The sequence below is a fragment of the Primulina huaijiensis genome, chromosome 2 (assembly GCF_012295235.1).
Source record: "Primulina huaijiensis isolate GDHJ02 chromosome 2, ASM1229523v2, whole genome shotgun sequence".
In the NCBI taxonomy this organism is placed as follows: Eukaryota; Viridiplantae; Streptophyta; class Magnoliopsida; order Lamiales; family Gesneriaceae; genus Primulina; species Primulina huaijiensis.
Window position 1 is genome coordinate 22,711,171 of NC_133307.1, and position 70,509 is coordinate 22,781,679.

The following is a 70,509-nucleotide window of genomic DNA, read 5'->3' on the forward strand; positions in this document are numbered from 1 at the left end:
TCTTCTTGGGGACCTGCTCCGTTAATATCCGTAGTGTTTTCAAGTTTTAACTGTAGCTTGCCAGTATCACTCTTACTTGGTGACCAAGGGGTTGTGTGTGTCTTATACGTTGTTCCTGATTCATTGAATACAACATCTCGGCTCACAATACATTTCTCATCTCCAGGTTCAATACACCCCAATCTATATCCTTTTACACTATTTGGGTAGCCTAAGAATACACATTTATTGGCCCTAGGTTGTAGTTTATCCTGTTTTACATGGGCATATGCGGAACATCCAAAAACTTTCAAGTTTGAGTAGTCCGGTGGATGCCCTGTCCAGGCTTCTTGTAGTGCTTTGAAATCTCTAGCAGATGATGGTGACCTATTAACTAAGTAGCAAGCTGTTTTGATTGTCTCTGCCAAGAACGTGAGTGGTAAACCACTGTTCAAGTAATGTCCTATTCATTCTTTCGGTAAGGCCATTCTATTGCGGTGTATTATTCACAGAATGATGCCACGAGATTCCTTCATCCTTACAATATTGATTTAACAGATGAGAGCAAAATGCTAATCCATTATCTGTGCGAAGTTTCTCAACCTTCCGATTGAATTTCCACCATAACCTTCCATTCCTTGAATGCTTGGAAGGCCTCATCTTTGCTTTTCAATGTAGTGATCCATACCTTTCTGGAGCAATCATCAATTATGGAAATAAAATATCTCGAGCCACCTTTTAATTGACCCTTGAAGGACCCCATAAATCTGAATGTATTTTGTCTAAAATTCCTTTGGTCTTGTATCTCGATGACAGCTCTTGCCAAGAACACGTGCCTTACAAAACTCCAGCCCTTGTTGTTTATCTCCGCACAGTAGACCTTGTTTGTTGTGTTCAATTAAGCCACATTCACTAATGTGGCTTAATCTTTGATGCGACAAACGAGTTTTATTAGACTCCTCTACTGTCGAATGTACACTGCCAAGAAAGTATTCCTTTCCAAAATGTAAAGGCCATTTTTCTGCACACCTCTCATTGTGATTAAGGAGCCTTTTAAGATTTCATCGTTCCATTTTCAATTTGGATGGTGTAGCCAATCGAGTCAAGCATTCCTACTGAGAGCAAGTTCCTTTTCAGATCAGGAACATATCTCACAGACGTGACAAGTTTTTGCAACCATTTGACATTTTTAACAATATGTTGCCAACACCAGTAATCTTGCGTGTCTTATTGTTTCCCAAGAGAACACTTCCAAGATTCCTCTTCAACTAGGTCTTGAAACCAATCCTTTTTGTAAAAAAAAATTATATTCGCATCTATTTTTTCTTTCAAGTGAGATAATAAATATCCACATTAAAATTTATAATGTAATACACTAATACATATATAATTTTGATTTTGATTTTAAAAGATAGTAAAAATTAAAAAAAAAAAGAAATGAAAATTTGAAGAAAAAAATTAATTCAGTAGGTCTCTTGTGAGTCGGTCTCACGAATCTTTATCTGTGAGACGGATCAACCCTACCGATATTCACAATAAAAAGTAATATTCTTAGCATAAAAAGTAATACTTTTTCATGGATGACCCAAATAAGAGATCCGTCTCACAAAATATGACCCGTGAAACCGTCTCACACAAGTTTTTGCCTTATATATAATACATATGTATATGTTATTAGATGATTATTTTATTACATTATATAACTAAAAAATTACATGCATCTGCTCGGCAAAATCAATTATCAATCAAAATTCTAAATATGTAATAAATTAAAAGAGATATTAATGAGCAATAAAAAAACACATAAGTTATTTTCTATTATAAAAACAATATATAACATAATCTTTACAATAAATATAATTATAATGTTCATTGATTAGCATTTGTCAAAGTATGAGAATTTTTACATATGATATTTTAATATTTTTATTTAATTATTTTGAAATCAAACTAATTAATTCAACAAATGCAAAAAATAGCATTTTTATGAAAGTTTATTTTTTTGTTATATTTTAAATTTTAATGGTGTAAATCATACCAGTAGTTTAAAAAATATATTTAATAATTATTGTATGAGTTAATTTGATTTTATTTTATTGATATTTACCATATAATCTTATTTGAATGTCTATTTAATTGCATCTGTTGATTTATTTATTATTTTAAAACTGTATTTAACAAGAAATTAATAAGTCATCAATGTTAGTATACGAAAGATCGATTCTGATATATAATTAATTACACGGTATATAGAATTCTAAAAAAAAGTAAAAAATTTCCGAAGGAGGTTAAATATTATTTAAATTGAATATTATGAGTTATATTTTACTATCAATATTACTATTTCATTAGTTTTTTTATATTGTTTTGATGTGTTAGTTACGAGGATTTTAAATCGATAATTATTTGTCTTAATGTGCTTCACTTATCTAAATTATGATTTATGCATTGATAAAATCTATAATTTAGTTGATTTTTAGGTTATTCTTTTTTATATGTGTTGTTTGGATATATAATTTTTTTTTAAAAAATTTGTTTCAGCTCATTTCGTTCTATATATTATGTTCATTATCATTTATTATATAACATAAAATAAACAGCTTGAATTTTAATTTTGGAAACAATTTTGAAAGTAAGTTATATAAGTTCTTAATTAATTTATTCGTCTAATATGACAAGAGATTAGATCCAGATAAATAACAAAATGATTCAAATTGTTTTTCTAGAAAAGCATTTTTTTAATTTTTATGATATAATTGATATTTGCGTGCATAGCATGTACTTCATGCTAGTATTTTAAACAAATAGTAGCTCAAACATAAAGTTTCGGTTGTTTTTCTAATAGCTCAATTATTGTTTCCAAAGAATGCTCCCAATAATCATATCGATTTTGAATTCGTGAGAATCAAACATGTCATCTTGGCCTGATATACAACAATTTTCGTTTTACTAGAATTTTTATAATTGTGGAATTTCAAATATTTTAAATTGTACGATAACTCGAGTGCCATGTTTCGATGACTTAGCCTTTAATTGTACATTTTGTTTTTGTTAATGTATTTGGTTTATGTGTGTATGTATATATATGTGTATATACATATAAAGTATTTTGATATTTTCTTTTGAAGAAGAAAGTAACTTGATTATAAAGTGTTAAAGAATTGCATATGTTTTCAGAATGAAAAGTATACTTTCAAGATATAACAAGTGCCTGGATTCTACTCAGGTTGCTGCACTGGAGTACAATCTAGAGGTATGCTACTATTACTCTGAAATATGAAAAGTATACTTCCAAGATATAATTTCTGCCATATTATCGTAGCCAAGATGGAGCCAAATAATTTGCGAAAATTCGAAGTTTGGTATTGGACCTACTCTAAGTCTGAAGCTTTTTACATCCGATGTTGATTAGTTTAATGAATTTGGAGAAGAGATAGATCTTTGTGGGGTTTTGAATGATTTACGAATAGCATATGACATGGTTGTAGGTTACACGTGATATTTTTCTACGAAGTATTGTACTATAATTGTGATGTAGTAAAAAAGGATGGCAGTGTACAGTTAAAATGGAGTGTTCAAAATGTTTTCCCTTATTTTTTTTTAACCAGAAGCAGGAACAGAAGGAAGTGGATGTACTCAAAGAGGAGATATTGAAGCTCAAATCAAAGCAACTGTATGATTTCCTTTAATAAAAATAAACATCCCGCAGAAATATTTGGAAAACTAAATCCTGTGTTGGCCGTTATATGAAGGCAATTGTTGGGTAAAGACCTCACAGGCGCCAGCTTACAAGAACTGCGGGAACTTGAGGAACAACTGAACGAGGGGCTGCTTTGCGTGAAGGAGAGGAAGGTAGGCATATATAGTGAATTCTAACACTAATTAATTTGAGATATCCCATTATACTTCACATCTGCGTTCTGAATATATCATTAGTCCATTGATGTATGCATTGCCGCGAAGCATAAAGCAGATGAGTGTTTAAAATTTATTTACTGAATTATTAAACAAATTAAGTCGATATATTTTGCCATCGAGATGTGTTTTTTTTCTATTTCTAGTCCGATGATGTATGTTCTATAATTCCAGGAGCAAATATTAATGCAGCAACTAGCACAATCTAAGATACAGGTGTGTGAAAGAACTTTAATTACCGTCGATCAGTTGCTAGGATACAAAATGTTTCTTTCTGGAAAAAATAATCAAAGTTCTCATTTGTGGCTCATAGAGGTGCACACGAGTCACGTCGAGCTCGAGTAGTACTACTCGAGCTCGACTCGATTTAAATTTTGTTACTCGAACTTGATCAGTAATCTATTTTAAGCTCGAGCTTGACTTGTGTATATATCAAGTTACTCAAGCTTGAAAAGCTCGAAAGCTTGAATTTTATCATATAGATATGGAGCCCGGGTTTGTATATGTATTGACAAAAATATCCCTTATTTTTTCTTCTAAATTATATATATATATATTTATTTATATATAGTTAGTACTCGAGTAGCTCGTGAGCTACTCGATTACAAATAATTGAAACTTGAACTCGACTCAAAAAAGTACTTGAGCTACTCAAACTCCACTCGAACTTGGTCAAATCAAGCTCGAGTCGAGTTTTGAACGAGATGCTCAGGAACTACTTACGAGTAGCTTGACTCACTTGCACAATATTGTTTAGTGGATTCGGAGTTGGGAGAACAGAATTTTATGCACAACAATTTCCCTACAAGGATCCATTCCTTTACTTATTTGAATGGAATTTTTCTATGATTAGCTTTTCTATGCAGGAACGAAATGCTGTATTGGAGAATGAAACCTTACGTAGGCAGGCAAGTATTCATGCATGCAATGAATATTCGAATTGACTTTTGACATTGCATATATATCTAAAAACCATTTCTCGGCTTCACCAAAAAAATTTGGGCTTAATATGAAGTGTAGGTTCAAGAGTTTCAAGGTTTTTTGTCGACCACCAATCTTCCATCACCACATTTTGTTCAGTATGAACTAATGGAAAAGAGCAACTCAACAATCAAAGATGGCTCCAGAAGCCCTGAAACTACATGCGACAATGGTCTTGCAGATGAAGACTCTGACACCACCCTTCAATTAGGGTATTGTGTTTCCTTTAAATTCCTACGTTTTTTTCTTAGTTCCATCTACTCTTCCTTGTCATTGCACATGTTGCATGTTGTTTGGGGACAATTTGATCCATGAGGTTTGCACAAAAGCGTGTATGTTCTCATGGATATATGGGAATTCAACAATACTATTAGAATCAAGTATGATATGGTATAAATATAGAACGGTTGCATTTGGATTGATGAATTTCTAATCAGTGGATTTCAAATGTGTTTCGTTATTTGGAAAAGTAATATCACGAACTTCAAATCCATCTCTTACATGTTAATTAGGATGCATTTCAAGTTTACTCAATAATGATGTCATTTGAAATTCATTCTATTTTATATCATTAATGTATAAATAAGTAAAGTATCAATTTAGATTTAATTTATTCTTTCATTGTTAACAATAAATCTATAATCGAAATTCATGGATTTCAAATCCATATCTCAAAATGCAAGCTAAAACTTTGATATTATCAAGATTATGTAATATCTTGATACGATTTTATTGGTGAGGTTGGAATGAATTAATCTGCTGTATCTGTCCCCACCATCTTATGTACATGGAAAGGAGATAGTTTTATTCCAAACTTAATAGTATCTATCTATATCTTGGATGCAGGTTTTGTTGTTGAAAAATGTAAATCATGGGTTTCATCTGTTCTCTTTGCTAGCATTTTGCTATTTGAAATTTAACTTGGATCAGAGTAGGAAACCATAATCTATTTTTCTTTCCGATCTTTTGTGCGTCATTTATAATGAATCCATAAACAACCGGTCAACTACTTCTCCATGCACTACTCCATGCGGAGGACAGAAAACTGCTTCGTTCTTGTTCCATGAACAGCGAGCGACTACAAGCTATCTACTTGTGGGTCTATGTATGTCAAGTTAGCAGATTAAAGCTCCCATAATTTTGTTCTGCATATGTTATCTCTGTTTCTTTATCCTCTCGTGAGCAAGCTTATGAAGATTGTTACTCCATGTTCTCTCTGATTCTCTGCTTTTGGGTAAAACACCGTGCAAAGATCTTGGTTTCATGTTAAATGCTCCAGTTCATATTTTCATGTTTAACTTCATGGAATGCTTCTGAAATTGAAGACCGTACCATATTCAAAACCAAGACAGACCATTAAGAGTTTTTGCCTTTTGATCATCTGTACTGACGATGTAGGTATTATTAAAGTACATAAAATTTGCCAGTTCTTAAACACACTCACTCTCTTGTCCAGGCCCCCTGTTGGTGTTATTCGTAAAAAAAGGGTAGTTGAAGGTGAAACACATTCCAGCAGTTCTTAAGCTCCAGTGGGCTTGCAATGATCTGTTTCTGGCTGTTATCTCTCCTATTATTCTGTAATCTAGTATTAACATTAAACAAATTCAGAGCAAACTTTGTTTAAGCATGATTTCTATCAGATTGCGTTTATTCTCACATTGTATGTTTCATGCAATGTCGATTCAAGTCTGGTTCTTTCACTGGATTAAAAAGTCCATAACTTTTAGTCTTTTAGCTTATTTCATTACTTCATTTGAATGGTTATTGAGGGAAATGCAAAGAACTTCTCAGGTGGATAACGCTTGTTCATTTGTGGTGCTATTTTGGTTTTCTAGTTTTATTTTTATATTGTGATTTCTATCACTGTTTTTCAAACTTCTGGTAATTCTCCTTGTCGGTTTTGTTTGCCTTATCGCAATATCCTACCGTCAGTCTTTTTTATTACACAATGACTACGATATGTTGTCACATGAAAATTTATGTAAAATTCGTATTTCAGTAAGTTTAGAGCCATCCCTCGAATCTTTATGCTTTCTTAACTTTGGTTTTGGCAAACTTCTTTGAAAATGACAACGGTGTACTGAAAACAAGGAACTGGAGTTTTCGTATGTATTTAACAGCTAACATCCACTATCGCAAGATTTACATATTCACTGTTCATTTACATATTCTATTACCGATGTAACTGCAAACAATTATCTACACATACCTAATGTATTTAATCCAGGGGATGCCTTGATGTATTGTAAAAAATATATATATAGAACTACATTATCAGAAAAATGACAGATCCATCTTCCCGAGTCTATATGTTCTGTTTTGTGAGCCGAAAATTGTCTAACAGTTGATTTCTGGTCGCCAAGACTTCAGAGAACAGCTTGTTTGCTTGTTTCTCTATGTCCTGCACCAGATTTTCCACCACTTCCAATCTCGTCTTTAACTTCTTGATTCCCTCATCCCAGCGTTTACCCGATATCGCCTCAGGGACCCTCTCCAGCATATCATTCAACTCTTCGACCTCTTTTGCAACACACTTCAATCCTATCATCTGACTGAATCTCAAGTCCAGACCTTTGATCGAGGAGTCTTCGAACCCCCCCGAAATTCTTCTTAGTTCCTCGTATGGTTTAGCATCACTGCACAAACCAGAGAGTATTACACCAAGTGCCCAGTATCCGATCATTTTTGTCACGGTCAAAGCTTCAAGAACCACATATTCCTTCTCCGAGAATGGCTTCTCCTCTGTCACAAATAAGCCCGTTACCTCTTTCAACTCCAATCCCAAATTTCTTGAAGGGATTCTCTTGAATTTTTGTGCCGCAGAATGTGTTGGATTTTTGAACTGATTCAGGGCATGGAAAACCGAAATCTTGGCTTCATTGACGTATGCAACAGAGGAGGTAATGCAATTTATCAAGTGTAGGAAGTTTAAGGTGAAGTTGAGGTAATTCTCGATGGCTCTGCCACCCCATGTACTCATGGGGTAGTCTATTTCCACCACCAGCTTAGCTAAAGCCTTACTGGTAACATGTATCAGCTCAAAACAATGGGATAGCCCGGCCAACGACAGATGATTCAATCCAGATTCGTTTAGAAACGAGGTTTGGCTCACGAAATTCGATATTTTGGATCGAAAATTGCGTAATGACGCCGACAGGGCCTTCGAATTCAGGTGGTGATCTTCCAGCTTGGAAGGAAATTTGAGGGATTGGCAAAGTTTTTGAAGTATAAGTACCATGGCAAATAAAACTCTTTAAATTGTTTTTTGTGGTTTTAGTTGATTGATTGATGTTTATATATGGTGGAGGCACATTATTTTAAAAAAACAAGTGGGCATGAAACAACCAGTCAAGTTTGTGACTTGTGAGTTGCTTTGGATAAACATTTGCTTAAATTAAATTTGAACAAAACCAGCAACACATAAGCCTGTGGTTTTCTGTATGGTTTAAGATCTTTGTATTCATTAATCTATACTATTATATTAAATGTGAGGACATGATAATAACTACCTAGAGAGGACACCAACTTTTTTTCCAATTTTATCTTTATATAATATTAATATTACACTTTTATTTTTTTTAATTTCAACACACACTTTTATTTTTATTTATTTTTATTTCAACAATTCAAATATCAATTTAGTCCCTCCATAATTTATCAAATTTCACTTTAGTCCATCGATAATAATAATAAAGATTGTACACACACGCATCGCGTGTGCATAGTAACTAGTTATTTATTATGTTCCTTGCACATATGTAAAGGGTCGCCCAAATTTAAAGAAAAAAAGTAAATAATTTGATTGTCAAATATTCTTATCCGTGCCAGTTCGTGTTAATTGTTTATTCGCAACACGCGTTTGATAAGCATCAGGTACTGCTTCTTTTCCACCCATTAAAGTCCGAAGGCTGAAAGGTCAGTCAATAAATTATCTCACACAAAAATTAATTTTTTCGGTATCTTAATTTATTAATTAATAACGTAAGATTTTGAAACTTGGCTAACACTTTTTGATAATATATATATAAAGATTACATGCAGATCAGATATGGTTAGATATGTGCAACGCCTTTATATTCTAGATGATGAATTAGAAGATATTGATTAAATTAAAATCTTGATGATCTTGATAACAAATTAGGAGATTTGGTTAAATTGGAATAAGATATGTTTCTGTTATCATGTACCCGATGAAGATAATTGAGGACTGATACGCGAAAGATAATGGAGATTTTGATGGAATTGAATAGATTCTATCATCTGGGAAAATAATAGATTTACTTGCTAGTTGCATTATTATATATAAATAAAAGTAGAGTACGTCTCTTGTGAGACGGTCTCACGAATCTTTATCTGTGAGACGAGTCAACCCTACCGATATTCACAATAAAAAGTAATACTCTTAACATAAAAAGTAATATTTTTTCATGAATGACTTAATTAAGAGATTCGACCAACGAAATTGATCCGTAAGACCGTCTCACAAGAGTTTTTGTGATAAAAGAAATGAAACGGGCCAGTATCTCCACAATATTAGGTTTACAAAATATAGAGCAAAGAGATTGTTTTGGTTTCGCAAAATCTTGATCAATAATTTAAGTAGGTTTAATTTAATTAAAATAGAAACTAGAGATTAAATCGGTTGAGTTCAAGTTATCGTAATGTCATAACGATTGGTCTAATAGCTTATGTTTTGTCACATTATAATTATCGATATTAATATTACTTATATGTGATTTTCATATTTTATGTTGGAGGAATTCAAATCTCGGCTCAAACTTAAAAGTTGAATATATACACACACAATATTTTAACATATGTATGCAAAATGACTCGAATGTTTTAGAGACAAGAAGCCAACAATCAGATGCATACCTGCAACAAAGATGAAGACTGGACCTCAATCGAAAATAAGTGATGACTTGGAAAGTTGATAGTGATGTTAATTATTTATTTTATTTAGAGCTTTATATTGTAATTTGGTTCTATTATTTATTTGTTTAATTGTAATGTCATTCAACTAATTATCTTTAAAAAATGATCTTCTTGTTAAGGTGCGTGAGAGATTGAGCTGAAGAATCTTTTTTTTTTATTTTTTATATATATATATATATACAACCAAATGCAGAAACCAAAAGCGTGGAACTAATAACAAGTGCTAATACTAAAAGCGTGGAATTGAGTCCAACTACTAACACACCCTTGCGGTTCGTGGAGATCTCGAACACAAAGCTTGGAGAGTAAGGACCAATTTTGCTATCTGCCTAACCCTTTAGTGCCCGCAAGTTTCTGGGTTGTTGAAACGTGGAATGTATTAATGATACAATCTCTAACCCTTTCCCGAGTCGAATGGCAATCGTTCTTAATATGTTTAGTGCGTTCATGATACATGAAATTGGCTGTAATGTGGATCGCCGCCTGGTTATCACATAAGAGATTTGTTGGACCAAACAAAGTAACTCTCATGTCAGATAACAATTCAGAAATCCAAATTTTTTCACAAGTAGTTGTGGTCATAGCTCGATAATCTGCTTCAACAGAAGATTGAGAAACATTGCTATGTTTCTTTGTTCCCCAAGAGCTCAAAATACTATCCTAATTTGATACAGAAACATGTCAGGGATCTAAGGGTCATATGACAAGCTCTATAGTCAGAGTTACAATAAGCTAAAAGACATGCAGAACTATTGGTTGGCAATAAAATCTCTAAACTATGATTGTTTTTGAAATATCTGACCACTCTGACTCTACATCTATATGAGATTGTTTAGGATCATTCATAAACTAATTCAATGTCGGAAAAACATAGCACATGTCGGGTCTTGCAACTTTAAGATAAACTAATCTCTCAGCCGATCTTTGATATGAATATAGATCAAAGAGCAAAGGGTCAAGTGTACCATCAGGATTGGTAGAATGAGAAAGCATATCCAGGGCATAACTAGTCAACTTCGTATGTTGTTCCATGGACATGTCATAAGGCCTAGCACCAGCCACTCCCACCTCTCCAATTAGTTCCAAGGCATACTTATGCTGTGATGAATAAATCATTCTTTAGAGCGGGCGAGATGATCGCAATTCTTAAAAAATATTTTAGAACACCAAGATCTCTATTTTGTAGGTGAGAATTTAAGAAATTCTTGAAATTGATGTCAAGATCACGACACTAGAAAATTTGTGTTTCCACTGTCGGGAAACCTGTTTTAATCTGTCAATGACTTTCGTAGCTTACAAACTTCTTTAATTGACATTAAAACATGGCTAAGTCACTAAGAATTGAAACAAATATGTTCTTTACAAATTTGAAAGATGAAAATGAATCCTGAAAATTGAAATAAACTCGAAATAATTACGAACAAAATGATGAAAATTTGAAAGCTTTGTTATATATCTGAGTTGATGTCCATATTTTTACGATCTTGTAGGTGTTTGAGTGACCTAGTTCATGGACCATTTTTCCTCCGACTGCCTAAATTCACCCGATTAAATTATTTTGCATAATCCTTTTTTTTTTTTTTTGTGAGCTTTACTTTCATTTTCTCTGTGACAAAAAATAAAAATAAAAAAATTTCAGGCCAACAATTATATTTTATATTAATTTTTTTTTTAAAAATATTTAGTAAGTTGTGAATCACCGATGAATTTTAATATATTTAATTAATCATAATATATTAATATGTTTAAAAGTAACTCTGAAATAATTATTTAAACTAGAATAAGAAACCAAATTGGAATGAAACTTTACTAACTTTAAAGTTATATATAATTTTACTATTGAATTTAAATATATAAATCGATAAAATTAGTTCTATTCTTGTGAAAAAAATATAAATAATTTGTCCAAAAATATATATATAAATAATAAAAGAAGAACCTTCAAAAAATAAAATAAATAATAAATAAATAAAGTAGCCACACCACACAAAAAATCACCAAAATCTTCTTCTTCGCCACCAATCAATCAGTATTCAGTACCTCCTAAACCCTAGTCCGTGAATTCAACCATGGTGTGCATCAGGAAGGCGACAGTGGATGATCTACTGGCTATGCAGGCCTGTAATTTGTTCTGCCTGCCGGAAAACTACCAGATGAAGTACTACTTCTATCACATCCTGTCATGGCCGCAGCTACTGTACGTGGCGGAGGATTACAACGGGAAGATTGTGGGATACGTTTTGGCGAAAATGGAGGAGGAATCCTCCGAATGCCACGGTCACATCACTTCGCTCGCGGTGCTGAGGACGCACCGCAAACTGGGCCTCGCCACCAAGCTCATGACTGCTGCCCAAAACGCCATGGAACAGGTTTTTGGACGAATTTTCATTAGGTTTTCTATTTGTTTAGCTGTGCTGGGTGATTTGGCGGATTAAATTTTGAGTTAGTGTAATTGGATTAAGGATGCCGATTTGAAGTTGATGAAAAATATGAAGCTTTAATGAAATTATTTCTAATTTGGATATTACGTCTCCCAGTTTCAATCTCAGACTAATTTCTCTTCTCTGCATATTATGGTTTGCTAATGTTATATGTTTAAGGATGGATCTAGCAGGAGAGGCGCGAAATGTTTGCACTCCTAAGATTACAATTCACCCCATCCCCAGCTTTTCCCAACCACTAATTCAAATCCATGAAAATTGATTTCTCACTTCTCTGAATTTTGTTCTCAAGTAATTGTCTTTCAGTATTCTTAAAATTATTTTGCTTTTGAGATAAATTGTACCTGTAACTAAGCATTCCCAAATGAACACTACCTGTGCCTGTTGTGAATTCGTATAAGCTATGATAATATTTTTATCCTTTTCCTAGTCCTAGCATCCTCACTTTTTTTAATACCAACATGTTCTTAATTTTTCCGTGGCTATTGGTTTGTATGAGCCTACGGAAAGCAAAATCATATTCTCATGCCAAGTTTATTTTACCTACACGCCATTTGAATCTAGGATATAGTGTGAGAAAATATATAGTAAAAAATAACTTTATGCACTGCTTTCTTGTTTAGATTTAAATTTTTTGCAAATGCACCATATTGTTTCGAAAATCAGTTAATTTTCTTAGTGTAACACACAATTGAGATTAAAATAGGTCTCTAAGTTTTACAGTCATTATGTGGCATCATTCGTCCTTCAGATTTGAAGTTGGAATGTTACGGCAGAATGAATAAGTTGCTCGTTCTGGGCCTTTTTGGTCTTGGTTCGTGATTGTGTTATAATATGTACACTGAGGTGGGTCAATTTGCTTATTAGTTGTTGCGTTACTCTATTCTGTGTATTATTTCACATGAGTGCCATTGGCAGATAGAAATTGAATTACGTCCACTTCAACAGATAATTAAACCTTGCGTTTGTTTCTTGAACAGGTTTATGGGGCGGAATATGTATCTCTGCACGTAAGGAAAAGCAATAGGGCTGCATTCAATTTGTACACTGAGACTTTGGAATACAAGATTCATGATGTAGAGGCTAAATATTATGCCGATGGAGAGGATGCCTATGATATGAGGAAGCAATTGAAGGGTAAGAAGCAGCAGCCCCACCACCACCACCATGGTGGCGGTTGTTGTTCTGCAGACATGAAAGCAGAGGAAAAGCATGAGTTAGCAGCAGCCAAAACCGAGTGATGAGATTAATGCAAGGGTCAGAATTTCGTCAGTTTCCATGCTTGATGTATGAAAAAAGCTCTGAACTTTCTTAGCAATGTCCTGGAAGCTTGGATAATTGTTATAAACTTATTTATGTGTTGCGCATTTATACATCCTTGGGTCTTATTGATCCTGGCTTCAATAATTTTATACAGAGACTGCTAATTTGTTTCATAATGTTCACCTCGAAGAAACATGACAGCTCTTAGTGGATACCAACGCATGTGCTTCAATATTTTCTCCATACTTCTTGTGCAGGGAAAGTAAAAAATATTCGTGTATAATCCATTATGTGATTTTTATATCAGAAAACCTAATCAATTACACGTGGATTACGTATCTCTGGTGAGTGAATTGGTTATTTATATATATAGAAAGTCATATGATCTCATATTTTATCTTTAAATTTTTTAGATATGAATATGCTCTATTCATATCACATTTTTGTTCTGTGTCCATAGGCATATTTCATGTATCATATTGCCTAGTGATAAACGCTTAGCTCTTTTCTGATTCACTGGAAGCCATCCAAGCAGTGATGACATCCTCTGAATATTTGGGACCTGAGTGGTCGTTGATCCGGCAAATTCAAAACTTGCTTTCAAAAAAATATCTTAAATAATCATTCAACTCATCAAGTATATAACTACACTATTATTACATGTTTAGATGATCATCTGCAAATGAAAGTAAGCTAGTGACATTGAATTGAAATGGATAGAAGTTAAGGTGAGACATAAATATCCGAGATGAAAATAATATATATGATTTTACTTCTATTAACAATGTCCACGCAGATTGCAGGTTTTGAAAGAACCTCAACATGATATTGAAAATGATAACCAACTGTCCAAAATACAACCCAAATCAGCAACAACATATGAACACAAATTTTACCACTTGTGCCTAAATTAGAGATAGCATTGTAACACCTCCAATATTTATAACTGTTTTTATAAAATAGTTGAGAAAGTAGAAAAAAATATAGAATTAGAGATAGCAGATATATGAATCCGTAAATTTGGATTTGGAGCAATGCTTTTAAAATTTGTTAAATTTATTATAAAATTTGTTTTTTAAAAAATAATTATTGTAATTACAGAAATTCAAAATTGATAAACTACAATTTCCATTTATATATATAAAAAAGAAGCCACCTTTGGTCAAAGGAAGCTCCAAAATCCAAAAAGTCAGTCAATTATTTTCTTCTCTCCTTCTCACCACCCTCAGCTCCTTCTCACTCCATTTTCTGCATATATTTGCAGAAATCGAACAGATTTGACCAACCCCTGAATTTGTAGAGACAAATCAAGCAACAAAAATAATTTAAAATGTGTGGGATTTTCGCATACCTGAATTTCAACGTGAGTAGAGAAAGAAGTTATATTTTACGATTGCTTTTCAATGGACTCCGCCGTTTGGAGTACAGAGGCTATGATTCCGCAGGAATTTCCATAGATTATGCTCATGAAGCTTCCACTGCACCTCTCGTGTTTCGCCAAGAAGGCAACATTGAGACCTTAGTCAAATCTGTCTACCAAGGTGATTCTTTTTCTCGTTTCCGTTTCCATTTTTGTTGGGTTTTAATCTGGATCATGGATTTTCGGCGATGTACTTTGGTTTTTGTTTAGGATGGAGTCATAGTGACGTTGGTTTTGGGTTTATTGATCTTCTATTCGTAATAATCATCGCAAGAATGTTTTTTTTCACATTTGAATAATTTTTAATGGAATTTATTGTGATTTTACGCATGTTTAAGTTTCATATTCAGGATTTAAGTCATTTTATACAATATCCCATCTTCTTTTCTCTTGTAATGGAGCTAAATTAACAGATTAGTATCTTGCGTGATCACATTTTTAACAGTGCTACATTTGTGGGTTTGTTGATAATGTTAAGATTAGGACTTGGACCTAACTCCATATCAAAGCTAGTTCCAATCGAGATTGTCCAACTTCATATATAAACTGCCAATAACTTAATGCGGACGAGATATCTAACAAATAAGAACACAAGATAAATTCCATCTTTTGTTTTAAGAAATGGCATGATTCACCAAAAATATGGGAGAAAAAAATACAAGCTCACCAATAAATCATTTCAAGTCTAATGCCCTGGTATATGTCCATAATTTGGCAGTTTTTGTTTATTGTGGGATGACTACTTAATTGTAGTGGCTATGGTTTTTTGTGCAAATGAAGTTTCTTATTCACTTACATTTTCTCCCACGTTCGAGTGATTATTATCAGTTCATATTCTCAGAGGTCGGTGCCCCAACTTTATTGTGGGATGACTACTTAGTTGCAGTGGCTATGGTTTGGTTTTTTGTGCAAGTGAAGTTTCTTATCAACTTACATTTTCTCCCACATTCGAGTGATTATTATCAGTTCATATTCTCAGAAGTTGGTGCCACAAATTTAAATTTGGAAGAATCATTCTCAACTCATGCTGGAATTGCGCACACACGCTGGGCTACACATGGGGAACCAGCTCCAAGAAATAGTCATCCTCAGACTTCTGATCCAGAGAATCAATTCTTGGTTGTTCACAATGGGGTTATAACCAATTATGAGGTTGGTTTGCCTCTTGCCTTTTTAACTCCTATCACATATCTTCTTTTACAGAAAACATATGATCTGGTTAGCATATATATATTTGTTGTTGGATTGACTATTTGCATTTACAGCCTTCGCCGTTGCTTCATTATTCTACAAAAGTTTGTTTTGTTTCTTATGACTTTTTCAGCATTATGTCTTGCTTGACCACATGAAAATCTGTGAAATACTCAACAAGCTGGAGTTCGATATTCGCGGCACACGCAAGCTTTGTATTTCTTAATAGCTTAAGCCTCAAGTTAAGATCTACTAGTTTGAACTCTTGTCTGGGTTGTGAAATGTTTCCAATTCTTGATGCAAAGAAGAATTGCAGGAGTGAGAATTCAGGAGAAACACAGTCGAGGTCTTGTTTTGAGATAAACTGGGAGATATTTCTGCAGTAGATATTATCATTCTTACTATGACAAAAGCTTTGAATATGGATAGGAAATTATTAATATGAATTCCAGCATCATATAAGCCTGTGTCTGAAATGGAATACACCTATTGGCGTATATTTTACATGACCAGAAAGTAAAAGTTACTAACTAGGAATACCTAGTTGAACTAATATTTGAAGCCTTAAAGCTCAAGTTAGTAACTCCTAGTTGAACTAGTATTTGAAACCTTATAACTCATTTTACTTATTTTGATTAGATTATATTTTTATCTGCTGCATGGCATCCTGGAATATCTAGTTTAATGGGTTTTCAGATTTGATCTCATCAATGCGTCTGAATGGGAAAATGTACAACTATGTGTTTCATGTGGAATAATATGTTGCTTCATGCTTTCTGTTAAGATTAGGACTTGAGGCTAACTCTACCTCAAAAACTAGTTTCAGGGTGATGATTGTCCAAGTTAATATACACAACTCCAAATGACTTATTCCAACCGATGTGTGATATTTAACACACCCCTTCACGCCCAGAAATGAAAAACCGAGCGTGAAGTTTACAAGACATTATCGGGTGACGCATAGAGCAGTCCAACACATAATAGTAGACCTGAGCTCTGATATCATGTTAAGATTGAGATTTGGGCTAACTTCACCCTTGAACTTTTGGAGTGAAGTTAGGCCAAATTCTTAATCTTAATATGTTATCAGAGCTCAAACTCAACGTTACGTGTTGGACTGGTGGGCCACCGCCCACCCATTAATGTCTTATAAACTTTACGCTCTAGTTGTTCATTCCTGACCTTGGGAGGGTGTCTTAGATGTCTCATATCGGCTGGATTAAGTAATTGAGAGTTTTATATATAAATTTGGACAATCTTTCCTCTTGAGCTAGGTTTTGAGGTGGAGTTAGACTTAAGACCTAATCTTTAACACTTTCCTGCTAACATTGCTGGAAGATATCAAGTGGATAATATGGTGCTATGTGAATAACCGTTGCTACTGAACTTGTTTTCAGCATCTCCATTGTTGTGGTAATTTGATTTACTTGGTCTTATGGCTTAGAAAATGAATCTTTTCTCATATACATCAAGATGACATTTTTTTTTATATATCCTTTGTTTTACCGTATTTCTACATAGACTTAAGATATCATTGTTCTAAAGCTTGTGTGCATATTCATTTGCATTTCGATAATCTATCCCCGATTTTTCTATTTCTTGTCCATTCTAATATTGTGGTTTTTAGGTATTAAAAGAGACACTGGTTCGGCATGGTTTTACCTTTGAATCTGAAACAGATACGGAAGTAATTCCAAAGCTTGCAAAGTTCATCTTTGATAATGCAAACGAAGAAGGTATTTTACCGCCATAATTGTGGGACAATAATTGCTAAAAGTCTAGTTCCTCTTGTTTAATGTCTCTTTTCTTCTCTCCATACATAGTTTAATCATAAATCAAGTATTACGTGCATAAAAGCTGCACTTTTTCATCAATTCATCACATTGAAAACAACAGCGATAAAATTAACCATATTAAAACATACAACAAATTTGGTGGTTTAATGCATTGGAATTCATTAATAAATAATCAAATTGTGCGTAAATGCCTTATCTACTGCACAAACAAATACACAAGCTTAATGAACCTGAAGTGCTGTAATGCTGCTTTTAAAAAGGAAAAAAATAACGTGGAGAGATAGAAATTGCAACTTTGGTGAGAAAAACAAATTCTGGCTAATCCTGAAACAGTAGGAAAGTTTCATAAAATGTGGCTAGCAATTCTACCTGTTTCCTTTGGGTCTATTGATATTTCACGTATCTTGGCTCATGTATGATAATCCTTTATCATCAGTGTGATTGTTTTTGGCATATGTTTCTCCTGTTTTTTTTGGTACTTTTTACTGGATTAAGCTGTGAAGCTTCCCATAAGAATTTAACAGGTCACTTGTTTCTCACTTTTTATGTTCTTTCTTATGCTTTTGTATGAGTATTTGTTATGACATGGTCACAAAGTTCCTATGACTCAACAGGTGACAAGAGTATGACGTTTAGTCAAGTCGTGCTTGAAGTAATGAGACATTTGGAAGGAGCATATGCCCTTATTTTCAAAAGCCAGCATTATCCCAATGAATTGATTGCATGTAAACGTGGCAGTCCATTGCTCCTGGGTGTAAAAGTAAGTACTATGTTACCACCTCTTGTTGATGCAAAACTTTAACATGCAAGTAAGTAGTATGTTGCCTCGTGTTGATGCATTAACATACAATGCAAACGTGGCAGTCCACGAAATTTATATGCATGATGAATGAAAAAATTATTGTAGCTTTTTATATCCACAGAGCTCTGTGCTTGACTGAAGCACAAGCCTGCTGTTTCTAAAAATTCCCATAAACTTTGGCTAAGTCTGTTCTGAAAATGATATTGTCGTTATGTCAGGAGTTAACAGAGCAAACCAGCAATGGTGCATCTTTTAATGATGTGAAATATCTTTCGAGCAACGGGCAACCAAAAGAATTCTTTTTTTCGAGTGATGCAAGTGCTCTAGTGGAGCATACAAAAAAGGTCTTGGTGATTGAGGACAATGAAGTTGTTCATCTCAAGGTACTTTTAACTGTTACTAAATTGTATTCTATAATCATGCTTGTCACAATTGTTCCCTTAACCATTAAATTGACTTCAAACATTTAAGAAGTACCACATGCTCGTTATGTTCTGAATTTTGGACCTGAGAAAATATCATTTCCCAAGTCTCCTGATTAAGTTTCTGTTCCATCCTTCCCTTTTCTCGTCATTTTTTCTGTTCTTCAGCAAATGCATGAAACTGAATATTGTACTATTTATTTTCCAGAGCGTGCAAGCACTTCTGCAGTATTATTGGTGTAAAAATGTGACTATTTGTTGCAGATCCTTGCAAAAATCTTGAGCTTTGGAGGTGACCAAATGATCAGATATTCTGTTCTATCTGATGCATGCCTAACTATTGCTACTTAAGGGCTTGTCTAAAACTGACTTAAATTAACATGATCAGTTTTTGGAAATCAATTATCTTTGTTGTGCTATGAAATACCAACAAAATTAAATAAGTTCTCTTTCTTAAGAGTCTTGAATTTCTGTATTTCAGACTTGCCCGCCCTTCAATTTGAATCAAATGAGAAAAGCATTGACCCTATCCTATCGTAACTTGAAAATTGGTTATATTACTTTTACATGAAGACATTCTCTCTGTCCAAGGTCCTAAAATGGTACCAAATGTAGTTAAACAGGGATGGAATGGAACCAAATGATGTAAATGTTTGGGGACATTTCTTTAGTTTGTATTTATTAGTTCTTTTGACTTTGAGTGTTAATTTTACATAAGTTTAGGGGTGTATATTCTGACTTTTGTACTTGATCTTTGGTAAAGTGGAACTGCTTTACTTGAGAAACCATCATTTGTACAATTACTGGAGGGTTTTGGCGTGTGTTGCACATGTTGCTGTTCTATGTTTGTTCTCCTATTGTTTGCATTGACACAATTTCTTAGTCTTCCTTTCTACCATTCAAAGTGCATTTTTTTATTTTTTAAATTCAGTGGAAGTCAATTGACCAATGGAGTCCGAAACAAAGGTAAATTTTTTAAACCAACCCCTTGTGCTGATTGAAGGTGTCATTTTATAATATATTTTGTGCATTCAGGAACTTTATGAATCAAGGATGTGTTTGGTTAGTGACATGATTATATGTAATTAGATTTGCTTCAACTTCATTTTACGTTATGAGTTGCGCACCAGGGTGGGTGATTGATATTCCCAATGGCTGGGATTGCACCTGGAATTTTGATTAATCAGGAAACCATGTTGCCAAAAATGGTTGGTTGCTTATCCCAATGGCTGAGATTTATTGAGCATTGCAACCAACTATCCACTGGCAGTGATTTAAACTTGTGAAGAAGGGGAAGTAGTTCAATTATTTTTAGAAGAAACGGATAAGGTGAGAATTGAGTCGAGGATAATGTTTGAAGAAGGCTTTGCTATGATCATATTTGACAAGCTAAATACTTTCTTTACAGGATATATGTTCTCAGAAGTTTTGGTAGTGAATCTCGATGTTGTTTATCAAGCTTTGTCCTATTCATCAACCCTCAGAGACATAAAGGAATGACTTACCTTAATATGTTGAACATCTTCAATTGTGAATTTCATATTTGGTCATTGTATCTTTATCACACAAAATACAAGTCACCTACATTGACTTGCTTAAATCCATCTCTGCAAAGTGCAAATTCTACTTTACAATTTTATAGTTTCAAGTTTCATTGAAGATTATTCTGAGTTATTATCCAAAACATTGGAAGTCATTACCGGTTTGTTCACATGCAAATGTTATGTCTTTTGGTCCAATTTCTGCCTGCTGAAATTTGTAATATCTTGATTTTTATCGTTTGAAGGGTGTTATATGACGTGAATGATACCAACNAGGTTGAACAAATAAATAAAGGGGAGTACGAGCATTATATGCAGAAAGAAATTCATGAGCAACCAGAATCTCTTACAACATCAATGCGAGGAAGGCTTTTACGTGGAGGATCCTGTAAAGCCAAGAGTGTCCTTTTGGGAGGATTAAAGGATCACCTCAAAACCATAAGAAGAAGCAGAAGGATTGTTTTCATTGGTTGTGGTACAAGTTATAATGCAGCTTTAGCTTCAAGGCCCATTTTAGAAGAACTTTCTGGTTAGTCATGCGTCTAAATTTAATATGTAGAATGTAATTATATTTTAAATATCAAAATTTAATGTACTACATCGTTATTAAAGCAAGACTATTTTATAACATTTTAAAAAATCAAGTCTCTAACATAACATAAATTTACAGCTTCATACAGTGCTATGTCAATTGTCAAAGAGACCAAAATGTGGTCGCATCTAGAGAACCTAAAGTACTATATTATAGAGGGGCGTTTTAAGAAACAAAATGCTGAACCAAAGAGACCAGAAGTGCTTACTCTGGGTCGCTCTCTTTCTTACATATGGAGTATAGATTTCTAATGCAAATGGTGAGAATCCATTCCTAAAATAATTACGTTACTGGCACTGCAGGTATTCCCGTGACAATGGAGATTGCTAGTGATCTTTTGGATAGACAGGGCCCCATTTACAGAGAAGATACAACCATTTTTGTTAGTCAATCGGGTGAAACTGCTGATACTTTACTAGCATTAGAATATGCTCTTGAGAATGGTGCATTGTGTGTTGGCATCACAAATACTGTTGGTAGTGCAATAGCCAGGAATACCCACTGTGGTGTTCATTTAAATGCTGGCTGTGAGATTGGTGTAGCCAGCACCAAGGTAAACTAACTGCATATAAACCCTTATTTGATTTACGTAATAGTACGAAAAGAAGACCTAGTTCTAAGTTGTTCGGTAGCAATGACGTTGAGTATCTCAATCCTTGGACTTAAGATTGAGTCAGCATCCTTTTATGAAGTTAGCTAATTATTTGTTTCATCAAACAGGCATACACAAGCCAAATCGTAGTCATGGTTATGTTGGCTCTTGCAATTGGAGGTGACACATTATCTAGTCAAGCAAGAAGGGAAGCTATAATAGATGGTCTATTTGAGTTGCCAAGTACGTATGTGTGAACTTTGGTTGTTTCCCCACACATTTTTTGATGACTTTTGTGCGTTCTATGTTTTTAATAAACTGTAGGTAAAGTAAAAGAGGTGCTGAAGCTAGATGAGGAGATGAAAGAACTTGCAAAGTTACTTATTGCCGAACAATCTCTTCTTGTTTTTGGAAGAGGATATAATTACTCTACAGCTCTGGAAGGAGCCTTGAAGGTAAAAGAAGTGTCACTCATGCACAGTGAAGGTATGCTTGCTGGTGAAATGAAACATGGTCCATTAGCTCTAGTCGATGAGACTCTTCCTGTTGTTGTTATTGCCACCCACGATACTTGTTTCAGGTTAGTCTCTTGTATTAAAGAAACACAATTGCTTTCATTAAGAGAATTTCCTTAAAATTTTCTTCTCATGAACAGCAAACAGCAGTCGGTCATTCAGCAACTTCATGCTCGCAAGGGTCGACTAATAGTCATGTGTACTAAAGGAGATGCAGCATCTGTCTGTGTTGGTGGATCTTGCCGCGTGATTGAAGTTCCTCAGGTTGAAGATTGTCTACAGCCTGTAATCAACATAGTTCCATTGCAGGTAAATTGTCATTCAAACTTATCTGCCACCTTTTTTCTATTAGTGAGTGCAAATTTTAAAATTTCATGTCTCAGAACATAACTTCGTTCATCTTTCTAATAATTACAAGTTCTAGTTGGAGTTTCATTAATCTTATCGTTGGGAACAACAGTTACCTTTGTTGTCCTGTGGACACCATATGGTATAATGATCGAAATCTGGTGTTTAGACAGTTGCACAATTGAAAAAATTTGAGTTATGTGACTACCATTAGTTAAGCTTTTGGCATAATGACAATAAGTGTGAGATCCTACTTTTATATATCCCTTGGATGTCAACGTAAATCAGGAACTTGCGTTTTATATGAATGGAAATTTTAGCAACTCCCTTTGATCCCTGTTAGTTTTCTTGGCTGCAGCTCTTGGCGTATCATCTAACTGTTTTACGGGGATACAACGTTGATCAGCCACGAAATCTTGCAAAGAGTGTTACAACTCAGTGAGGAATACAAAGACTCGACCTGTGGTTGTATGTGCCTTCTAATCCTTGACAATAGCATAAAGCTCTTCTGCAATATTTTGCTATGTTGATTCGGGTTCATCCCATTATCCGCACACATTAATTTCTGGGAAATCGGTAGTTGGTACGTGATGTAACTAAGTGGCTTTGCATTAATCCCCATGTTCACTCCTTGTTATACCTTGTCATCGAGAAACTGTTAATGGAAGGCTGTCTATTTTGTCCATTTGGACGAGGCCTTGAGCCTCTTCAGATTTGTGCGGGAAGTGGGCTTGTAATGTGACACGAGTTTTTCTTTTTGGTTGAGCTAGTTTTGCACGACTGGTATATAAAGAGATTGTACTAAAGTATAATTGGTGAAATCCCATCATTTTTGGTGCTCACTGTTTAGGCATTGTGTATTATGTCTGTCCACTTTTATGTAATTCTGTATTTGTTCTACTTTCAACCTGTACAATAAGTACGCATTTGTTACATGTTTGAATGTATATTCCACCACAATATCTCAAAATATAATTATTTAAAAATATTTTCAAAAGGATTTACACAAACAAATTAATGAATTTGTATTATGAATTTAAAATTCCAACTTCAAATTCATCGGTTACAAAAATCTGAATTGAAATTGAACCAAATATTATTTGTATATATTTTTAGTTAAACTATAAATTATATAAATTAAATTATTTATAGTCAGATCAAACTAGATCTATTAGGTTTAATTTAATTATTGAGCTACATCAGATAAAGTTTAGTTATAATTTTTGTGCTGTCAAACAAAATAATTTAAATTTAAATTAGAAATGAAACTTAAAATGGTTCAAAGTCGATTTAAATTCAAACGTTAAATTCATATCACATTAGCAATCACTATCGATTTAATTCATTTGCATCCAAATATATACACTCGTATTAGTAAAAATTTGCTAAAAAAGGAAAAAGAATGGGCGACATATACATATTGCATACTTACAAGAAGAATATAACCTATATATCCTTCCATTTTCAAACACATTACCCAACTTGTGTAACCACAGGTCTCGATGTCTCTAACCTAAGAACAATGATCTTCACCAACTTCTCGAGCAACAATCCCATAATTCGGGCACGAAACTTGAGAGTCTACGACATCAAAGATTGGCAAACTTGATATAAGGGCGGTAGGTGATCATTTTCTACAGGTTATGTTAATTTGGTTGCCGAAAGCAGAAATAAAAATCAGACAGGTTAAAAACTGCCCAGTTGATTCAGTAAACGCCTGGCCAAAATTGTACAGCATGTTCTCATCCATTTATCGTTTGGATTCCAATCCAATGTGCATAAGCCACCCACCTAATGTATGAGTTTCAGGAAGTAGAATCAAGGCAACAATGGATACAAGCAAAAAGGTGTTTTAGTAATAAAGCACAAAAATCTTACATCAGGGATCCCAAAAAGGTATTGCCTGTCCGAATAGCAAAACACATTGTCCCTAGTATGAACTTATGTTCATGGAACAACGGTTCTAAAATACGTTGTTCTATAACTCCAGCAAGTATTTGGTACCTACACAATAAAGAAAACTAGTCAGTGAAGCATGGCAGAAGAAATGCTGCATACTTTCAAAAGTTAAAATTTGGTGATAAGTCGTATAGACTATACCTAAGGTTACTTGAAACTGCCATAAAGACTCCATATGCAACACTTGTTTGTAGAATGGGTAAATCGTTCGTTTCACCATCAAAAGATGCAACAATTGCTATTCGTGCAGCGATTAACAGAACTGTTAAACCAGTGCCAATCTACATAAAAGATCACATAATGGCTTCATAAAAATCGTCTGTCCACAATGAACACAGTTTGAAATAAGAATACAAAACATTGTCTGTCACCTTATAATAGAAAGTACAAATAAAAACACAAAAGCAAGTTACCCGATTCCAAGTAAAAGAAAATGAAAGTTGAGAAGTAAACAATAACATTTATGGTGGGTAAAGTAAGACGCGTATTGCAATCTCAATCGTCCATGTATGCAGAGAACTCAAAACTTTCTACGAGGCCGAGACGATCTCAATCGTCCATGTATGGAGAGAACTCAACTTTCTACGAGGCCGAGACGGGAAGGAGGTCAGCTCTATCACCAAATCCATACATAGGAAAATTGTGATGTTGTTAAAATAATTGATCCTCTTTTAATGAAGAAAAAGTGGCTGTAGCCTGTAAGATCCGACAAACTATTCTTAAAGGCGCTTCCTATAAGAAATAATGGCTCATTGGAACAAGTTTTATTCCAAAATGTATTTGCACAGAGAAGCCAAACTGAACAAAAATGTGTTTTTTCTCCTCAAAAAATCACTTTTAGGTTTAATGTGGACATTAAATTATGTCTTTTTAACTTTAAAAACGCTTTAAAAACTGTAAAAAAGAAGCCCAAAATGTAAACATACAGGTTTTGCTTCAATTTACTTGTAATTTTTAAAAATGTGCTTTTAAATTTTATATCTAAAAATGCTGCTGCTTCTATTTCAAAACTTTTTTAAAAAAAACATTCGTTGATAAAGTGGTCTTTTTGAGCTAAGTACTTCTGTATCCAAATTACCCACTAACCACTTTAACATCTAGAGAGAAAGACAGAGATAAAAGTTCATAATAGACAAAATACTCCACATGTGAGACAATGCAATCTACTAAGAGCGCTGAATTCCAGAAATTTTTTGCAATATTAAAATCAAATTTATTATTTCCTAAATGGAATATTGACTTACCAGAGATGCACCGGTCCCTACTACAAATAGTTTTCCTCCATTTCTCTGCAAGGCAGAATATATAACTCTAAGTTTCATGATTTCACTCAATCCTTAATACAGAACTGTGGCTTCAATCTATTGTTAAATAAATATCAACTAACCATTATAGCCCCTATCCTTTGTAAAAGTGAATAGGATATACCAGCAAAGGCAACCTGCAACAAGACTAAAAATCATTCAGTAGCGATACACAAGTTTGTGAAAAATGAGCTTGCACAGTTTGAATGTCACCTGAAATGCATTATCAGGGCACGCATAAAAGAACTTATTGAGACATCCAGCATTTACAGACAGAGGTGGTTGGAGAGAAACAGTAGGGGCTGGTAGCCAAACAAGCATGAAATCTGCGATGATGGCCATTGCCTGAGACATTGAATAAAAAAAATATGATGAAGGAACAAAAGTAAAGTTTCAAAAGTTCGATCAGTTTTATCTTTCAAAATATGGTAGGAAATTGCTTAATTATTTAATTATTGAAGATTTAGATTGAAGGGATTAATCATACCAAGAGAGGATTAAGGAATGATATCAATGAAAATGAGTTGTCAAACTTTTAAATCCTTTGAAGTGGGGTGGCCGAAAATTCTATTAAAATGGGGTGAGAATATTGCTTAAATCTTGTATTTTAAATCTTTAAAATTTTATCTACCCATTAAGTATTTTAGTGAATTAAATAATTAATTTAGAGTAGGCGAAGGACAAGCTGGGGCAAGATGACATACTCATAAGAAATTAAGAATTGCGTGAGTTAAGAAATGGATTTTGATGCATATCTATAACTATCTCGGTAAGTTCAAGGACATATAAGTGATGTATCACATTAATCCTTTTCCGGTATAGCTAAAGATACAACAATCTGATATTAGACATACCAGGTCAGCAAATACAAAATCTAGCTCCCTTGTGAAATTTTTTTGACGCCCTGCCAGCTCTGCAGCAGTCTGACACGTAGATGGTACATAGTGAGCAATAATCACGTCTGATTAACAAACAAGACATTGAGAGATCATATATACCAAAAATGAATAAAGTAAGGCGACAAGCAATCAATCAGTCACTTCTATAGAGACCATCATCAATTTTTAAGGCCGTTCTATCATGGGTGGCTTCTCATGCACTACAAAGTTCCCAACTGGTGTCGCAAAGCAATATTCCAATTTCCAAAATGCACTTCCTTCCACAATAAACCCGAGTTTGAATGGACCAAAAAGTCAGCAAAGAAAAGCCATTTAATGCCTCTATATACCAACAACCTGATCAATTAGGAAAATGGAAATGAGCTGTAAAACTACGATTCTAAAGAGTCTGACCAGGAATTGTGTTGAGGACTCGATTCAATTAATGCATTTTGAAGGCCACAAACTTTTGAGAAGAATTCCATATGAAATCTGAATTTTTTCCCTCATTTGAGGGCTACTTCCCCCCTTAGGTCGAGCCTCTCTAGCCTATAGAGATCCAGATTTTCAGCAATGTCATCCCAGGTTCCAAAACTATGGGGAAAAGTATTAATCTTGAATGATTTAGGTAAAAGGACAAACCTTGGCGAAGACTCCAACACCACACTCGATGGCGACTTTAGTCAAGAAAAGATCATCAGCAAGCAACCTTTCCTTAAACCCTCCAAATCGAAGCAACCAGCCAAGAACCGGGGAGTTCTCGAGGTCAAAATACCGATGAACTACCATCGCCGGAATCTTTCCCGACTCAATGGCAACAGCCAAATCATCGGGGATATTACTCAACGATCTACCCACCTCAGCCAAGGCCCCGAGCGCCTCTCCCCTGTTTAGCTTCTTCTCCACAGTTCCATCACTGTTATCTCCTCCACCAACATCGCTTCCATCAGCACTGGAGATGTCGGAGGAAGGACGAGAGAGGATTTTTGGCGATGAATTGGAGGAGAGAGTAGTTCTCCGCAAATGGGTATTCAAGAATACGTAGGTGACGGATGATGGGAAGTAGTGGTTGCACAGACATGGCGATACAATGAATTGAGACGCAAGGTGCGAAGAAACTGCGGTAATCATGCCGGCAGCGGTTGAACGTGTGCGTAAGTGCTTAAACTAAAGAGTTGCGGCGGCTCAAATGCTTGCAGACGGTATAATAATTCGACGAAAACCGAGGCCGCGGATGCGAAAAAATATCAACGTGGGTGTTTTTGGCAACGAGATATCTAGCAAAGTTTTTAAGATATCTTCCTTTTGTTGTTTTCCGACAATAATCGATTTGACATGGTATGGAAGGCACATTCCAATTCGAAACATGGATAAAAATCTCTTTAAAAAATTATAAAATCAGCCATTATAATGACGTGTGACGTTTTAAGTGGCTCAAATTATTTACAAAAGTTTTTATTTTTTTTATCCAATTATATTTATTATCATCAAGACAGATTATTATCGTTTGAAAAGCGTATTTGATCATTATCATATTTGTATGAAGGAAGATTAAAAAAAGGGAGATATTTTAAAACCTTAAAAGATAATATCATATGTGAAAGTTATTATTATTTTGAGGTTAATTATTGTATTTTCTAAGGAAAAAAAATTTGGATATTAAAAACATTTCAAACATGGTATATGGAGTTAGAAACTACTGTATAAAAATAACTAAAACCATATCGTTGTTGATAATAGAATTGTTACCCGTTCTCGTTTGGCAAACGAAAATAAAAAGGATTTCTCGCGTATAATTCCACCGAATTAAATTCAACTACAACATTTTATGGACTAAATGCAATAAAATATAACGCAATTAGATATCAATATAAAAGAAAAGTTCGCCAATCAAAACCATATAAAAAATACATATTTTTTTAGAGTAAATCAACAATTTAATTAAACACCGTCCAAGTCAAGTTTAACAGATTTGCTTATATACAGAGGATTGTATTCCTTATGCACGACAGATACACCCTGAAGTAATCCATGCGAAGCCAAAATATGGAATACCTCATTAGCCGTGCGTCTACAATGTTGGACACAATGGCTTCATCATCCGCATACTGAAGTGAATGAGATATCGATCTTGAAAAATTGCTAGCGTTGGTCTCGAGGATGACAGGATGCCAATGGTTTTGAGATGTCATCATCATTCCTCCCCTTGCTGCCAGTAGTTCAGCGACATAAGCTGAGAAAACTCCATCTAAGCACAAAGGCCAAGTAATTAACACTATTCCTTGTTCATTTCTGGCTACTACACCAATACCCACCGGCTGAATTCCCCGTGACACCACCACATCAACATTAATCTTTACAATCCCTGATGATCGTGAACACCAAGAAGTATGTATAGATGGAAGCGAGGTCTTTGGAGAGACCATTGGTTGACATGCCAGAAATTGTTCCCACGGAGAACTTGCTCGAACAACATCCTTAGGTGGCAACGCTTTACCCTGATGTACAAGTTGATTTCTATCAAGCCAAATGCTCCAAGATACCATTGCAACACTGCCTAAATCATCTCTAGTCCCATTCAATGTTATCCAGCTCCAAAGATCCATGAAAGATCGACCCTTAAAACGAGCAAGTATCAGCCACATTGCCGATTCCAACCATACATATTTTGCTCCAGAAAAGTTCCACAGAGCATGAAAACTATGCTCCGGGAAGTAATGGCAGCGCGGACAAGAGGTGTCAATGGAAATGCTTCTTGCTGCCAGATGAAGATTAGAAGGTAATACCGCATGGATGGCCTTCCAGATAAAGATTTTGATTTTGCTTTGAATGTTCAAGTGCCAAAATTTTCGGAAGAATTGTGCACTATTCCTTGATAAACCGTCACTACTTCCAACTCCATCTGCCATCGCAAGATGATATCCGGATCTAACCGAGTAAATTTCATTAGAGTTATAGTGCCAAATGATTTTATCACTTCCAGACAGAGCGTAAATGGGAAACGTCAAAATTCATCATGGTCTATTGGCCAAAAAAACTGTTCAATTAAGGACCAATTCCAGTGCCCAGATTCTGTTCGTAAATCGCCTACTGTCAAATTCTCAAGATGTGAATCCGGAATTGTGATGGGCTTAAAAGTGAGGTCGCGTTGACCAAGGATCCGTAAATGCTCGGACAGATATTCCAGAACCAATCTTCCATGGCAGTCCCTCCCTTTTTAAGCAAATTTATACCACAAAGCAGACTTCTCGATTCGTACGATGGATTAAATGCATCCATCCTCCACCAGAATTTCGTAACCATCATTTGAAGAGAACGGCATAAACCAGGGGGAATCTTGAAAACGAACATAATATAATTAGAGGTGGCTTGAGCAACAGCCTAATTGAGATCTCTCGTCCAGCTACAGAAAACATATTGCCTCGCCAAGATTGTAAATTTCGAAGTACTCTTTGCTCGACTCCATCAAAGACCCGGTTTCTAATTCTACCTACAAAAGCCGGGAGACCTAGATATAGTTCATGAGATTCATTTTGAGGCATTCCCAGAATGTGAAATACTTGAATTTTCTGAATCGATGTCAAGTTGGAGCCAAGATTTCGATTTGTCAGTGGATATATAGAGCACCATGAAATAAATCAACTCCAACAATATGCACACAAGTGTTTTCCCCAACTTGAGATGTATTATTTTCAGTGAGCCATCTAAAAAGAACTGATGGAGAATTAATATATAATAATAAGTAGTAGGAACTTAGAAGATTGCTAACCTATTCAGATTGCCAACAGGATCAGAGTAATAACATTCCTGCATTAAGCATACTGTATCAAGAAATGAAAGCTGCTCCCCAGAAACCACCCAAAGCACCAGTTCTCAGGCGTCACTTCAGCCACCACTGCCGGCTGCCGCACATATTCAGATAACCTTTTTGCCCATTTATATTCATATAGTGTTGCTTATAATATACTCTTGAAGCAAAAGTCCAACACCAGATAAGTATTCATTTTTGCATCATGAAACTCATTTCATTAACAAAAGTCCCATAAATTTGAGACCGGACAGTTTCTAACACCAATGCTCTCGATTCTCAATAAAGACGGAAACACCAACAGCAGTAGTTAGTTACATATACTGTTTACAGACAAAATTCCATTCTCACAAGCTGGTTCCAACTTCCAATTAAAAAGACAATCTTCGTCCGAAAAATTCACAGGCACTTGTGGTACTCAAGATCCAAGAAGAACTTGAATTCATGCAAATTGCATCTAACAATGGGAGGGAGAATGGAGAGAAAACAGATGAATCCAGACACAAAAACCAGGTTTGAAGAATGCATTAATAGTTTACATCGACTCATTTACCACCTACGAAACAGAGAGACAGCATTCTCAAACATCCACCCACAGTTCCTACCGCCACATAACTCGTTTGTACACAAATACACTTAGAAAATTCATAAAAATTTGATGATTAGAAATATTAAAGTAATCTCAACTTGAACACATTCACAAAAACATATATAATCCGGGATAAAGAAGAGGCATAAAATAATTGGGACGAAAATTATTTTTTCGATTGCCACTTTCCACTACTTGTCCGCCATGATGTAATTTCAAGAAACACATAAGTCTATCTAGCTAGCACAAAAGTAACAAGACGAAAAATCAAATATTCTATAGTAATATTGGCCATCAGAATAAATAAACTAAAATCTTATTGTACCCTTCAACAAGATTCAGAAAATTTCACAAAAAAGGTAATTAGGAATCCAAACAATCTCTTCATCCCCCCGAATTCCCCACTCAAGCTCAACATCTTGGCTTCCGGAATACATTCCACAAACAATTCAAAAGACAACACGGAATTGTGGTGCCTCGGCGCCGCTTGCCGGCAGAATCTCCCAACGGCAAGGTTCGAGCTCGTCAGATACGGAGCAAAACCCCGCCAGAGTCACCTTGTCAGCGGTAGCAGCGACAGAACCAACTCGAACACCGATATTTCAGCGGGAAGCTGGTCGGGTTTCCGAACCTCTATGGCTCCGTTCCTGCCGGGGACCTCTGGCACCGTTTTGGGGTCGGATATAGGGGCCGGAGTTGGTTCCTCCCGCTTGCTTCCGTTACCGTTACCTTTTCCGGTGAACCACGATAGAATTCCCATTGGGATAGGGCATTGTTACAATTTACAAAGAAGACGCGAAGTCTGGTCGGAACCAAACAAGGGTTCAGCTGAATCTTGGCTCCAAAGAAAAACTGCTCGGTATATGTGAACCATCCGAACCGGTCACCAAATAGGCTTTTTTTTACTCAATAAAATTTTGATCCGAATCGGTCAAATCCGGTCCAATTCTATTTTATAGAATCAAATTACAACTTGAGACATCCATATAAGAGTTTCTCTTATTTACTAATAGGAGTAATCCGAAAAATAAATTGCTTACTTTCATAGAAAAATTATATTTCATGACATTTACTTTTGATTTTCCAACATCAATAAATTGAATTAAGGTAAATTGGAATTTTTTTCCATAAAAAATGTTGACTAAGTTTCTTGCATGTAGTTGGAAATTATTTTTAAAAATATGTATTATATAAAAAAAATTCAACAAAATATATTATTCAATAGGACAATTGTTTTAAAAGCCACACCTTATTTTCTAAGAAAGAGTAGCCGTATCGGATCAACTCTGTTTATATTTATGATAAAAAATAATATTTTTTTATTTAAATAAGATATTTGTTTTATAAAATTGACACGTGATATAATCTCACAAAAAATTTGAGATATCTCACGTATATATATTTCAATACACGAGATGATTATTTTTAAAAACAAAACAACACCGTGAGTCTATTTTGATAATTTCTTCTTGATAAAATCGAATCAGCAGTATCATTTATGCTCTATATATATTATATCAAATAATGATATAGAATGAATATATTTCATCCAACCTCAATTTCAATCATGAATAAAAACGTATACGCCGTCATACTTGTGGAGAAAATATCTAACTCAAAAATCAAAACGATGATAGCGATGAAGAAGGACAGAAAGTGAAATATTATTAAGAGATATATATTACAAGTCAACCATCTCCGAATCATTGAGCAGCTTCCAATTACAGATCGATCGGAATGGATTGTAGAAGTAGATTAGTATGTGTGACAGGAGCTTCGGGGTACGTAGCTTCATGGCTGGTTAAGCTTTTGCTGCTAAATGGCTACACCGTCAAAGGCACGGTTCGAGACCTCGGTTAGTAACTCGCTTTTTGTACGTGATTTTATGTAATGAATGCTGATTTTTATTTTAAGATATGCAGGGAAGGCTGGTAAAGTTGCGCACCTAAAAGCACTTGAAGGAGCTCAAGAGAGACTGCAGTTATTTGAAGCCGACTTGATAGAAGAAGGGTCTCTTGATTCAATTATACATGATTGTGTTGGACTGTTTCACACTGCATCTCCCGTTTTGTATTCAATTTCTGATCCACAGGTTCGTTTCTTTGTTCGTCGACCTTGTTTTGAATTCATGGAATACCTGGTTCAAAAACAATAATACTTAATATATATATGATCAACGAGTTGATATCTGATGAGCTTATATATTAGGCAGCAAAGATCAGATTTAAGAAGAATGATATATAAATGATCAATATTGACGTCGAAATTCATTAATCTGCGCTTTAAAGTTTCAATTTAGACCTTGGTTGGTATTTCAAGTCGTTTATTGCTCAAATTTATTAGAAACAACTGATTGAACCATCGGTGAACGGAACGCTAAACGTCCTCAAGTCATGCACCAAAGCACCATCTATCAAAAGAGTTGTGCTCACATCTTCCATAGCTTCAGTTACACTCAACAGAAATCCCCGTGGCCCGGATACCATAATGGATGAGACCTGGTTTTCGGACCCCGAATTATGTAAAGAAACAAAGGTTTTGTATCTGCACTCTATATGCGTCTTTAACTGACACCATAACGAGATAGGAAGCACAACATAGAGTCTGAACAATCTAATATATTTTGTGAACATTATCTCTTTTTATACGAGGCCTGTTTCTTTCAGCAATGGTATTGGCTTGCGAAGACATTAGCAGAGCAAACTGCGGTGAAATATGCAGCACAAAATGGGATTGATCTGGTAGTGATGAATCCCGGGTTCGTGATTGGTCCTCTCCTTCAGCCAACTCTCAATGCTTCGTCTCACTTCATTTTGGACATCATAAAAGGTACTATACACAAGCCTCAGGACTCTTGAGCCTGTTCCATCTTTGAGATAACATAATACTTACTGTTATCTTATTTAAATGACATTGCAGGAAAAAAAATATTTCCCGACTATCAATTTGTTGATGTTAGAGACGTTGCGTCTGCTCATGTTATGGCTCTTGAGGATTCATCGGCTAATGGAAGATACATTTTAGTCGAATCGTCGGTGGACCATTACGAAGCTGTGCAGATTTTACATGAGCTAGTTAACCCTTCACACAACAATCCTTATCAGAAGTATATATTTCTAGAACTTATAGTTGTCATCTTTTAAATACGATAAAGTTTACAACAAGATATGGTGTTATTTACTTGTTAAATTTGATTGTGATTGCAGTGTTACTGGGAATCTAACAGTTAAGGTGTCCAAGAAGAAAGCCGAGAGTTTGGGGTTGAATTTTATACCTATGGAGGTGAGCTTCAAGGACATGATCGAGACTTTGAGGCATAAAAACTTCCTCCACATTTGGAAGAGGCGGGACCAGTGTTAGGCAAGGGCAGTTCTATTCTATGTTGTGTTTGATGCGTGTCTAGTTAGAGTCGCCGGACTCCTAGAAAGGGAGAGAAAAAAGAGATAAATTGGGATTATACAATATTTCTCTCGTGTATCCTACTGCACTAGAACATGTAATTAACTGTATGTTTTTATTACAATTATAATTGGAATTACAACTTATATAAATGTTTCAAATTAATTTGCATCTAGTTTAACTGAATGTTTTTTTTTTTTAAGTTACTCTCATATTCATGTGTATTAATGAGGGGAAAAATTACAACCTTAGTTATATAAATTGGCTTGTTTAGAATTTTAGTCATATAATTTATCAAATTTTAATTTTAATCTAATAACTTGATATATATTTTTCGATATTTTTTTATCAAAAGCTATTAAATTAACTAATTGAATATTGTATATTTGGCACGAATACTCAGCTCACTTGGCGATAATAAAGCATTATGCTGCACACGTTAAAATCCATGAAATGTTCTCTAATTCGGGCTATTTATTGTTTTATTTTTGTTGCTTTCATCGTATGAATTCATGAATACTTCCGATGCTGCAATCGCTTATTATACACCGGACTGGGCTGCTTCCGCCTTGGACAAAAAAGAGTGAATGGGGAGGCTTGGTGCATGCTTAATGCTTTCGGAAATTTGGAAAATGTTCTATGCTACGCTTCGGGTTTCTGGCAATAACTAATGAAATTCTATCTAATTATATGGTTGCAAATTAAGAAGAAAACATTCGTGGAAGAATCCCATGCTAATATTACTACAGCAACACGTTCAAATGAATCGATCTATATATTTACAACTTGATTAATTGTTCTGCCGTCGATTACATTAAATAGGACGGACTGCAGCGGAATCAACGACATGAAAACAGCTGGGGACCAATGAACTGATGCCGTGAGATAATCTTGAGGTGAGATAACGGTGGTGGTGGTGGCTGCTGCATTTTCCGGCATGAGGGGAGGCGTTGCTAGCTTTGACAAAGGGATGATCTAGAAGCATGTCGGCAGTACATCTTGATCTTGGATCCTTAACAAAACACTTCTTGAGAAAATCTACGGCCTCTTTCGAAATCTTCTTAGTACTCGGGATCTCCGGAATCTGATCACTACAGCCGATCGTCATCATCACATCCGCGGCAGTCGTCCGGTTGTCGAACTTCCAAGGCGATTTCCCAGTCAACATGAACAAGAGGGTGCATCCCAAAGACCAAACATCTGATTGAGGTACGTATGTTTGATTGGCTATCGACTCCGGTGCCGCATAAAGAACGGTGCCCCTGAATCCCCCGACATCCTCATCATCGCCGCCACGCATGTTAATAGCACTTCCGAGATCTGCGAGCTTTGCAGTTTCTTCGCCAAAAGTGTTCGCACTCGTTTTCTCGTCACCATCTTTAACCAGTAAGACGTTGTGTGGCTTAATATCGCAGTGCACATACCCGAGTGCGTGCATATGAGAAAGAGCCGTGAGAATCGATCTCGTGTGATTTTTGATAACAGGCTCCGGCAAACCTTTGCCGCCGCAAGATTTGATGATATCTGCCAAACAACCTCCAGATGCGTACTCGAGAAAAATATTGTATAGTTCCTGGCCATCTTCTAGGGTGGTGTCGTCCCCGAAATATCGGATGATGAAGGGACAATGATTGAACCGATCGAGCAGCTTCTTTTCTTTGAGAAGAGAGTTGGAGTGGGATGATTTAGAAGATTTGACAGCGACGATGGGTGGAATATTACTGAGGCAGCCATCTTGTCGGGTTGTGCCTTTAGAGACAAAGGCAAAACCCCCTCTGCCCAAAGTTTCTCCTCTGATCCAATGCATCTTAATTAGTTCTTCGTTTCTTTGCAATCTTGAAAACAATGGAGGCTGCCCATGTATGTAGATTGGCCGAGTATATATAATATTTTTTGAATTCAAGTACGGTTTGGATTCGGTAGTTAGAAACACGTACATATCAAATCATTCAATTTCCATCAGGTTTCTTCATGTGTATTAGAATCCAACTTATCGTAATCGAGTAATTTGTACACACTTGTGTCGGATTGTTTGCTTAGGATTTTCTTCAGTTGGATTTTCTTGGATTGGGTTCTAAAAGCTTCCTTATTTTACGTTAACTACATCGAACATATCTTTTACTTTGTAAATAGATTGTTTTTAAAAAATATAGCAGGAGACCAATTTGCCTTCATGCATTTAAAAAACATGAACATATGTAGCTTTTGCAAATTAAAATTAAATTGTTTTAAAAAAGCTTTAATATATATAAAAATATTGAGCTACAAATTTACAAGATATTGATTAATTTCATACTTTAAAAAAAAAATTAAGTCTCTTCTGATACGATATCGCAGATCTATATTTGTGAGATTAATTGACTTGATCTATATTTATAAAGAAAAATAACATTTTTGACATTAAAAATAATATTTTTCATGAATCGAGTCGGATTGAAGCGTCTCACAACATTGACCCGTGAGACGATATCATAGGAGTTTTTGTCAAAAAAAAAATATTAATGTTATGTGAAAATTGTCATAATCTTCCAAATAAAAAAAAAATTTGTCATAATATCTTCCAAAATTATGAAATCTAGCTTTTTTTTCCATCTAAGTGTGCACCCTTTATCAACTTAATTTTTTTAAAAAGGGAATCTTTTACTAAAATTATTGCTTAAACATATTCTTTAAATGAATTCTTATCTTAAATAATAAATGCTTGCAAATTTATTTGCGATCATGGCTGAAATAGTTTAATTACTTAATATTTAAAAATATTTATTAATTATGTGATCATCAAATTAAACAGCCTTAATTGGTTTTTGTACGTCAACTGATTTTGTAAAAGTATATTTTTTATTAACAATTTAAAATACATTCAAATCTGAAACGCCCTTTTCTTATTTTTCAAAAATATTATAGGATTAAGTGAGCCGAAAGCCAAGTCATCATCCCACGGCTCACTTACCTGGGCTATGATTTTCTCGCCATAAAGACGATGGTTAATCGTGGAATATTTGATGCTGTTGGTCGTCAAATCGGTGTGGTTGAAGGAGTCTGGTATGTTTGCCTAGTACTCTACTTAAGTTTTACAGTTTCCCTATCTTTAACACTAACTTTTTTTCATTTTTCCTTATGTTAAAGATATATTTGAGGTTGCTACAGAAGATGGTACAATTCTTGTAATGAAGTTACACAGGCTTGGTAGGACTTCATTCGGGGAAGTCAATTCTAAACGTGATTATTTAAGGCATCGAAGTAGCTATACTTGGCTGTACTTGTCACGATTAGCTGCTCTCAAAGAATTTGCCTTCATGAAGGTTTCCGTATGCTTAATTATTATTTTAGTTTCCGTTTGGTTCTTTTATTGGAAGAAACAAATAGTGTTCTGCTTCTGCCGTTCACATTGAGTTGGTTTTGTTTACTTTGTACTATTCTCCACAGGATCTGGATGAACATGGCTTTCCCGTTCCACATGCTGTGGATTGCAATCGGCACTGCGTTATCATGTCACACATCCAAGGTTATCCACTCTAAGTGTTATCTTGTATCAGCCATATGATGTGTTGAGAATTTTTTCTCTGGAAATCCACCACCATGAAAATTCAGGTCTTGATGCCAGATGTTCTAATTTCATCTTGTCTCCAAATCGAGAAGGATGCAAGATAACATTTCTTGTTCTTTCTGGTTATATTACCACCTCAAAAGAACACATAAGTCATATTTTGCCAGTTATAGATTGAATTTGTGCTCTGGAGGTGACTAAAATAATATAGCTGAAAGAGTACATAATGCAGCTTTCGGGAAATTTGTATTAAGTTTGTGGCTATTTGTGGAAAAGACATTAATGTTAGTGGGTGTCAAGAAATAGACCAGAGATACGATATACTGGACCGGTGAATGGTGATGTTGTGACTTTGATGCATTGTGGCTGATTACTTTCAGTGAAAGTTGAAGTTGAACTATTTGATTTAATCCTGAAAGCAAATAGTAAAGGGGTAAATGGATTGTGATACAACTTACAACTAAACTCCACAGTCTGTACGTAGAAATTTGTTAGGAAACTTTATTGTTGTACTCGGTCAATGAAAACTAGATGTTATTTTGCTTTTTTAAATAGTGATGGGTCTGATAAGCCGAAATGCCATGCAATATGGGATTTCTGTTCTTCTTTTTCTAATTATTCAAATTGAAAAGGCTAGCTCACCCAAGTCTTCTTAGTTTGTATAAATTTGTTAGGAAAATTTATTGTTGTACCCGGTCAATATTTTTGAATTGTTTATTCTTTGTAGTTACACTTTCAAATGATAAATCGATATTCAAATGATCTTTGACTTAAAAATAGTTATGGCTAAAACTTCTGGTCTCTGCTGTTTTTATAGTTCATTGACGTGGATGTTGAGAAGGATCAAAGTTCAGATTCTGAAGGAATCGATGATGGAGACACCATTAAAGGGACCAGCAATGGAAGCTTATCAAATTTTGAGTCGTTGTGTATGATTGGAAAGGTTACTCTTCACTTATTTATAAATTTACTTTAGATCCTCTGATTCCCCCACTTTAGGCTTGTGGTGAATATTAAGAAATGTGGTGGCAGGAGTTGACGATGAATATTTTAGCTTTGTTTCTGAATAAGACTAATATATCAAGATTTAATTGGTATTTCAAACTGAGCAAGTGAACCAAAAATTGTGTTTGCAGGAAGGAGATCTTAAACTTGACTGTAGTCAAGATTCTTGTAAGGAAAATAGCCAAATAGGACACGACCCCAGAGAAGATGGACTGGCCAAGCCCGAGAATGATACTAGGGGTCGAAACCCAAGCTGATTCTGATTCTGAAGAAGAGCGTAATGAAAAAACCCCTGAACTGATAAAGTATCTAAATAAAATACGGAAACATGCAATTCAATCAGCTCGTGGGAGAAGGAAGGCTATAACTTCCAGAAACACTTTCAAAGACAAAGGCGGAAGTCTTCTCATAATTCAAAGATCCAAAAGCAGCTTAGCAGCTGGTGAAACATGCTTTAAGTGGAGTGAACCGTGGTGAAACAATTTGATTATAGCATAATGTATGATATACATTGTGTTTTTGCTTGTGAGATTTGAAAATAGAAGCAAAAACACGTACAATTTTGACATGCAGATTTTATTATCAACAGGTTGCCTTTGATGATACTTCGTTTGTGTAGTAAATATTCTAGATTTAGTTTTAAAAAGTAATGATTTTGTTTGAGCTATTACGGGTGCTATTTGACAGAATGGTTGTACAATTACTTGCCTCCTATACCGCTATACGGCACATCAAAGGAGATTGAAACATTGTCATGAATCTTATAATCTAACTTATCCTATTTCTACAATTTCCTCGTGTATTCCGGCAGACTGAAATTTTGTTCTCCTACTTAAAAGACGAATTCTTGTATTTTTTTCCAACACCCATTCCTCTTTATGATTGCTAGAACTTTATGCTACTCCAAGTGTTTATCCGATAAACATGGATATTTTTTGCTTTTATTCTAAAAGTTGCATGCTTTTATTACATACAACTTGGTACGCAATCCAACATATGTGAAAATGTTGCTGCATTTTTTTGTATATTCCTAATGTTGGTGCTTCATCAGGATCATAACATTCACATATATACTACTCTCCCCTACTTTTTCCAGAAACGTAAAGGATTTGGATTCAGAAATAGATGTGGAAAAAAGATACACAAGGCACGGAAGACGGGCATAAAAAGCATGCCACGTAATGGATCATCCTCGGCCTACATCTCTAATATTAATGAAGAACAAAAATCTTCATAGTTTATGCAAATACAGATACGCAATACTATAACTCCATTACATATATATTAACCCACACGTGCCTCAAGTACCTATGCAAAGACATCAGATCTTAGCAGCTGGAAAAACCCGAACTTCATCAAGAACTGGGCCGCAAAGGGTTCCAAAGTCCTTGATTTTTGTATGGTAATACGAGCTGAAAAAAGTCAATCTGGTCCGGTCCAAAATAGCCGTGAACTGGAAACTGTAAGTCTTGAACTTGCCCATTCCTTCAGATTGGAAGGGAGCTTTCATAGTAGATTTGGCAGCAAATGCTTCGACCAACATGGATCCGTGGCACCCATTCTTTGCATCTCCAACAGAAAAGGTAAGAGTGTAGACCTTTTTAGGGACTGTTCTAATGACTTGTGCAATGGCACTCTCTCTTCCTGCAAGAAGTTCTACCGCAGCTTGTCCGAATGGGACGTTGAAATGTTTGGAATCTATGAACTTTACAGCCTTGAGCGACTCGATGATCCAGCCAGGAAGTGGGGAGGTGGCATCTTCTTGTTTTGGCGGAAGGAGGACGCCATTAGTAGAGTTGATCAAAAGATGAGGACCCTCCTCAAATCCATGATTCTTAACCAGGTTAGCTGCAGAAAATTACAAAGGCACACAAATGTAATGGCCATATAAAATTTAACATGTACATCATCAAACAGGTTAGCTTGCTGTTAATTTCATGATCTTTACTAATGTGTACTTGATAAATTAAGTAAATAGGTAACTAAACTTGTGAGTTTGAGTATAACTCGAGCATTAATTCAACAGAACTAACATCAGGAGCCTACTCGAGTTTGCCGAATAAATTTCGAAGTCAAACTTGAATCAAATTGCAAGAGATTATAGCTTGATTGGATAATTTTGAACCCTACTTGCAATCATTTCAACATCAAATCTATCATGTTAGTCATTCTTATCAGCACATATGAATTTAGATCAAGAAGTAAAATACTAGAATTTGAGATATAAACCTTTAGTGAACCCTGGAGGGGAAAGCTCTTTAATGGCAACAACATCCAACAAAGGACCGCAAGCTGGATTCTCCTGTTTCCCAGGATTCTCGAAAGCCACCTTTGCAAAATTGGAATTAGCCCTGAATCCCCAGCCGTAAATATCACCACCATTACTAGCATACAGAGTCTGCAAGGGAAGATCCCCTGTTTGAGGGTACACAGAAACTCTCAACACCTCGTCTTGTGCACAAGTTCTTGATGCACCAAATGTGAGTGCATAAAACGTGCCATTTTTGACAGGGATAGTTTGGGATATCGAGGCCTCGTTCCCAAGTCGCACGGCATGGATGCCGTGAGCAACAGCGAAGTACATCCCTCCCGGCTGCGGACCTCCGGCGATGTACTCCACCAGGCCATTGATTTCCCATTTTGGGAGTGAGAATTTGCCTTTGAGGACAGTTTTGTTGATGTCAGTTGGCTTTGGTGTTTCCTCAAAGTTGCCATTAGGAAGGAGTCCTGGAATAACGTCAAAAAAATGGATTTTAAGCTTGAGTAAAATCAAATCTTTACCTATTTCTTAGACCAGATATACAAAAAAGTGACCATTGGAGTAAAAAAAATGGGAGCTCAGAATAAAGTAGGAGGAGCTTGAGCTGCTGGCTAATCGGCTCAGTTTTAGATTCATATTGTCATGAACAGAATCAAGCTCATATTAGTGACTTTCATGAGATTTCTCTATGTATTTAATGCTACTTACCTACATAACACTGATTTTTCATACAATAGAACAATGGAAATTATTTAAAAATTAATTCAAACTAGTGGGCATATTCCCGCACTAAGCCAGAGTTCGAACTCTATTCAACTCAAAAGCATTAGAAAAAGCCAATAATGAGAGATTCGAAACTGTATTCATTTAACAGAGCAAATCCCATGAGATACCGATGAGTGAGTTTTTTGCAGAAATATCAGACTTTTTGAATGAAGATGTGCATTTCAAAAATGGCCCAAGAACAATGCAGTATCAAAGATCTACTTCTATACATACACATTGGTCTCAAAAATACAAATCGAAGTATCAAAACCATTAGGCATACCTTCTAAAGGAGGTGGTGGGGCAAGAGCAGAAACTGTGTAGAGAACGTAGAGAGATAGCAAGAAGTGAAATTTCGCCATTTTTTCTCACAGAAAGCACGATAAAGATATGTAGGGGAAGCAGAACTGGTGTAATACAAATATACAATGCCTCAGGACTGTTATTATAGAGCCAGCTTCAGAAGATGGTCGAATCCCATTATGTACACGTATGGCATATTTATTGTTGGTGTAGAAGGTTGAATATGTCAAGGCCAACTTTGAAAAAAATAAATCTGTCCATCTTTGATTTAAAATTCAGTACCTAGATATGTTTTTTTTACAAATTAATACCTGACAACACTACCATCTTAGTTTTAACTACCTACAAAGATAAATTTACATTCTTTCCCTTTTATTATTTTAATAAAAATAAAATTTTATTCACCCAATTAATTGTGTGTTTATCATCTATCAAAGTATTAGTACCCATTATGGTGTTTCAAATACTTTATTTTCTTATTTGAATACTCCAAATGTGTAAGAAAATACTGAATCTTCGAACGATCCCTATAAATTCAGTCATTGTCTGTCTTTTCATGAAAGGTGTATTTTGATAACATATTCATCTCATTTAATTATTTTTTGTAAAAAAATCAAATTCCAAACTAAGCATTTAAATTCAAAAGTACTTAGTTTTACTTGAGAAATACCTATTTTGAGTTTGCAAATACTTGATTTCGTAAATGAGATACTCACAATATGTATTAAAATACTTGATATTCGAATAGACAACGTAAATTCACTGAGTATTGGTATTTCAATTGAAAATGCATTTGGATGACATATTCATCTCATTTAATATTTTTTTTGTAAAAAAAATAAACAAATTCTCAAATAAGAATGAAAATTTTAAAGTAATTAGTTTTACTTGAGAAATACTTAATTTGAATTGGCAAACATTTGATTTCGTAAATGAGATACCCACAATATGTATTACAATATTGGATATTCGAATAGGCAACGTTAGTTCTCCAATAGTCCAATTATTGATATTTCCATGGAATATGCATTTGGATGAGAAGTGCCTAATTTGAGTTTGTAAATACTTGATTTGATATAGGAGATACTCATAATATGTAATAGAATACAGGATATTCAAATATGCAACGTAAGTTAACTAAGTGTTGGCTTTCCATGAAAGATGCATTTGGATGATATATTCATCTCATTTAATATATTTTTTGTAAAAAAAACAAATTCTCGAATAAGAATGAAAATTTTAAAGTACTTAATTTGAGTTGGAAAATACTTGATTTCGTAAATGAGATCCTCACAATATGTATTAAATATTGGATATTCGAATAGACAACGTAAATTCTCCAAGTGTTGGTATTTCCATGGAATATGCATTTGGATGAAAAGTACCTAATTTGAGTTTGCAAATACTCGATTTGGTACATGAGATACTCATATTATGTAATAGAATACTGGATATTCGAATGTAAGTTCACCAAGTGTTGGCTTTCCATGGAAGATTCGTTTGGATGACATATTTATCTAATTTAATATATTTTTGTAAAAAAAAATTATCAAATTAACATGAAAAATTTAAAGTACTTAGTTTTACTTGAGAAGTATTCATATTGCAAAGATTTGATTCGGTACATGATATACTCATAATATGTAATAGAATACTGGATATTCGAATATGCAAATTAAGTTCACCAAGTGTTTGTCTTTATATGAAAGATGCATTTGGATTACATATTCATCTCATTTAATATTTTTTTGTAAAAGAAAAACAAATTCTCAAATAAACATGAATATTTAAAAGTACTTGATTTTACTTAAGAAGTACCTAATTTCATATTGCAAATACTTGATTTGGTACACGAGATACTCATAATATGTAATAGACTACTGGATATTCGAATATGCAACGTAAATTCACCAAGTATTGGTCTTTCCATGAAAGATGCATTTGGATTACATATTCATCTTATTTAATATTTTTTTGGTAAAAAAATTCTCAAATAGGCATGAAAATTTTAAAGTACTTCGTTTTACTTGAGAAGTACCTAATCCGAGTTTGCAAATACTTGATTTCGTAAATAAGATACTCACAATATGCATTAAAATACTGGATATTTCGAATAGGCAATATTTCCATGGAAAATTCATTAGGATACTTATTCATGTCATTTAAATAAATAAACACAGTTCATTATTAATCATGGACTAATTGAGAAATACATTATGAACATAGTTCGTAAATGAGCTTGAAATTTGCACTTTAAGCATATCTATCGATTCTTGGATTAATGATTTAAAATATTCATCAATATTAATTGACAATACTTTTTGATATTCATTGAATGACTTATTTGACAATTAGACTTATTTGACATACTACTTATTGGTGATTATTCATTATACTTATTAGTGTTTTTTTTCTTTATACTTATGAGTATTGATTTATAATATCATTAATATTCATTCACAATACTTGTTGGTATTCATTAAATGATAAAGCAATACTTTATTTGATATTATCCTCATCAGTATTCTTTCATAATATTTTTTGGTAATATTTCATTATATGTATCAATATTATTTCATTATACTTATTATCAAATTTGAGTTTTTAAAGGGTAAAATCAATTATCAGTTGAATCTAATTATGTAATACTTGTAACATTTTATGTATCACATTTTTATTTCACGGATCTCATCATCCACTCGATATTGACTTCAAATTATATATTTTGACATCATCAAATAATCGAATTTGAGTACTTAAATGGTAAAATAAAGTATTTGTAAACTCGTATTATGTATTATTTGTATTAATTTAGGTATCACATTTTTACTTCACGAATGTCATCCAAAGACCACTCAATATTAACTTCAAATTATATAATTTAACATCTCCAAATAGTTGGATATAAATATTTTGGGAGTAAAATCAAATATTTGCGAACTCGCATTAGATACTCTTTCTATCAGTTTAGCTATAATATTTTAACTTCACCAATTTAGATACTCTTCATATCAATACATCTTCCATGAAAAAATCAATACTTGATGAACTTACGTTGTCTATTCGAATATCCAGTATTTTAATACATATTGTGAGTATCTCATTCAAGATATCAAGTATTTGCAAACTCAAATTAGATACTTCTTAAGTAAAACTGAGTATTTTAAAATTTAAATACTTACTTGGGAATTTTTTTTCTTTGGCTTTTTTTTTTTTGTTTTTACAAAAAAATATTAAATGAGATGAATATGTCATCCAAATGCATCTTCCAAGAAAAGATAAACATTTGGTGATATGACGTTGCATATTCGAATATCAGTATTCAATTACTTATTATAAGTATCTCATGTACCAAATCAAATATTTGCAATATCAAATTAGGTATTTCTCAAATAAAAATAAGTACTTTAAAATTTCTATGCTTAGTTAGGAATTTGTTTTTTCTTTTACATAAAAAATATTAAATGAGATGAATATGTCATCCAAATGTTTATTCCATGGAAATATCAATAGTTGTTGAACTTACGTTGCCTATTCGAATATCTGGTATTTTAATACATATTGTGAGTATCTCATTTACGAAATCAAGTATTTGCAAACTCAAATTAGTTACTTCTCAAGTAAAACTAAGTACTTTAAAATTTTCATGCTTAGTTGAGAATTTGTTTTTTTAAAAAAAATATTAAATGAGATGAATATGTCATCCAAATATATCTTCTATAAAAATACTAACACTTGGTGAACTTACGTTGCTTATTCGAATATTCAGTATTTTAATACATATTGTGAGTATCTCATTTACGAAATCAAGTATTTGCAAACTCAAATTAAAGTACTTCTCATTTAGGGAGTAAAATTAAGTATTGGTAGACTCGAATTAGATATATTTTTTTACTAATTTAGGTATCAGATTTTAACCTCACAAATGACACATCAAAAGCCACTCAATATTACTTGAAACTATTTTTTTTGTATCCCAAAATAATCAAAATTGAGTCTTAAAAGGGTAAAATCAAGTATATGTCAAATCAAATTAGGTACAATTTGTACCAATTTAAGTAACACGTTTTTTATTCACAAATCTCATCATCAAAGAACATTCAATATTATTTTCAAACTATATATTTTGACATACTCAATAGAATTTGAGTATTTAAAAGGTAAAATCAAGTGTTTTTGAACTCGAATTATGTATTATTTGTATTAATTTAGGTATCACATTTTTACTTCACGAATATTATCATTGGTGTCACTTAATATTAACTTCAAATTATATTTTGGCATCCTCAAATAATTGAATATGAGTATTTACGGGGTAAAATCATGTATTTATAGACTCTAATTAGATATTCTTTGTACCAATTTAAGTATCACATTTTAATTTCACAAATTACACCATCAAAAGTCACTTAATATTACTTGAAACTTAAGTATTTTCTTACACATTTGAAGTATTCAAATAGCGAAATCAAATATTTGAAACCCCAAAATAGGTATTTTATCGATCAAAATAAGTATTTTTTCAAATTCAACAATGAGTAAGAAACTGTGTTTTTTCAAAAATTAGATGACATAAATAAGTCATCTTAAAGCATTTTCAATGAAAAGACCAATAATTATTGAATGTATTGTGATAGCTCGAAGATCCAGTATTTTCTTACACATTTGGAGTATTCAAATAGTCAAATCAAGCATTTGGGACTCCAAAACATGTATTTTGTAGGTCAAAATAAATATTTAATCTTATTTCATGATGAGTGATGACCTATGTTTTTTTTTTAAAAAATAAAATGACATGAATAAGTCATCCTAATGCATTTTTCATGAAAAGAACAACAATGACTGAATTTATGGCGAATGCTCGAAAATATAGTATTTTCTTATATATTTGGAGTATTCAAAGAGCGAAATCAAGTATCTGAAACCCCATAATAGGTACATTGTATGTCAAAATAAGTCTTTACTTTTATTCCATGATAATTGACAAACAATATTTTTTTAAAATTATATTTTAAATGGAGAAGAGAGATATAATTTTTGTAGATAAAATAATATATTTATTTAAATAATAAAGGGTAAAAATGTAAATTTTGCTTTATGAGGATTCAAAATTAAAAGTATGGATATGTCAGGTAATGAATCTTAAAAAATTATGATTATGTACTGAATCTTAATTGAAACATTCATTTAAGTATTTTTCTGAAATTTACCGATATTTTAATGAATTTTTATTTTTATTTTTATTTTCTAAATATTAAATTTTTAAGTCCTGGAAACAATTTTCGTCCATAAACATTTCAACTCTAACACTTTTAATCTTTATAAACATTAAAAATATAAAAAAATTAGTCCTCATTTTTTATTTTATGTTTAAATATAATGATAAGGACTACATTATCATATTTATTATATTTTAGGTCCCGAAAATGAAAAAAAAATAGAAAATTAAATTTTGGCGAAGATAAAGAAGCTAAATAATATAATATGTACAATAAAAATATATATTGATTATATATATGAACAAAATTTTATATTAATTTTGTACATAAGTTATTAGCACAAAAAAACTTATATAAACAAATCAAAATTAATTAAAAATTTTAGTTAAAAACTTATACAATAAATCATTTTTAAATAAAAAATTATAAACGATCGATTAATTTTTATCAAAAAAATTTCATTATTATAAACTTTGTTAGTTCACATACTAAATTTTATAATTTTTTATAAATATAAGTTTGATTTTGCTTAAATATTATTGTAAGAATATTATTATTATTATTATTATTATTATTTTGAATATAAGATTTCTATAACTTTTAAATTTATTAAAATTAAGTTGTAAGCATTTGATTATTTTTAAATTAAGTAATCAAAATTGTTTTTAAAATAAAATTTTAATAATTTTTTATCTTTTATTTTTATATTAAAACTTAAGAGGAAAAAATTATTTTTATAACTAAAATAAAAAAATTGGGAGTTTCAGGATTAATTTTGGTCCCTAGAATTTAATAAATATCATAAATTAGTCTTCAAAAATATATTTAACCATAAAATAAACGACAAGGATTAATTGTGTTACAACTTACAAATTTCAAAATATTGGGTTGATATTGTTGAAAATTAATATTTTAATATTGAATATTTAAATATTGAATGTTGAATATTTGAATATTGAATGTTGAATATTTGAATGTTGAAAATTAGGTAAAATTAGGTGTTGAATATTGAAATTTGTGTGTGATGATGAAAGTAATGATGTAATTTATTTTTGGATTATTTGTAAAGATTTTCTATAAATAGATATCTCATTTGTGAAAAAAATCACACTTGAGTTGAGAGAAAAATATTATAAAGTGTGTAATGTGATAATTTTGAGAGTTTGAGATTTTTACTTTTTACCGTAAATTTTTACTTTTTCACAACACGTTATCAGCACGAAGCTCTAAAAGTCCTCCATATTTTTTCAAGCTCCAAAACAGAAGAAAAAGGTAACAAAAATAATAATATTTATTTTATTGTTTATTTATTTATTGTTTATATATTTAATATATAATATAATGTTATTATAAATAATAAAAATAAATTTTTCAAAAAACTTGTTATAAATCCTGGGAGGATGTTAAGACGACATCCCACACTCCCGGTAAGGGATACGACAAGTATAAAAGTCTATAAGGTTTTTAAACAAAATATCTTATGACACCTCATTATAATATTGTGATATGATATACATAATTATTTAAAACATTACTAATATTATATACACCATATTATTACCATAAAATTATACAAATACATACATTTATTTTCTTGTACACCAACGGTCATAAACGGTAACAAAACGGCTAGTTTTTGCCCTATAAATATGATCTCACAAACATATTCAATCACTCCAACTTTCTCTTCTTCTCTAAAATTATTCTTTATCAAATTTTTGAAGAAAAAAGAAGATAGCTTTCACAAAGTTATTTTTAATTATTTTGGTTATAATACTCACGAATCTTGTACTTATCGGAGAATATCCTTCTCGTGTGTTTTCTTTATTTTTACGAATGCTTGTATTTGTTGTTTATCCATTACTTTGTATTGCAATATTCATTAACTAATAAAATGCATCATAATTTTTTTAGTACCACCATGTCAAACTTGACAAAGCTCGAATTTGTTGCACTCGACATTACGGGGAAAAATTATATGTCATGGACTCTCGATGTAGAAATGCATCTTGAGTCATTAGGTCTAAATGAGACCATAAAAGAAAATGACATATGCACATCACAAGAAAAGGCAAGAGCCATGATATTTTTGCATCGACATCTCGACGAGTGATTAAAATGTGAATATCTGATTGAAAAAGATCACATGGCTTTGTGGAAGGGATTAAAAGAAATATTCGAACATATAAGGGAAGTTATACTTCCGACCGCCCGCGATGAATGGAATACGTTGAGATTCCAAGATTTAAGAAAGTCAGTGATTACAACTCGACGATGTATCGAATAATCTCGCAACTGAAATTTTGTGGGCATGAGATTACTGAATTGGAAATGCTTGAAAAAACATTTTCCACTTTTCACCCATCGAATATAACTCTACAACAACAATATAGAGTGCGTGGATTTTCGAGATATTCTGAACTAATCGTCTGTCTCCTTGTGACGGAAAAGAATAATGAGCTTTTAATGAGAAATCATCAGGCACGACCCACTGGTTCAACGGCATTTCCTGAATTAAATGTCGTAAGAAAAAATGAATTTAAACCTGGAAACAAAAATCAAAGTTATAGACAAGGTTTTGGTTTTGGTTTTGGTCGAGGTCGTGGTCGTGGTCGTGGTCGTGGACGTGGAAGTGGTCGTGGTCGTGGACGCGGCCGTGGTTTTGAAAATAATCGAGATAGTTATTTCTATAACTCATCTCAAAAGAGCGTCCCAAACCATCCACCGAAAAGGCATCAAGAGAATATGAGTGTTAATGAGAATCACTCAAAAAGATTTGAAAGTTCTTGTTTCAGATGTGGTACTCCAGGACATTGGTCCCATATTTGTCGATCCCCTGAGCATCTTTGTAAACTTTATAAAAAATCAATAAAGGGGAAAGAAAAGGAGACCAACTTTACTGAACACAATGAACCTTTGAGTGGTTCAACTCATTTTGATGCTGGAGATTTTCTGATTGATTTCTCAGATAATGATCAATTTGCTGGTGGAATAAATGTGTAAAATATTTTATTTTTTCATGTACTCGTATGATAATATTTTATAGTGTGTTATATTGTATTGTATTTAATTGTCAGTAATTTTATTTCATTGCATATTTTTTTGAAGTTCAAATATGGAAAATGCTATGAACCAAGCTGAAGTTTGCATACCTGATAGTGGTACAACGCACACTATCCTCCGAGATAAAATATATTTTTTGGAACTAAAACCAACAAAAACAATGGTGAATACAATATCAGGTCCTGTAGACTTGATTAAAGGATGTGGTAAAGCACAATTTTTGTTACCTAATGGTACAAAATTTTTGATCAATGATGCTTTGTATTCACCACAATCGAAAAGAAATTTGTTGAGTTTTAATGATATATATTCCCATGGGTATGATACTCAAACAATGAATGAAGGGAATGAGAAATATATGTGTCTTACCACATATAAATCAGGAAAGAAATATGTGATTGAAAAACTACCAATGCTCCCTACTGGATTGCATTATACACATATACGTCCCATTGAATCAAACATGGTAATTGATAATTCTTCAATATTAACCAATTGGCATGATCGATTAGGACATCCTGGTTCAACAATGATGCGAAGAATTATAGAAAATACACATGGTCATCCGTTGAAAGACCAGAAGATCTTTCAGAATAATAAGTTTCAATGTAAAGCATGTTCTCTTGGAAAACTTATTATAAGACCATCACCAGCCAAAATCCAAACTGAATCACCAATGTTTCTTGAACGTATTCAGGGTGATATTTGTGGACCAATCCATCCACCATGTGGACCATTCAGATACTTTATGGTATTGATTGATGCCTCCAGCAGATGGTCACATGTATGTTTATTGTCAACTCGAAATGTTGCATTTGCAAGATTATTTGCTCAAATAATAAAATTAAGGAATCAATTTCTCGATTAGACAATCAAGAAAATTAGACTTGATAATACTGGTGAATTTACTTCCCAGACTTTCATGATTATTGTATGTCTATGGGAATCATTGTTGAGCATCATGTTGCTCATGTACATACACAGAATGGATTGGCTGAATCATTGATTAAACGTCTGCAAATGATTGCTAGACCAATGATTATGAAAACAAAGCTCCCTATTTCTATATGTGGACATGCAATTTTACATGCTGCTTCATTAATTCGCATCAGACCAAGTGCATATCATAAATATTCTCCATTGCTGCTTGCATTTGGTAAAGAACCAGACATTTCTCATTTGAGAATTTTTGGATGTATGGTGTATGTGCCTATTGCACCACACTTAACGAAAGAAAATGAGACCTTAAAGAAAGATTGAAATTTATATCGGTTATGATAGTCCATCAATCATTCGATATCTTGAACCTCAGACAGACGACGTGTTCACAGAACGTTTTGCTGATTGTCATTTTAATGAGGAAATCTTCCCAATGTTAGGAAGACAAGAAACATACCGAAAAAGAAATTACATAGTATGTATCATTATTGTTACATATGGATCCAAGAACACAACAATGTGAAAAAGATGTACAGTAAATTGTGCACTTGCAAAGAATAGAAAATCAAATACCAGATGCATTTACAGATAAAAAAGATTAACTAAATCATATATACATGCTGTAAATGCTCCTGCTCGAATTGAAATTCCAAAGAAACAAATTGAACAAAGTCATGATGTCGTAAAATGCCTGAAGCGTGGAAGGCCAGTCGGTTCCAAGGATAAAAATCCTCGAAAAAGAAAATTCATAGAGAAACACAATGATCACAAAATAGAGAATGATGTTCCTGAAGAAACACATGATGATGAAAATGTTCTGTCAAAACCACAAACTGACGAGAATCATGAAATCTCTATCAATTATATTAATACTGGAAAAATATGGAACCGAAAATATATAGAAGAAATTGATGATATATTTTCATATAATGTGGCAATCGACATCATAAATGATAATGAAGATCATGAACCAAAATCTTTTGCTGAATGTAAAAATCGACAGGATTGGATAAAATGAAAAGATGACATCCAGGTTGAATTGAATTCGCTAAATAAACGTAATATTTTTGGACCTATAGTCCTTACACCTGAAGGTGTAAAACCTGTTAGATACAAATGGGTTTTTATTTAAAAGCGAAATGAGAAAAATGAAATAGTAAGATATAAAGCTCGACTTGTTGCACGAGGTTTTTCTCAAAGGCCTGGAATTGATTATGAAGAAACGTATTCTCCCGTGATGGATGCAATTACGTTTCGGTATTTGATTAGCCTGGCAGTATCTGAAAATTTAGAAATGCGTCTTATGGATGTTGTTACAGCTTACTTATATGGATCACTTGAAAGTAATATATATATATATATATGAAAATCCCTGAAGGATTTAAGATGCCTAAACCACAAAACTCAAAACCCAGAGAATGTTATTCTGTGAAATTACAAAGATCATTATATGGGTTAAAGCAATCCGACCGAATGTGGTATAATCGGCTAAGTGATCACTTGATGAAAAAAAGATATGTAAATAATTCAATATGCCCTTATGTTTTTCATTAAGAAAACAACATCCGGATGCGTAATTATTGCTGTATATGTTGATGATTTAAGCATAATTGGAACGAATAAGAAAATTCAAGAAGTTGTTTCATACTTTAAGGAAGAATTTGAAATGAAGGATCTTGGAAAAACCAAGTATTGTCTGGGTTTACAAATAGAACAAAAAGAATGTGGAATATTTGTTCACCAGACAAATTATACAGAAAAGATCCTTAAACGTTTTAATATGGATAAATCAAATCCTTTAAGTACTCCAATGGTTGTTAGATCATTAAACATAGAAAAGGATCCATCCCGTCCATGTGAAGATGATGAAGATATTCTTGGTCCAGAAGTACCATATTTAAGTGCTATCGGTGCCCTTATGTATCTTACAAATTGTACAAAGCCTGATATATCTTTTGCCGTAAATTTATTGGCAAGATTTAGCACATATCCAACAAAGAGACACTGGAACGGAATTAAACATATATTCCGTTATCTACGAGGAACGACAGACTTGGGACTTTTGTATTCAAAAGATGCTAATCCAAGTATAATTGGTTATGCCGATGCTGGATACTTATCTGATCCACACAAGGCACGTTCCCAAACTGGATATGTATTTACTCGTGGAGGCACTGCAATTTCTTGGCGTTCACAGAAACAAACGCTCGTAACAACTTCATCAAATCATGCCGAGATTATTGCACTACATGAAGCAAGCCGTGAATGTGTGTGGTTAAAATCAATGACCCAACATATCCAAATCTCATGCGGATTATCATTCGACGAGAAGCCTGTGATACTATATGAAGATAATGCTGCATGTGTTGCTCAAATGAAAGAAGGATACATAAAAAGCGACAGAACTAAACATATTCCTCCTAAGTTCTTCGCATTCACCAAGGAGCTTGAGAAGAATAAATGTATTGATGTTCGTCACATTCAATCAAGTGAAAACTCATCAGATCTCTTCACAAAGACACTTCCTACGACAATATTCAGAAAGCATATATATAATATTGGGATGCGCAATCTACGAAATCTGTGAAGAATTGTTCGTGTCAACATGAGGGGGAGTTTACGTGACTGCACTCTTTTTCCCTTACTATGGTTTTTATCCCAATGGGTTTTTCCTAGTAAGGTTTTTAACGAGGCAGTATAAAAACACGTAATAAAGACAATCATTATGATCATCATCACAAGGGGGAGTGTTGAAAATTAATATTTTAATATTGAAAATTGAATGTTGAAAATTAGGTAAAATTAGGTGTTGAATATTAAAATTTGTGTGTGATGATTAAGGTAATGATATAATTTATTTTTGGATTATTTGTAAAGATTTTCTATAAATAGATCTCTCATTTGTGAAGAAAATCACAATTGAGTTGAGAGAAAATTATTATAAAGTGTGTAGTGTGATAATGTTGAGAGTTTGATATTTTTACTTTTTACCGTAAATTTTTAATTTTTCACAACAGATATGTTTAGTTTAGAGACCAAAAATATTTTGGTACGAAAATATTAGATCTAAAAGTGTAAATTTTATCGATATTAAATTAATTCTTTATTTTCCAACAGAAAGAACTGATTCTTGTCACCGAATGATCTCTCCTTAATTAACGCAATATTTTATGGATAATTTCCAAAGAAAAATTCAGACAAAAAGTGTCTTCTTTTTATGATTTTCACATGACCATCGAAGACTGACAAAAGAAAATGACGACATGCATGTGCATATGATGATTTAATTTTAAATAAAATAGGGGCTCCAAATTTGATATGCGGGTTTTTAAAAAAAAAACATAATTATTAAATAATTTTTATATAATATTTTAAAACATAATTATTAACTAATATTTATATAATATTTTAAGAGAGTGGTGAAAAACTATATTAAATTAGTTATTTAATACCAGCATATGTAAAAGGAATGAGAAGTCGGCCAGCCCATGTGACTCGGCCTCATAATTGGGTTCAGCTCATGTGACAATTATATATATTATTTTACGGAAATAATATAATCGAACGGTATATTAATCATATTTATATTCGAAGTTGAAAAAAAAAATGAAATTATTTGAATTTGAACTCGGCGGGATTCAAATTTCTAATTATTCCCGACTCATTTGGTTCGTCGAATTATATTAAGTAGTGCGGCTCAAATTCGATAATTTTGAAATCGAATATATGTGTAAATGTATAATCAAATTATCGAAATTGCCTAATCTATATTCTAAGTTGGGGCAATGCCCTCAGATCACAGTTCACACATACATTATTCTCATAAAATGTGTTTTTTTTAATTGTGATAATAATTACTTGTTTATATTTTTAATTGTCAAATTTTTAATCTAACCGACATGAAAAGATATAAATAATTTCAAAATTGTGGCAGATAATTCTACGTTAACAAAAATCAACACAAAAACTTTTGTGAAACAGTCTCATAAGTCAATTTTGCGATACATATATTTTATTTAGTTTATTCATAAAAAAATATTAATTTTTATTATAAATATAAGAAATGTTAACCCGTCTCACGAATAATTAAATGTAAGATAGTATGATTTACTAAAAAAAATAGATAATGCGTGTGATGCTTAAATAAAATGTCAATATTAAAGTGGCATAATTGTTAATAAGTTATTTTGCCTGCTCGGCTGCACCACTGAATTAAAGTTTTGTATTTTATTAATTTCTTTGGGTTTAACAAAGTTGTTGGAAATCCGAAAGATGACTCCGGATCACAATGCTTGATTTACTCTTTGGATTATTGCCCACCTTTTCCCACCCACACATCATTGAATGTGGTTTTTTTTTTTAATGAATGATCAAATTTAGGCTTGTCATTTTTTCTAAATTTTTTTATGATTAATGTGCTAAAAATAAATTTTTTGTTCAAAAACTTCTCATATTATCTTTACGTTAGTTAACTTCGAAGCAAATGTTAACTACATTACTCTTAGGAGTGAACATTCGGTCGGTTCGATAATTTTAATAACCGAATCAATTTTTTTGTATAACCGAAAAAATCGATCAAAACGAATCAAATTAAAATCAGTTAATTTGATCGATAACCAAATCAACTGGTTTTTACATAAAATAAATTTTTTTTTTTTTAAAAAAAAAGAGATGCATGTTTCCATTAAATTTCAAAAAGATATTTAATCACGTTGTAAGGCTTTACTTGGGAGCATCTTAAGGGTAGGTTGAAAATTTAAATAAGGAAAAATGCAACAAAAGATAGAGAGATAAGCAAGAGTGGACTCTTTTTCAAGTTTCAGTATTGTTTTTCTTTTCACCAAAATAAGAATAAAATGTCAAATAAAAAAAAAGAATAAATATCAGCACTCTGGTTTTCTCAACATAATCATAATTATTTATCCGGTCTTTGAATATTTTCATAAAATACTAGAAAATAAAAATTATAGAGGGTTTAATCTGAAATATAATTTTTTTATGAATTTAAACCAATAATGAGGGGCTATGCATTAGAAATCTTGGAGTATTAGGTTTCTTATGAGACGGTCTCACAGATCTTTTTTTGTAAGACGTGTCAACACTATCTTTATTTACAATAAAAACAATAATTTTAGCATAAAAAATAATATTTTTGTATGAGTTATCCAAATATAAGATTTGTCTTATAACAAAGAATTTCGACATCTTTTTGTTTTTTATTACGAAAATTATATAATGGGTGTTTAAGATCAAATATATTATATTAACTATCATTATTTATATATTTATTTTATTATATTATTAATCTGCATATTATTATCATATCTTTAATTTCTATATTTTTAAAAACCATGCTGAGTAATATAAAATAATATCAATGCAAGAGACTATATTTTTTGTATTCTAAAAATATGTTAGCATAATAAATAATCTCAAAAATTTTGAAAATATTTCGATTAGGTTAACAATATTGAAATATAATTTTTGTCAATAAGATATCAATAAATTTGCAGTTGATTACTGCCCGAAAAAAACTTTACTGATAAGATTGAACACGAAAATGGCTTTAGTAAGAACAATTAGGCTATCAAATATTGTGCAAGAAAAGGAAAGCTGAAATGTAAATAACACAAGCTTGTTTCTGGATGTTCTGATATTTTAATTACTCATACGTCACCTATTTTTACTTGCAGAAGGATTTCACTAAAAGACTTTGACACTCAGAACACTTTGCAACTATCTACTTTAGTAGGACTTACCACACAGCCTAACTGAAACTCTTAGTAACTCATTCAACAAAACTGATTAGTGCATTTACCGTCAGATCACAAGTATTTCAGAAATAAAATACTAAGCACGAAAGGTCCTTAATGATATGATAAAAACACTCAAGTATGTGTTGAGAACCTTGATCAGTTTGACTCTTGAACACTTGAGAATATTTGAAAATTTTCAAATATGTGAGAGAGATAGACCGACTGATGTATCCCTCTATTTATAGACTCTAGTCCGTTTCAAATACAGTAGTCGTTGGTCACGTCGTTTTCCATGTCACTGTCTCTTCTGACAATAATACCCTGAGAGTAGTGCTCGCAAAATTATGTTATTCTATAAGAAATCATAGACTATTAAAAAACAAAAAATTTTATCCGATAATTCAGCTAAGTTCTGATCCTTATCAAGAAGTAACATGAAGGATTTAAAAGAATGTTTGTATGAGAAGTCTGATTGATTGATTTATGATTTGGTAGGATTCTCAAATCAGTCATCCTCAATTTCAGTTAGTCTCGTAATACAATTTCGTAGACTCCTAGATACAATTAAGTAAACTCGGTTTTCTTTTTGTTAAACCACCAAAATCTAATTGATCTAACGAAACATTACCCCATACAAACTTTTATTAATAATTTAAAAATTCACACAAAATTCAAATAAATTAAAATAATAAACATTATTCCAAACATAATTATTTTATAATTCAAATCAATAAAAAAAACCCTATTAAAACATACTTTAAGTTTTCATCGTGATAATAAAAATATATTATTATTTATGTAATAAACGAATGTATTATGAATGCATGCTCAAACAAAAGGCCTATAGACAGATATATATCTTTATCCTCTGGTCTCTTCAAGAATCAAGACACGTAACTCAAGACACGCCTTTTAGCACATGTTTTGGTCCTAACAATAAATATCATGGTTTTGTATAAAAGGGGAAAAAAACAGAAACATAATTTTGTCCAAAAGGGAAAGGCCAGCCACCTTTAACTTTTCTTCTCAAGATTCAAAGCTATCTTCATCCCTTCTTCACCCATTATTCCACCACCATATCCATTCAGCTTGAATTAAACCTCCAATCATAAACAGATCCCTTTTTCTATTCCATGGCAGCACTTACAGTTGGTCATTTAAGCCTCTTCAAGCACAACCTCTGGCCGTATCTAATTCCCAGAAGAAAATCAGTCATATCTTGTGGCCAAAACAGTGATCCCTTGAATGCCCAGAAAAGAAACAAGGAAAAGATAGAAGAAAAGGGTGTTAATATTATTGATCTGACTTTTGTTGGTATCAAGAAATTTGTAGAAGGATTGAGAGATAATATGAGCCCAAAACAAAAGGGTGATTGGAAAGATGTAACTTTGATGAGCCTTTCTTTTGCAGTGTATGTGTACATGTCGCAGAAGATTGTTTGTGCTTACTGTGTGTGGATGTCCATGCTCAGGCAAACTTGGTAAATATATGCATAACTAGCTAGCTCTTTCTCTCTTTTTGGATCTTGTGCTACTAATTTAACCATATATAGGTTATTTTCATGTAAATTCTTGCTTAATATGAGTTTTGTATTGTTAATCTTATCCTTTGCTAAATATCAGGGATCAGGATTTAGTCTTTCAAAAAATAAAGAGGGTTCCTCAGTGGGCAGGTTGAGCCTATGTTTTAATCTAAAATATATAATTGATCATTTTGTAATAAGTTATATAAATATTTATTTTGAATATCCTTTATTATGATAACATGAAGGAGTGTTGCTGAAGCGTTGAATGACCTCTGAATCTAATATCATAAATAAACCCTTTCATTCCGCAATGAAATGAAATTTTGTTTTGTTTTCAACAAGATACGACTGGCATATGGATTGGAGTTGGAAAAAGTGGAAAAAAAAATTTAAAACAAGATGTTTTTCCTTTTTTAAAAAATGCTTCGAGTTTCAAAAGCCAAATTTATTTTTTAAACTATCTCTCAAACCATTTTCATATTCAAACGTATCGTTGTCACGACTTTCGGGGTTTTTTTTAAAAATATTATAAATTAATAAAACTATTGTAAAAATGTGACAACTTTTAAAAATTTGTAAAACTATAACAATCCGGGACTTACTGTCCCGGATTCAAATTTTTTATTATTATTATTTTTTTACTTTTTAAAAAATAAAAAATAAAATGGATATCGGCGATTGATGTGCAAAACCGTCGCTATTAGCGACGGTTTAACAAAACCCGTCGCTATTGGCGACTGTTGTACCAAACACCGTCGCTATAAGCGACGGTTTAAACAAAAACCGTCGCCAATAGCGACGGTTAAAACAAACAACGTCGCTATTTGCGACGGTTTTACCAAAACCCGTCGCTAAGGTACGGATTCAAATCATCCTTCCCAGTCTGCCGCGGACTCAGAAAATCACGAATTCCATATCCGTTACCCATTAACCCGTAATCTTCTTTCTGCCTATTTAAATACGGTGATGCTCTTCATTTTATCACCGAAGCCGAGCAACTTAGGAGCAAAATTATTTCTTTCGATCACCGAGCATCGAACATTCTTTCCATCACCGATCTTCAGACTCTTCTATTTAATTATTAGCGTAAGTCTTCTGCATTTTTCAGAATATTAATAGTGTAAGTCTTTTAAAATATAAGAAATTATTGAAATTACCTTTTCAAATGTCGTTGTACGGAATTTGTAATTAAATCAGCTAACGGAGTTTAATATCTGCAATAAATTACAAACATTATCAGATATAATATACATAAAACTATTCAATATAGAAAGAAAAAACAGATATTTGACTTAAACTCGGCGCAATTCTCCCAAATTCTGATACTCAGCACAATTCTCTCAAATCAAATTCTGAATTACTGAGACTCGGCGCAATTCTCTAAAATTCTGATATTCGACAGAAAACTATCAAATCAAATTAGGAATTTCGATAATCACACGATCGACGCAATTTATAAAGGAAGGAGAATCACAAATTCTTTATAACTCATTATTATACTATACATAAAATTTCACGTAAATATAAAGTCCGTAATTTATATACATATTATAATTCCAATAAAACAATTAATATTATAATTATTGTAATTAAATTAAATATAGTTATTATTATTATTACTTAAAACTACTATGATTAAATTAAGTATAGTTTTTATTATTATATCACGTAAATATAATTATTGTAATTATTGTAATTGTTGTAGATATAATATTACATCAATTAAATATAATTATTGTAATTAAACAAAGTATAGTTAGTAAATATTGTAGAAATAATATTATATCACGTAAATTAAATATAATTATTGTAATTATTGCAATTAGTGTACATATAATATTATATCACGTAAATATAATTATTATAATTATTATTCCAAAAATTGTAAATTACAGTATTACAATTCCAATAATACAATTAATATTATAATTATTGTTATTACTTAAAACCGGTATAATGAACGAAAAATATAAAATACTAAACAAAAAAAAATTATCTCTTAATATTCTGAAAAATGCAGAAGACTTACGCTAATAATTAAATAAAAAAGTCTGAAGACCGGTGCTGGAAAGAATGTTAGATGCTCGGTGATCGAAAGAAATAATTTTGCTTCTAAGTTACTCGGCTTCGGTGATAAAATGAAGAGCATCACTGCATTTAAATAGGCTATATTGAATCCGTGGTCCGTTCTAGAATCCGTGCCTTAGCGACGGTTTTTGGTAAACCGTCGCAAATAGCGACAGTGTTTATTTAAACCGTCGCAAATAGCGACAGGTTTTGTTTTAACTGTCGCGCATAGCGACGGTACTTGGTAAAACAGTCGCCATTAGCAACGGGTTTTGTTAAACCGTCGCCAATAGCGACGGTTTTGCCCAATCAATCGCTTATATCTTTTTGTTTTTTTTTAAAAAAAAGTTAAAAAAAAATAATAATAATAAATTTGAATCCGGGACAGTAAGTCCCGGATTGTTATAGTTTTACAAATTTTTAAAAGTTGTCATATTTTTACAATAATTTTATTAATTTATAATATTTTTAAAAAAAACCCCGACTTTCGTTGCCTTCTGGACTCCACTTTTGAAAGCAAAATTAATAAATTTTATACGAACTTTTTAATTTTTGAGCAATTTATGTGAACTTTTCAGTTATGAGTTTTACTCGTGATAGGAATGGGCACTACAAAAATGACATGAAAGTGACGTGGTGGCGTCAAATGAAATGTCAGAATAAGATAAAAATTAGTATATTACAACAAAGCTCGTCAAAGAAGAAACACGTTTTCACATCCACAAAAGTATGTCAATGATATACAGAAAATCGCTGAAGCAAACATACAAAACTTGATAATTTCACTCCACTTCAGACTTCCTATGGTAAAAAAATAATGAATCATNTATATATCTTCTCCAAGAATTGCCCGAAACTAAACTTGCAAGAATGTGAGCTCACCAAATTGAAACGTATCAGCCTCCAGCTGCTTTCAAAAAGTTATCATATGGACTTGAAGCTGGTAGAGGAAGGAAGTCGAGATGATGCTGAAATTCAGCAGAGCAAGGCATAGCAACAATTGCAGAAGAAGGTGCCTGAAAATAAAATGACAAAATGAATCACCGTATAATGTGCAGTTATATAAGTTCACGTACTCATGCAGTAAACTACACAGAAATACACTGAACAGCGAAACTTAACAAATGAATATAATATGTTTTCCGATTCTCCGATCAAGTTTTAAACATAGAGATATCAAACTCGACAGATTATAGTTCCAGCAGAGATGCATGGCCCGAAGAAATCTTAGGGGAAGTCTGTTATTTCTTTGTTTTTGATATTTACTTGATATGTACGCATGTAAATGATAAAAATACAGATCCAAATCCATAAGAGAACAAATCAATTTAAAACCATAAAATAATTAGGTAGTAAAAAATTATTACTAATTAAATTAAAATAAGATAATTAGAAGTGAAATGAACCTAGATGGCATGGATGATAAATATGGGATATTCCAGAGTGACTCATTTGAGCAAATACAATACCAAGGCAGGGTACATGTACCACATTATAGACGCATAAACAGATTGCTTATAACGTGCTCCGAGTGTTAACCTGATTGGTGAAGGTAGCGGAGATCTCTTGAAACAGCTGAGCACTCGTGATATTGGACATGACTTGCTGCTTTGCAATTTGAAGAGATTCACACTGATTTGCCATATCCTTAAATGGCAGGTCAGAGGGGGTTGAAACTGAAAGCCGCACGACCTCTTTCGTTGTCTCTGATACCTGAACCAACATCAGTGCCGTGATTTTGTAGTGCTGTTAACGTGAGTAAGGGTTGCAACCACTTAAACATGAAGAGACACCCATTACATCCTTCTTGTCATTGCTAAGTGCACAAAATAAAAATGACCAAAAAAAGTTCTGAATCAACATGCACAACAAAATTAAAAAAAATCATTATCTTTTCTTTATTATGTTATTATAAAAGCAAGCAGCCGTTTGTGTCATCCTTAGTCTTTCAAATAAAATATCATATCATCGGACATTCTGTTTCTTAGTAAGATATAATATACAAACACAGCTACAATAGTAAAGAAGAAATTTTTTCATCATTTTAGATTGACCGGGATTTAATACTTATACAGCTCCAAAAGTTTATCCTATCATGAAATTATCAGTAGCACAGTATGTATTAACCTCAATTTTTATTTGAAAACAGTTCTAATTGCTTCAGTTAAAAACTTATGAATAAATCGTTAAATCAATTTCCAACTTGCTCATTATGGGGAAATAATCTGGCGTGCATCACATCTTCTGTCGTCATCTAACCATCTAATTTAATGCAACAGGTGCAGACAACTAAATACCACAAATTATCCCAAAAGCATACTAAACTGTAAATAGCCTTTTGTGATTCTCAATTGTAGGGAGTTATTATCCTTGTTTCCAATAACAAAAACACACATTAGAATGCAGAGACATATAAGAAATATAACTGTGATCTGGCTGGTCTTTCAATGAACAAAATTTCTGGCTGCAATGCCGGCCATTGAAACTAGAAGATATAACATAACAATTATATAGCATACCATATCTATAAATTGTTTGACACTTAGGAGGCCGGGACTTTCCAAGGTCAAAGGGGTGAAAATATCTGTTTGGCTTTCAAATGAATCAGTTGGAAAATCATCGTTTATTAGCAATATTGGATGCTTGACCTACAGACAACACAGGCAAAGAGATGTAAGTTTTAATGCAGAAAACAAATAAAGCACTTGATTAGAATACCTCTGGAGAAGATTCTTTAAAACCATATTGGTAGATTTGCCCAGGAGTTTCAGTGACTAGCTGAGCTCCCAAAGGGCATACATCATCAGGAAGAAAATCTTTAAGCAATTTCTCCTTTATAATGGATGATTCAACCTACACAAAGATCTCGAGAATTGGATGTGGACTGAATAACTACTAGTGATGGTTCTACAGAAGAGAACAGAATGATAAGATGTATACACTGGATAGATTCCCCAAACTTTCCACTACCATTGAAGCAAAAAATTCTGTGGATTGGTTCTCACTAATTTCTATGGCCGCAAGTGACTTCATAGCATCATCATCATCTTCTTTTGATCCATAAACTTTCCTCATATGGTTTACTTCTGTCTTACCATCTCCTGCCTGCAACTTACAGTCATCGACCAACTGGAGAAAAGGATCAACCTGTTGAAGTTGTTCATCAAATATAACACACATTAAATTTAGATTTCAGGAAACCGCGTGGCCCAGATGAAGATGATCAACAGCCTGCTGCTGAAAACAGGCCACAAATTAATGCCAGTTCACCTACCGTTTTATCAGTCAATGCAGCCTTGGCAGATGTAACAAGAGGACGGAAATTGTAGGCTTCCGATAAAAAGAGGATCATTGAAGTAGCCAAGGTGAAAAGAGACCTACGACGTGATGGTTGAAGCGGGCCTAGAAATGCAAGAAAACCATCCATGTGATTATTTTTTATAAACATAGGCGAATCATTTGTCCAATATAGGGGGAAGTGAACTCAAAAATCTCAAAGCAATGATAATGTCATGCTGCACTTTTAACTGAAATACAGCACATCACCCAATTTCCCAAATGATATCTGTCATTCACCTCATCCATATTTGTTTTACAAGGATCATACTCCTCTCCTGAAGATCTCACTGTTTCCATATATAAATAAAGAACAAAAACATCCAAATTAAACACCATTCCATACATAGTATCTCCATTATTTCATTGCAAAAACATATTCAAGGACTCTGTGCAGATCCCACATGTTAGGTGGGCCATATCATTTTCGATAGAGGTTGAACCGTTAAGAGGGGATATTGATCGATTGAAATGAAAACAGTCTCTAGCATTGCGCCCGAAATATTTCTATGACGCACTATCATGGTTTCGGTTAGTGAAATAGGATTTAATTAGTTAACTTCCTTCAAATGCTCAACAAACTTCCAATTAGCAAGGAAAGAACTTTCTAATTTTGCAGAGGATAATAACAAAAGTCAAAATACAAGCCATATCAGGTGAGCTTCTCATCTTTGTCAGCAGATATTTAATGAACCTAAAGCTATAACACTCATTGAATCATTATTATTGGTGTAAATATCAGCACACTACAAACACATTTATACAGATGATATCAAACATGCTACAGTTCTAATTCATTGATAGGAACCTACCTCCTTGAAGAGATATGCTCCTTAAGGAAAATGCAAGTTGAAAACTTCGAATGAGAATCTCATGACTAGACCTCTGAAAATGTGCAAAGAGATAGTCAGTAAATTTCCATGAATCATGACAGTGCCTCTAATTTGTATATCGATTCCTAATGCAATTTTGTTGCCTTCTACTTTTTCGTGTTTGGACAAATTTGTGTCAAATAACATACCACACAAATGTTCCAACTTCTTTCCAAATTAATAATACAATTTTCTTCTACATCACAAATACCCAAAGGGTATATTTTTTAGAAACTGTACACACATGTCAAGAACAATTTTTTTAGCCTAGATTACTGTCTCATCACAAGAGACTTCAGATTTCTATTCCAATGTTAGTAAAAGAAATGAAAGCTAATCCAAAGGAGTATTGAGTGTGCCAAAATCTCTATCCTTCCGTCACCAGGTTGCACACGAGGTTCTACAAGTTTGCTGGTATGTATTGGTATGAGCCTTACACTTTGTTATTATGAACAAAAATACTATGGAATAGAATCCTCGGTGCCAAAATGTTTCCTGTATCAAAAAATGTGAGGTTCCTTTTGCCTTGGCTCGCCGATGAGGCAGGGGTAACATTTTGAAGACAAATTTTTACGAGCTCAGAGTGAATGTGGTCTAGGGCAAGCTTAAACTTTTGTCCTTGAAATTCAGTATGTTAGAGTGGTTCTGCTTCAACATGCTACGGCAATTTTAGAACGAAGAGATACACTAAACCACAAATTGAGGCGCAGGCCCCAGCACACTCTAGGACCTTAAGTCTGCAGAAAATGCCATGATAACTACTAGGTTTATATTATTTTTTAGTCTCATTAATTATAAGATGTCATCAATAAAAAATAAGTACCATCAAATATCATCTTATACCAGTGCACGGAGTATATGCGTTGCAGTCACTTGCATGTGCATCAAATATAAACATTATTTGGAATTAAAAGTTATTTTTGTAAATTTGAATTTAATATAACTTTTTATTTTTATAAATTTGAATTTAATTATACATTTTGCTTACAAGTAATGGTAAGGATAAATTTGGACATCCATTAAAATTACCAAATATAATTTTTTAAGGGGTTTACATGTTATAATATAGTAAAGATATTATCCTTAGTTAAAATAGTACTAACACAAAAATATTTTTGGTAAGGCCCACAGACTTATTATAGTTCAATATTAATAGGAACATAATTAGTACCATAACATATATTAGAATAAGAGATAAGAATGACCTTAAACTACCTTACTCCAGTTGAAAACAAAGAAAAGAAAATGTGAATGACCTTAAACCACCTTACTCCTATGAACACAAAGAAAAGAGAGACGTGCATGAAACACTAGCGAATTGTAGTTACAATCTGAATCACAGTATTACCTTGTCTTGTGAAAATAACATCACCAAGCTGTAAGTATGAGCAATTGCTTCATAGTTTGCAGGGGAGTTCAAGTGAGATTGTGCCTGCACCCAGATTGAAGAAAGCAAAAGGCTGATTTGTCTATTTTTCAACTTCAGAGATGTTCCTTTCTGCATAAAACACATAATGTTATGACAGATGCCAATCAAACAGTTTTTTAACTGTACTTTGAGGACGTTCAAACAGCATTAAAGCAAAATACCGGTTCCGTATCCAAATTATCCATGGTTGGTGGAACTGGTTGCCTTTTGACACTTATGTTTCGACTATAGCTGGATGTCAGACGAGCAAGCATGGATTGATTTTTGGTCTTTTGATCTGTAGACAGCAAAATTCCGTCCGTTTGTTCTTTTCTCATCTTCCCAAAGAGAGCTGCTGAAGAGGAAAAGGTGGAAACGGATCTAGACAGTGTCCTCTGTAAATCGATAGGTTTAACAGAACATTTGGAGGCAGTAAAAGGGCAAACAGATGATGGAACAAGTACGACTGTAAACACACGATGCGCTCCAAGCCTTATTTCATGGTCTTGAGACACCATTGCTAGAAGTATTTGATGGAACAAAGCCTCAGGGAAAGCCTATATCAATAAAAGATATATCTAAGGAAGATTTCCAAGAAAATTTAAAGAAAATACTAGAATATATCATATTTTAAACATGCCTTATTTTGGTATAATATGTTTGGTAAGAAAGCAGCAATCTGAGCAGTGCGGTAAACAGCACCAATTGTGTTTCTAGCCATGACTGTTATATTTGAAATGCTCTCCAACATCATTGACATTAAATCCAGAATGGGTCCAGCATCTCCAACCTATCATGTTTTTGGTAAAAATATCCAAAAAGCTCTTAGAAGTTAGAACACAACTAAATCAGAGTCTACTGCAGGCATTAGGCATCACACGTAACGTAAGCAACATTAAGCTTTGATTTGCAAATAGTTAGCTCCTTATGCTGTTTATATATTTCTGTAATGGATTGGAAATGAAAAGGACCTTGTGAGACATTTGAATGAGGCACTCATTGACGACTGCATAAAGCTTCCTATTCCATTGAATTACTTCTTCTCCAAGGTCCGAATCATCAAGAGAGCAGTGAATACTTTTCCTCAGATGTCTCATCATATCACTAAATGCACCAATAATTGTCACAGATGGCTGTGCCCTAGTTGCGCGAGCCAGGGAGGTGGCAAGCTGCACAATATCTATCTGCATATCAGGTATTCTCAGAACATTCTTGTGATCAAGATGCTTGATTACGGTAGAGAGCAAGAAATGAGTGTTATAATCTGCATTCACGGTAACCAGAGTAATTAAATACGCAGAAAATCCCAATCATAACAAAATGCTGATTTGGCCTCAGTCTATCACTCAAGTTTACCAGAGAAGGGAAAAAACCTGATTTCTCCATAATTGATTGCATGTCCAGCAATACTGAAAGAGCAAGCCCATGATCAGGAGACCAGAGATTGCCTTGATCAAAGTAGCGGAATAATGCCTCTAGAACACGCCGTACAGTTGTAGCCTCTCTGGCCAACTTCGCGATGTTATGCAAGCAGACTCTTGACCAGAATTTAGGGTTTCCGCTATCTGCTCTGTTTACAATAAAGGAATCGATCATGGTGACAAGAAGATCGAAGAAGCTGGCAGAAGAATAAATTCATTACGAACACCTTGGAAAGAGGAATTACAAGGTATAGTAGTCTTTTTCATTGACAATCTTCCTCCAAGAAATAGCTCTTTTCATGATATCTGATGATGGTAACATTTGGTTTTCAACATTATGCAGTTGTTGAACCCTATGGTTCTGCATATTCTGACTACCATTGTTCGAGTTATTGGACTCTTCAGAAGGGACTTGACAATTTTCCAGGATAGCAGACACAACCTGATCTTTTGAAAATAAGAGTAATAATTGAGTATAAAAGTAGCCAAGGACGCCTTCGGATGAGAAGGAAAATTATTGAGACAAACTTCAAGAAAGAGCATGGACATTTATAAGGTGCCAATCTAAAAGAATACCTGAAAGTACAAAGGGGCAAAGGACTCGCAAATAGAAAAGAAGCACATAAGCTGTTCTATTTTTCAAATCTCCTATCATCTTAAAGAAATTCATACATGAGTATGAGTGCCTACAATTTGGAAGAGTTACAAACTCTAAAAGATCAAGGCAAATGTAAGTACTGTTTAGCATTAAATAGGGTTCACCAATCCCATGATGCTGTTGTATATAGCTCATCTTAATGAAACTTGTAACATCTTGAAGAGCAAAAGGAACATATAAACAAATGCATGATATCATAGTAATCAGCATGAGTTGAAGATGTGACAGTTGATTCACAAAATTGTATGATACAAAGTGATGCTACAAGTCCCAATTGGTGCAGTAATTCCCTATAATCTACCAATTGAAAAGGCCTCACCAAATAGGAATATGCCAAACTAGTCCAAATTTAGAAGGCATCTAACTTTGAACTTTCAAGGGAGTGCCAAAACCATCAGCAATAAATAATCTATCAAAAAGACACTCACATTGTCAAAGTCAGTTGAGATATAACAAAATTCGCCCATGAACCAAATCTGTCAATCGAAAGATTAAGGAGAATTTGTCAGAGCATAATGCAGCTGGACTCTATTTAGCAGAAAGAAGCATGGTGACAAAATAACAGGAAAGAAAAAAAATTCAGAATTTCCATCAATTCAGGCATATACCAAGAAGAAAAAAGCATTTACCAAGAAGTAGAAAATGTCATTAATTTCTTCAACAGCAAGTTTTTAAAGTCTTCAATTTTCTATGAAACAAATATGGAACTAGGCGAGTATCATGCCGTGTACAAGAAAATCTATTGAAGACAATTATTGAAGGCATGCACCTAATGCTCTTGAGCCAACATCTAGGTTCACTGCTTCAATTAAGCACAGGCCTGGCTTGCACTCGAGCTTCAGGTAAAGCTCCTGACTTGCTAATATGTGGGTGTCTATTAGGAGAGAAGTTTCTTTTAAAACTAAAAAGGAAATGCTCAAATCGTGTTTCAAATAAGGTATTTCAAAGAAAGTATTCAGAAAGTTCAAACCCACACAAAGCATTATGACACAACATGTTTTCAACCACAAATGAAGCTCTTTTACCAGCTCAGTCGAGCCTTCTCTCGTACTGCCTCTCTATCCTCTCATCTAAAGAATTTTGGTTTATATTTTATTCAAAATTTTGCTAAGTACATGTTTGACTGTATATGATAAATACTTTCGTGAAATTTTAGGATATTACTTGTTAACACCGCGTGCCTTGTGCATGGGCTAGATGATATCCATGTGCCTTGTGCCTTTAATACCTATGTTCTGTAGCATATCACAATGCCAACAAAGAATCTAATACCTCGAAATTTTTACCAGGATGTTTTATGAATGATGGTATTGTTTTCAGAATTGGATAGAATAGGGATTAAAGAATAAATAAGTAAAGATTTCGATTAAGAAACTGTAAGATATCCAGAACAGAGTAATTGATGGTGGTGAGAAAATGAATGTATGGGGAAGAGCAATATTCAGAAGTGAAATGAGATATAAAATTAAATAGAACTGTCATCATTTCAGCCTTGGGAGTCCTAGTATTGCAGAGTTGGCACTAGAGGTGGTATATAGCTAACCTTAAACCTGGAGAAGAGGGTAATATCTACTCAAGTTAAATTCAGTTATTACAACTATGTAGACATTTTATACATCAGTTAAATCCTTTAAGTTTGTTGAGTCCACACCTTATTTCTATACGGTTGTATCTAGCTTGATTCTTGCCCAAGAA

The 70,509-nt window shown here is 33.3% G+C and overlaps 8 protein-coding genes across 15 annotated transcripts in view; 4 read left to right on the top strand and 4 right to left on the bottom strand.

The window, feature by feature from the left end:
* The window catches only part of LOC140970610 (agamous-like MADS-box protein AGL15), a 9,921-nt gene extending 3,320 nt beyond the window's left edge, over positions 1-6,601 (top strand). Inside the window, exons 2-8 of one of the 3 annotated variants that reach the window (XM_073432417.1) lie at positions 3,157-3,232; positions 3,594-3,652; positions 3,732-3,831; positions 4,069-4,110; positions 4,761-4,802; positions 4,915-5,087; positions 6,332-6,601. In XM_073432417.1, coding sequence (XP_073288518.1) covers positions 3,157-3,232; positions 3,594-3,652; positions 3,732-3,831; positions 4,069-4,110; positions 4,761-4,802; positions 4,915-5,087; positions 6,332-6,398 — 559 coding nt within the window. In that variant the 3' untranslated portion in view covers positions 6,399-6,601. Of the gene's footprint in view, positions 1-3,156; positions 3,233-3,587; positions 3,653-3,731; positions 3,832-4,068; positions 4,111-4,760; positions 4,803-4,914; positions 5,088-6,331 lie in introns of all 3 variants that reach the window. The other 2 variants (XM_073432416.1, XM_073432418.1) reach the window with 2 other exon arrangements.
* Positions 6,602-11,789: 5,188 nt separating this feature from the next.
* LOC140970611 (N-terminal acetyltransferase A complex catalytic subunit NAA10-like) lies at positions 11,790-13,641 on the top strand. Its single transcript, XM_073432419.1, has 2 exons — positions 11,790-12,179; positions 13,232-13,641. The coding sequence occupies exons 1-2, from the start codon at positions 11,880-11,882 to the stop codon at positions 13,490-13,492; spliced, it is 561 nt and encodes a 186-aa protein (XP_073288520.1). The 5' UTR covers positions 11,790-11,879; the 3' UTR covers positions 13,493-13,641.
* Positions 13,642-14,686: 1,045 nt separating this feature from the next.
* Positions 14,687-23,649, top strand: LOC140957569 (glutamine--fructose-6-phosphate aminotransferase [isomerizing] 1-like). The gene is made up of 11 exons (XM_073414885.1): positions 14,687-15,055; positions 15,914-16,086; positions 17,753-17,861; positions 18,536-18,681; positions 18,942-19,190; positions 20,963-21,215; positions 21,581-21,831; positions 21,999-22,113; positions 22,195-22,450; positions 22,526-22,694; positions 23,092-23,649. Exons 1-11 carry the CDS (start codon positions 14,845-14,847, stop codon positions 23,173-23,175), a joined length of 2,016 nt encoding a protein of 671 aa, XP_073270986.1. The 5' UTR covers positions 14,687-14,844; the 3' UTR covers positions 23,176-23,649.
* Positions 23,650-24,018: 369 nt separating this feature from the next.
* On the bottom strand, positions 24,019-32,137 carry LOC140970612 (protein RETICULATA-RELATED 4, chloroplastic-like). Of its 2 annotated transcripts, XM_073432420.1 has the most exons (8): positions 27,517-28,220; positions 26,851-26,919; positions 26,210-26,341; positions 26,080-26,133; positions 25,937-25,981; positions 24,834-24,973; positions 24,612-24,737; positions 24,019-24,524 (listed from the first exon to the last, which is right to left on the bottom strand). In XM_073432420.1, the coding sequence occupies exons 1-8, from the start codon at positions 28,003-28,005 to the stop codon at positions 24,476-24,478; spliced, it is 1,104 nt and encodes a 367-aa protein (XP_073288521.1). In that variant the 5' UTR covers positions 28,006-28,220; the 3' UTR covers positions 24,019-24,475. The 2 variants fall into 2 exon arrangements, with proteins under 2 accessions (XP_073288521.1, XP_073288522.1); XM_073432421.1 differs by lacking the exons at positions 24,019-24,524; positions 24,612-24,737; positions 24,834-24,973; ... (2 more) ...; positions 26,210-26,341; positions 27,517-28,220 and adding exons at positions 28,930-30,364; positions 30,644-32,137 and having other exon boundaries at positions 26,850-26,919.
* Positions 32,138-32,846: 709 nt separating this feature from the next.
* Positions 32,847-34,698, top strand: LOC140960074 (phenylacetaldehyde reductase-like). 2 transcript variants are annotated; one of them, XM_073418201.1, is made up of 6 exons: positions 32,848-33,126; positions 33,194-33,363; positions 33,615-33,806; positions 33,938-34,100; positions 34,191-34,377; positions 34,478-34,698. In XM_073418201.1, the coding sequence occupies exons 1-6, from the start codon at positions 33,009-33,011 to the stop codon at positions 34,629-34,631; spliced, it is 984 nt and encodes a 327-aa protein (XP_073274302.1). In that variant the 5' UTR covers positions 32,848-33,008; the 3' UTR covers positions 34,632-34,698. The 2 variants fall into 2 exon arrangements, with proteins under 2 accessions (XP_073274311.1, XP_073274302.1); XM_073418210.1 differs by lacking the exon at positions 33,615-33,806 and having other exon boundaries at positions 32,847-33,126.
* A 579-nt stretch (positions 34,699-35,277) lies between these two features.
* LOC140960086 (mitogen-activated protein kinase kinase kinase 20-like) lies at positions 35,278-36,533 on the bottom strand. The gene has a single exon (XM_073418219.1). It carries the CDS (start codon positions 36,475-36,477, stop codon positions 35,485-35,487), a length of 993 nt encoding a protein of 330 aa, XP_073274320.1. The 5' UTR covers positions 36,478-36,533; the 3' UTR covers positions 35,278-35,484.
* Positions 36,534-40,291: 3,758 nt separating this feature from the next.
* On the bottom strand, positions 40,292-42,689 carry LOC140970613 (protein TEEBE-like). The gene is made up of 3 exons (XM_073432422.1): positions 42,531-42,689; positions 41,452-41,949; positions 40,292-41,070 (listed from the first exon to the last, which is right to left on the bottom strand). Exons 1-3 carry the CDS (start codon positions 42,607-42,609, stop codon positions 40,544-40,546), a joined length of 1,104 nt encoding a protein of 367 aa, XP_073288523.1. The 5' UTR covers positions 42,610-42,689; the 3' UTR covers positions 40,292-40,543.
* A 19,053-nt stretch (positions 42,690-61,742) lies between these two features.
* LOC140970614 (protein SEMI-ROLLED LEAF 2-like) overlaps positions 61,743-70,509 on the bottom strand; it is a 12,939-nt gene continuing 4,172 nt past the window's right edge. For 2 of the 4 annotated variants that reach the window (XM_073432426.1, XM_073432423.1), the window contains exons 6-19: positions 69,243-69,290; positions 68,402-68,598; positions 68,109-68,305; positions 67,707-67,999; positions 67,376-67,525; positions 66,918-67,292; positions 66,676-66,825; positions 65,268-65,340; positions 64,394-64,521; positions 64,060-64,266; positions 63,838-63,972; positions 63,639-63,767; positions 62,659-62,832; positions 61,995-62,135 (exon numbers count right to left, since the gene is read on the bottom strand). In XM_073432426.1, the coding sequence (XP_073288527.1) occupies positions 62,016-62,135; positions 62,659-62,832; positions 63,639-63,767; positions 63,838-63,972; positions 64,060-64,266; positions 64,394-64,521; positions 65,268-65,340; positions 66,676-66,825; positions 66,918-67,292; positions 67,376-67,525; positions 67,707-67,999; positions 68,109-68,305; positions 68,402-68,598; positions 69,243-69,290 (2,376 nt within the window). In that variant the 3' untranslated portion in view covers positions 61,995-62,015. Of the gene's footprint in view, positions 61,921-61,994; positions 62,136-62,658; positions 62,833-63,638; positions 63,768-63,837; positions 63,973-64,059; positions 64,267-64,393; positions 64,522-65,267; positions 65,341-66,675; positions 66,826-66,917; positions 67,293-67,375; positions 67,526-67,706; positions 68,000-68,108; positions 68,306-68,401; positions 68,599-69,242; positions 69,291-70,509 lie in introns of those variants that run through there. The other 2 variants (XM_073432424.1, XM_073432425.1) reach the window with 2 other exon arrangements.

What these genes read in the sequence shown, in the direction of transcription:
- LOC140970611 (XM_073432419.1), top strand. Translation starts at nt 11,880, where the DNA reads ATGGTGTGCATCAGGAAGGCGACAGTGGATGATCTACTGGCTATGCAG. An exon ending in CCCAAAACGCCATGGAACAG is followed by an intron (nt 12,180 to 13,231) that starts GTTTTTGGACGA and finishes TTTCTTGAACAG; the next exon opens with GTTTATGGGGCGGAATATGT.
- LOC140957569 (XM_073414885.1), top strand. Translation starts at nt 14,845, where the DNA reads ATGTGTGGGATTTTCGCATACCTGAATTTCAACGTGAGTAGAGAAAGA. An exon ending in GGGTTATAACCAATTATGAG is followed by an intron (nt 16,087 to 17,752) that starts GTTGGTTTGCCT and finishes TGTGGTTTTTAG; the next exon opens with GTATTAAAAGAGACACTGGT. An exon ending in TTGGTGTAGCCAGCACCAAG is followed by an intron (nt 21,832 to 21,998) that starts GTAAACTAACTG and finishes TTCATCAAACAG; the next exon opens with GCATACACAAGCCAAATCGT.
- LOC140970612 (XM_073432420.1), bottom strand. Translation starts at nt 28,005, where the DNA reads ATGATTACCGCAGTTTCTTCGCACCTTGCGTCTCAATTCATTGTATCG. An exon ending in ATTTTGTATTTGCTGACCTG is followed by an intron (nt 26,342 to 26,850) that starts GTATGTCTAATA and finishes TCAATGTCTCAG; the next exon opens with GCAATGGCCATCATCGCAGA. An exon ending in AAAGGATAGGGGCTATAATG is followed by an intron (nt 25,982 to 26,079) that starts GTTAGTTGATAT and finishes TCTGCCTTGCAG; the next exon opens with AGAAATGGAGGAAAACTATT.
- LOC140960074 (XM_073418201.1), top strand. Translation starts at nt 33,009, where the DNA reads ATGGATTGTAGAAGTAGATTAGTATGTGTGACAGGAGCTTCGGGGTAC. An exon ending in AGGCACGGTTCGAGACCTCG is followed by an intron (nt 33,127 to 33,193) that starts GTTAGTAACTCG and finishes TAAGATATGCAG; the next exon opens with GGAAGGCTGGTAAAGTTGCG. An exon ending in CACAACAATCCTTATCAGAA is followed by an intron (nt 34,378 to 34,477) that starts GTATATATTTCT and finishes TTGTGATTGCAG; the next exon opens with TGTTACTGGGAATCTAACAG.
- LOC140960086 (XM_073418219.1), bottom strand. Translation starts at nt 36,477, where the DNA reads ATGCATTGGATCAGAGGAGAAACTTTGGGCAGAGGGGGTTTTGCCTTT.
- LOC140970613 (XM_073432422.1), bottom strand. Translation starts at nt 42,609, where the DNA reads ATGGCGAAATTTCACTTCTTGCTATCTCTCTACGTTCTCTACACAGTT. An exon ending in CCCACCACCTCCTTTAGAAG is followed by an intron (nt 41,950 to 42,530) that starts GTATGCCTAATG and finishes ACGTTATTCCAG; the next exon opens with GACTCCTTCCTAATGGCAAC. An exon ending in CCCTCCAGGGTTCACTAAAG is followed by an intron (nt 41,071 to 41,451) that starts GTTTATATCTCA and finishes AATTTTCTGCAG; the next exon opens with CTAACCTGGTTAAGAATCAT.